Source organism: Tachyglossus aculeatus, chromosome 21 (genome assembly GCF_015852505.1).
Source record: "Tachyglossus aculeatus isolate mTacAcu1 chromosome 21, mTacAcu1.pri, whole genome shotgun sequence".
In the NCBI taxonomy this organism is placed as follows: Eukaryota; Metazoa; Chordata; class Mammalia; order Monotremata; family Tachyglossidae; genus Tachyglossus; species Tachyglossus aculeatus.
This window is the reverse complement of record NC_052086.1, coordinates 15326496-15393866: the sequence shown is the minus strand read 5'-3', so window position 1 is coordinate 15393866 and position 67371 is coordinate 15326496. Positions and strand designations below refer to the sequence as shown.

Below are 67371 nucleotides of genomic sequence, written 5' to 3'. Positions count from 1 at the left end.
CATTTGGGAAAGTACAATAAAATAGTAACAGACAAATTCCCTCCCCACAAACTTATAGCCTACAGGGGTGAATCATGTAGTATAAATTGTTTATTCATACTAACGTCTGTCTCCCTGCCTAGACTATAACGTGACCGTCTAGAGTAACACGACTGCCAACTCTGTTATATTGTACTCTCCCAAGCGCTTAGCACAGTAAGCACCCAGTACATTTCACTGATGATGATATTGATGTGGTATACACTTGGGGATGGTGGGAGGAGGCTTTGGGATTAGAGAGGGGAGGGGGCAGACAAGTGGTTGAAATCCAGTCAATGGCTCCATCACTTTCTCTCTCCCTGCAGGCAGGCCGACTCCGCCCCACTGTCGGCCTCCCTTCTTGCCGATTGGCTGGAGGGTCATGGCATGAACCCAGCCGACATCGAGTCCCTGCAGCATGAGATCCAGCTGGACTCCCCCATGCTGCTAGCGGATCTGCCGGATCTACAGGAGCCGTGAGGGGCTTCGGTACCAGGAATCCAGAAGAGAACTCGGGGCTGGAGCCGGGCAGGGCACCCAGCTTCTGGGGCGAGCGACAAGGGTGGAAGGGAAGAATCAGTGGCCCGGGTAGCCAGCCCTGCCCTCTTGGAAGGGCACCGGGCCAGGAAGTGTTAATTTATTCTCCAGGTTCATCTCAAACATAGGCTGCAGCCTCGGGACAGAGAAGACGGAGGATAAGGAGACAGAACAGGGACCAGTGGGGCCTTTCTCATCTCGGGGGCTGCCACTTTCAACGCTGTACCTTTTTTTATAGTCCCGTTCCTAGGAAATATAAGACTTATCCTTGCTTCTGTCTCCAGATGTCACTGGGCCTGAGGGGTGGGGAGAGAGCTGAAGGCCCGGGTTCACGGAGAAGAACAGCGGTTGAAGAGCGGGACCTTCGATTCCGTGGGGTAAGAGGGTCCCACAAGGTCTTAAGGACAAAGAGAAGAAACCCAAATCATTTGATCCAATCCTAAAGGTTTATTGAGTTGTGGCATCACCGATCCTCCCCTCCCCGTCTGTGCCCCTTCCCATCCTATTTTACAGCCCTCAAACGCACCTCATCTCCTGTTCCCTCTGCACAACGTCTCCAACCTCTCCCTCCCGTGCTGTCCAGCGAGCCTGGGAAACGGGAGCCAGGGTGGGAATAGCTAGCTGGAACAGTGGCCTTTGGGTAGCCCTGATTCCAACGTGGTACCCAGCTGAATTACAAAAAGCAACTGGCACTCGGTGGGGGAGAGAGAGAGAGAGAATGGACACAGCTGAGTCTAATGGCCTAGTGCAGCTGGGCTCTGGGGTCAGGGCTGGGGCCGGGGTAAGGGTGAGAGAAGCTCACTAACAGCGAAACAGCAAAGTTGCAAGGAGTGGGTCCACTGAATATCACCCCGACGAGCAGACGTTAGGTTCGTGGACATGGCAAGAGCTGTGCGTCGCGGCACAGAGCGTTGAACTGGAGTAGATATCGGTGAAGTTTGAACCCGATATGTGGCCGGGCTTGGAAAGTGGCGGGGTGGGGACCCTTTCAGCGGCTAATACAGTTAAACAGCTAGCTATGCATTGGTTCTTAGAGACTGCAGCTAAAGTTAGCTGTTGGACGGGGTGGGTCAGGGGCTCAGTGATAACAGCGGAGTACACTCTATTTTGCCAGAACGCATGTTTTCACTGCACCTTTGGGATAGGACGCCTTGGCGGAATTAGGGAACGCTCTGACAACACACAGCCATCGTTACAGCACAACGCGGGGTTGTTAGGGATGGTTGTGGGCCCGCACGCCATGTCGGACACAGACCGAGTACTCCAACGAGAGTCTTGTTTAACAGGGTTTCTGCAAGAGCTCCACCCCCGACTTTAAAGGAGAAGGGTAAGCCATCTTGTTAGAGTGTCACAAGTTTTAGAACTGGGAGTCGCCAAGACTGGAGTGAGAAGCCGAAACCAAGCTGGCCGTGGCAGATTTCAACAGCCCTTGGCTCTGGAGGGAGCTGCGTTGTTATAATAATAATAATAATTATGGTACTTGTTTCACGCTTACTAGGTGCCAAGCACTGATCTAAGCACTGGGGTAGATAGAAGCTAATCAGATCGGACACAGTCCCAGTTGCAAGAGGCAAATCAAGATGACTTGGGCGAAAGAGCAGGTAAAGCTCAGTAGAAGAGGGGTAGTCAAAACTCGGGTCCAGCAGCTAAATGGGGGACTTTGGTCCCGGACACTGAGGGCAGCTGGGCAAGATGGTGAACGTTAACCAGATCGGGTGTGGCGATGGCATCGGCTGAGCAGGGGCAAAGCGCGGTTAGCTCAGGGAGGAGGGCCAGAGTTAAGCGGGGCGGGGGTCAACAAGAAATAGCAACATCTTAACATGGCCGAGTGCTGGGTGGCTGCGGCACGGGGCCCAGCGATAGGCAAGTATAGGGATAAAACGCAGCTGCGGCCACAGAGCAGGAGCTTCCTCAAGCCCGGCGGATCTTCATCTCGGTACGTTTGAGGGAATAGTAGAAGCCCTTCCACTGGGCCCAGTTGATGCCGTTGGCGTAGGAGAGGTGAGAACCACCCAGGTAGAAGCCGTTGAGGTTGGCGAAGTGGCAACTCCGGAACCAGAAGGCCCCGGAGGAGAGGGCCGCGCAGTTCTGCACGAAGAGGTCTTGGTCCCGATCGAAGGTGGAGAACTTCTGGCCGCTGTGATAGCTGAGGGAGTCGCCTAGAGGGAGGGAAGTGGAGGCTGAGGATGGCACGGGGACAGCAAAGTGCTGGGGAAACGGGCAGGGGCCCGGCGGACGCGAGGGAGCCTCAACCTCACCTCCGTGCCAGATGGCCACCAGATGGGAATGAGAGGAAACATCTGGCCGGGGGTGGGAGGGGATGGGGGAGCTTGAAGCCTGGCTGCATGCAGCTCCTTTCCCGTGCCAAGGTTGGGGCCAAGGCCTGGCTCCAATCCAGCTGTACCGCAGCCAGATGTGGTTGAGGGAAGAGGGGAACAGGGGGAGGGAGATGGAAGAGTGAAGCCTTCAGCTCCAGTGGCCAATTGAACAAGCATAGTTCCCCTGGACTTGGGGAGCTGGGGGTGGGGGATGAAGAAAGGTGGGCTACCTGCTCCCCCATCTTCAAAGCCAGCCACGTGGAGGGTGTATCCATCCTCTTCTGCGCTGATGGCCTGAGGTGAGATGGAGAAGTCTTTGTACTTGGCAAAAGCCGTGTTGTTCTCAAAGTCCTCCAGATCCACACGTAGCTCATAATCCTGCTTCAGGGTCAGGAGGTGAAGATTCTGCAGACCTGAGGGCCCCAAGAACAAATAATAATGGCATTTATTAAGCGCTTACTATGTGCAAAGCACTGTTCTAAGCTCTGGGGAGCTTACAAAGGGATCAGGTTGTCCCCCAGGGGGCTCACAGTCTTAATCCCCATTTTACAGATGAGGTCACTGAGGCACAGAGAAGTTAAGTGACTTGCCCAAAGTCACACAGCTGACAATTGGCAGAGCCGGGATTCAAACCCATGACTTCTGACTCCAAAGCCCGTGCTCTTTCCACTGAGCCATGCTGCTTCTCAAATGAGGACCCTTCCCCAGGTGAACACCCCCTCCCCCCAAGCCACCCGACTCCTTACCTAGCCAATATTCCCCATCAGCTCGCCCAAAGCCAAGTTTGTAGTCGTTCCAGCCCCTGAAGAAGCTGACGGAGCCATTGAATCTCTTCTGGAAAACCTGGAGTCAGGATTACAGAGGGGTCGGGGGGTGGCCGCTACTTGGGGATGGATCCTTCTCTGTTTCTAATGTCCAACCTCCCACCTGCACAGTTTGCGCATGGTCCGTCACCATTTAAATTTCTCTTCAGTATGTCATGCTTCCCAGAGGCTTTCCCTCTCTTATTCGCTTACACACATATGTGCAGGCGGCGTGGCTTAGTGGAAAGAGCACGGGCTTGGGAGTCAGAGGTCGTGAGTTCTAATCCCAGCTCCACCACTTGTCTGCTGTGTGATTTTGGGCAAGTCACTTAACTTCTCTGTGCCTCAGTTACCCCATCTGTAAAATGGAGATTAAGACTGTGAGCCCCATGTGGGATAATCTGATCACCTTGTATCTACCCCAGTGCTTAGAACAGTGTTTGGCACACGGTAAGCGCCTAACAAATACCATTGTTATTATTATATATGTGTTCTTATGTATACATATACACACATATTTATAAAACAGTATTTGTTAAGTGCTTTAGTATGTGGCAGGCACTGTTCTAAGCACTGGGGTAGAAATAGAGTAATAAAATTGGACACGGTTCATGTCCCACATCGGACTCACAGTCTAAATTCCAACTTTACAGATGAGGTAACTGAAGCACAGAGAGGTTAAGTGATTTGCCCAAGGTCACCCAGCAGAGCAGTGGCAGAGCCGACATTAGAACCCAGGTCCTCTGACTCCCCAGCCTGTGTTCTTTCCACTAGGCCATATTGCTTCTCAGCAGGTTTTCTCCGCCTCCGTGTCCCACTACCACTTCTGTGCATCTTTCCTGGGCTCTTGGACGCTGCCTCTACCCTTCTCCTGAGGTGGTCATCCCTCCCACCCCACTCCCCTGTTCCACCCCGCTTACCGTCCACTTCCCTTCATCAGTGGTCATGTCGCAGAAGACGGGGACTGGGACACTAGGGCCCAGAGGATAGATGAGATAGACCCCATCTGCCTGCAATCCCTGGGAATAGATGTCATCACAGTCCAGGGGCTGTTGAAGGCACTGTTTCTCCACCAGAGCTGAGCGATGGGACAGACAGGCCATCAGACACTTCCCTTCCCCAACCCCACAGCCCCTCTTTCAACTCCTTTGCCCCCGTGGCTGAGTGAAAGATTCCAAACCCTGAACTTCAAATTTCCCCTTGGGGTGAGAATGTCTCCCTTTGCTTTAGGAACTCTCTTTAAAATGGCTTTTAAAGTAGTCCCTGTGCTCTTCAGTCGTCTCTCAGGAGCCAAACACTCTCCCCCACGCCTAGTCTCAGGGGCTTGGTGTCTTCCCTGATCCGTCAGTCCCTTCTCTGCCCCGAAGAGCAAAGGGGTGCTGAGGAAGCCCTGGCCCACAGCTTACCATCCCCCCGGATCCCAGAGAACTGAGAAGAAACAGAAGAAGCGTGGATGAGAAGGACGAGCAGAGCTGCCTGCGGAGCAGAAGACAAGAGGTTAAGCCCAGTGCAGCCTGTCCCCAGGGGCATCCTGCCTTGGCACCACCCTCGGCTGTTTAAGGGCCTCCCTCTGGGGCAGACCCGCCTCCTCCCCTGCCCCCTTCCCCCCGCAAGATGACCTCTTGTCTTTAAGATTCTCCCACACAACCCATATTGTCTCCTTTGATCCGAGGGTGCCCCTGGATGGCCCTCCCCAACCCCAGGTCCTTGGGGAGAGACCCTCTCCTCCCTCCAACTCCCCAACCGAGCAGGGATAAACCCCGGCCCACTGCCCCATCCCCCTCTGCCACCGCCCCCACAATCCGGGACGATCTCAAGTCTCGATGGGCATCTCCTCAGGGTGGGACTTGAGTCAAATGCCAGGGGCCGAGGCCTGCGCTCCCCAGGGCGAACATCCCTCGGTACCTTCATGTCGTCGCTTCTTTTCGGAGGTTGCTCACGCTCTCTCTCCGTGGCGTCGGGACAGAGTTATGCGCCTGGGCATCAGCCAGGGCTCCCCGTCTCCCCGCGACGTCTGCCCTCCCTTCCCCACCCCCACCGAACTGAGACAGGATCAGTTTACATGTTGGAAGGAGGAGGAAGGGGTTGTAGTGGAGGCACTGGGCCAGGGGGACACCTGGCTCTCATTAGAAGCTGTCTGGGGAGTCACGGCAGATGTTAACTCGTTGCTGGACCCAGACACCCACTTTCAGAATTCATCAGCTTCCCCTCCTTCAGCTGCCATTCCAGTCTGGAGGCACAGACATTCCCCAGTCCCTGCTTCCACGGAACTGACAACACCCACAGCCCGGTCCCACACCCTCCCACTCTGGATTTCTCCTTTTCCCCCAATAGCTCCTCTTGCAGACACCCATTTGTTTTCCTTCCCACTCTTTTGATCTGTACTCCTTCGTCCCAGGTTTTAGGAGGGAGCTGGGTCTGAAGAGAAGAGAGGGGGGTTAGGCAAAACCTAACTGTTCATTCTGGGAGGGGAGCGGGGTCGGAGGGTGGTGGGTGAGAGAGAGATGTGGGCGGGAGGCCGAGATTCTGGAAAGGGAGTGTGAGCTGGGGGGAGTTGGCCTTGGAGGCGGCGCAAGATGTCTGGTCTGCGAGCTCCCGTCTTGGGACCAGACTGTCTGGTGGGGCCTTCGGGAGGGGGAACAGGGGTCAGAGGGCCTGAGTTGTACGAGCTGGCTGAGCCGGGACATTTCTGAGCCGTGAGAAAAGCTCCTGTCCCAGATCCAGCGTCTCTCTGTCTGTCCCTGATCCCAGCCAGCAGCTCCTCCTCCCAACTCCCGTCATACCCAGCATCTCACAGGTCACCCCAGTTCCTCTCACTTCCCTTCCTGAGCCTCTCCCTCGACTCCCCGTTTCGGCGGTTGATAAAACTTCCCTTTCCCTCCCCTTGCATCTGTCCTATTTATCTCAATCCTCGTCCTCCTCCACCGTTTTCCCTATTCTCCCCCAAGCCCAACTTCTTCCCCCATCTTTCCAGAGAGCTGCAGAGAGACAAGAAAGGACTGAGCAAAAAAGGAGAAAAAGAGGGGTCTGAGGGGTGAGTCGAGTCACTGGGAGTCTGAGAGCTGTTACCCCATCCCCCAAATGGAACACATCTCAGCAGTGACATGGAATGAATATGCTTATTCTTCTTCTCTTCTGGCAAATGTTGCCTAGGTGTTCCTTCGATGTTCGGTCCAGAGTTATCTGAGCCAGGGTTCTCACCCTCTTTGGGCGAACTGAATGATAGGTCATCTGTGTTCCTTCCCTTTTCCTGGATCAAAACAGTTATCCCATCTGGGCACGCTCTGGGCACACTCTGGGTACGCTCTCTGAGTGCCATAGCCCTCCTACGCCCAATCCTAGCCTCTGACAGGGCCACAATCACATCTGCACAGCACCCCGACTCCTGCCATAACCAGCCTGACTATTGCTGTGCCCCAGGGCAAGCGGAGGAGGAGGAAGAGAAGGAGGATGAGGATGAGGATGAAGAAGCAGCCACAGAGCTTCTCCCAAAGCTCCTCCCTCAGGATTTCTGCCTCCTAGCCCTTTCCCAACTCCTCCTCTGAAAACCCCAGAGAGGTGGGATGGGATCTCTTCCAGCTATTGGCAAGGCAGGAATGCTCTACAGAGCACACAGAGAGCATGGAAACAGTGCCCTGGAGCTTTCAGTCTGGGAAGGGAAGAAAAGAGCTATCAGCTGTGGCTTTCGACAACCAGGTTCCTCCAAAACTTAGTTCCAGTCGGCAAAAGTCAGACCAGCTAACCTTCTGTCTGGCATGTGAGCCCACTTCTCAAATTCTTCACATCCCTTTCAAGAGCGGGTGATCTTTGCCACCACTTTCCCTTCTTTTTAGTTCCCACTCCTTTCCATTTGGTCCTTTGCCCACTCACCTCTCCTCTTTCCCTCTTTCCTCTGTCATTCATTTGTTCAATATTTTTTTGAGCACTTACTGTGTGCAGAGCTCTGTATTATGCACTTGGGAGAGTACAATAAAACAATAAACCGACACATTTCCTGCTCACAATGAGTTTACAACCTAGAGATGAGCTCACAGTCTTTTCATTGCTCCTTTTCCCACCCCACTCCTTTCTCTTGTATCCTTTCTCCATCATTCTATTCCATTTCTTTTCCTTTGGAACTAATCCCATCCCTTTAATTCTTCCCTTTCCGTTTCCTTTATTCCTTTTCTCTCCTCTCCCTCTGGTCGTTCCTCTTCCCTTCCTCTCTTTCCCACATACTCCCTACCTATCCCTCTCCATTTCTTCTCTCACCCTCTCCCTGTCTCCCCACACTATTGCCCTGCCCTCTTCTGTGCCCACCTTCTCCTGCTCCAAGGGCCTTCAGATATTGAGCGAGAGCAGCAGGACATCTGGGGTTCACAGGGGCAGGCCTGCAGAGGGGAAATCTACCCAGCAAATGGTGGTTTCATCCAGCTGAGATTGGCTTTGGAGGGAAGAAGGAGGAACAGACAGCAGGACAGTCAGCGTGGCCTAGTGGATAGAGCACGGGCATGAGAATCAGAATGACCTGGGTTCAAATCCCTGCTCTGCCACTTGCCTTCTGTGCATCCTTGGGCAAATCATTTCACTTCTCTGTGCATGAGTTACCTTAACTGTAAAATGAAGATTAAGACAGTGAGCCCCACATGGGGATTATGTCAACCTGATTAGCTTTTATCTACCCCAGTGCTTAGTACATTGCCTTAGTACACAGTGAGTGCTTACCAAACACTGAAAAAAAAAATGCCCGGAGGAGGCTGGTTCCTTTTTTATTAAAGTTTCACCCCTTCAGAGTTTTTTGGGTCCTAGAACATGAGGCCTGCAGCAGTCCTGGAGCTTAGCTCAGTACATCACCACTCTCTCCTTACCCTCTCTGCTCCTGGTCCAGACTCCTGCTCAGTTGGATGCTGCTATCGAGCTAGTTCCTGTTCTGTTCTGCTCAGTTCAGCTACACAGTTGCTCTCCCCTGGAGCTAGGCCTCACTGCACTCCTCTCTCCAGCTGCTGCCCTGCCTTACCCAGAGCCAGCTGCTCCTTCCCCCAGGGTCAGATCTAGGCAGGAGGTGGTGGGGATTGAAGGAAGATTTGTCTTGCAAGCAGAGAAGCAATGTGGCTCAGTGGAAAGAGCCCAGGCCTAAGAGTCAGAGGATCTAGGTTCTAATTCCAGCTCTACCACTTGGCTGCTGGGTGATCTTGGGCAAGTCACTTCACTTCTCTATGCCTCAGTTACCTCATCTGAAAAATGAGGATTAAGTCACCGAGCTCTACGTGTTACATGGACTCTGTCCAACTTGTTTATCCTGTATTTACCCCAGCAGTGCCTGGCACAGAGTAAGGACTTAACAGATATCTTTTTTTTTTAAAGCAGACAACTTGGGCCTTGAAATACATTCCCCAAAGGATCAGAGTGATGTCTTCTGAGATACCCTGAGGCTCTAGTGTCTGGCAAGAAGACTGAAACCCCTTCCATCACGACTACTCTCAGAATGTCCAGGGACTTGTCACCTCCCCTAATAATAACAACAGCACTTATGCGCAGATCTGTAATTTATTTTATTTGCCTCACCCTCTGGCCTGAGGCAGGCCAAAGACCATGCTTACCCCCTTTGTGTATTAAACTGTCCCAAACTCTTAATACCTTGCTCTGCGTACAGTATGCAGTCTGTCAATCAATCAGTCCAGTCCATCAATGGTATTAATTGAGCGCTTACCATGTGCAGAACACTGTAAAAGTGCTTGGGAGGGTACAATACAACAGAGTTGGTAGATACATCCCCTGCCTACAGTAAGTTTACAGTCTAAAAGGGAGACAGACATCTTGGAAGGGAAGAAAAGAGCTACCAGCTGGGGATTTGGTACCCAGGTTCCTCCCAGACCCATTTCCAATTTTTGGAAGTCAGGCAAGCTGACCTTCATTCCTCTACTCCAGATGGGCTCACCTGCCGTTCCTCAAATTCTTTTCATGAGCGAGTGATCTTTGCCACCACTTTCCCATCTTTTTATTTCACACTCCTTTCTACTAGCTCCTCTGCCCCTCTCACCATTCCTCCTTTTCCTCTTTCCTCTTTGCAGTCCTTTCTCCACACTCAGCCTTTTCTCTTGTCTTCTTTTCCCATCATCCTATTGTTTTCTTTCATATTAATCCCACCCCCTTTATTCTTCCAAATTCTTTTTTCTTTATCCCTTTTCTTTCCTCTCCCTCTGAAGCCATTCCACTTCCCCTTCTCTCTTTCCCTTATATTTCCTACCTAACACTTTCCATTTTCTCTCTTTATCTTTCTCTATCTCTCCCCCGACACATCCTACCCACTCCTCTGTGTACCTTCTTCCGCTCCAAGGGCCCTCAGACATTGAGCAAGAGAAGTTTAACTTTGGGGCTCATAGGGGCAGGTCTGTGGGGGAAAATCTACCCAACAAACAGTGATCTCATTGAGCTGAGATTGGCTTTGAAGACAAGAAGGAGGAACAGGAAGCAGGAGAAATGACATTACCTTATGGAGAGAAGGAGCCTGGGTGTCATAGGACATGGGTTCCAATTCCTGCTCCACCACTTGTCTGCTGCATATCCTTGGGCTCAGTCAATTACTCAATAATAATAATAATAATGGTATTTGTTAAGCACTTACTACGTGCAAAGCACTGTTCTAAGCACTGGGGAGGATACAAGGTGATCAGGTTGTCCCATGTGGGGCTCACAGTCTTAGTCTCTATTTTACAGATGAGGTAACTGAGGCACTGAGAAGTGAAGTGACTTGCCCATAGTCACACAGCTGACAAGTGGCAGAGCTGGGATTAGAACCGATGATCTCTGACTCCCAAGCCCAGGCTCTTTCCACTGAGCCATGCTGCTTTGATCCATCAATGGTGATGGATCAATGGTTATGATCAATCCATCAGTGGTACTTATTGAGCCCTTACGACATGAAAGACAGTATAAAAATGCTTGGGAAAGTTAGTACTACAGAGGTGGTAGACACGTTTCCTTCCCACAGTGAGTTTTCAGCCCCAATCGGAGACAGATATAAATAAATGAATTATGGAGAAAATTTTCCCCTGCTTAGATTTTGAGCTCCATATGGGACAGAGACTGTGTCCAACCTGATTATCTTGTATCTGCCCCAGGCTTAGTAAAATGTTTGGCATGGAGTAAACACTTAAGTGTGATTCTTATTATAAGTAACGATGGAGTGAATACAATGAATATGCCTGATTGATTGGAAAACACGTCTCTGTGAATGTAGGGTGATCCATTTTAATCAAATCATATCCAGTCCCATTCCCAGCCTAGTCTCAGATTCTAAAGGGTTGAGGCAAAAACAGGCATTTAACAGGCATTAATACTGTTGGGGAATCTGAGGCACAGAAAAGTTAAGTGACTTGTCCAAGGTTACAAAGTAAGCATGTGGCCAAGCCGGAATTAGAACCCTGTTCTCTGGACTCCTAGGCTAATCGTCTTTCCACTAGGAAAAATTGCATCCTCCCTCTCTCTTAGCCCTGGTTTCCCCTTCTTCTCTTAGGCCTATGCTTTTCTTCTCCTTCAACTTAAATCTCCTGTGTCGCTACAGTCTCTGAGCCCTATGTTGACTGGTCCATGGCAATTGGACACATTCTGATTTTTCCCACTGAAGAAGGGTGGTGCCTTCTGGGGCCATACATCAGCCAACCCTTAGAACAAGTTGTCACATGGGGAGAGGTTCCCAAATGTGAGCAGTCCATTTCAGGCCTGGCAGCCAGCCCGGGAGCCCACAGGCCCTGGCCCAGACCTTCTCCGGGGCCCTGTTCAGAGCTAGAAGTTGCCCTGGGGCCAGGCAGGGAACTGATGGAGATAGAGCGGGTCAGCAGAGAGGATGGTGGATCCTGAGTGGGAAGTAGCAGGAAGCCAAGCTGACGACTCCAGGAGAGGGAAAGCCACCCAAGAAGGAGCGGGGCCTGGTGAAAAGGTGTGGTGGGCCTGGGAAAAGAAGGGGACAGGCTAGATCAGGGATGGAGTGGAACTTAAAAGAAGGACCACTGCCCAAATGTGATGGTTGATGACCTCGGAAAGAGCACAGCCAAATCTTTGAGAACCAGAGAGGGAGTAGCAGCTCTTAAGAACTATACTGAGTGGAACTGGACCTGCTGAGAGGAGAATCAGCTGAGCAGCCGTGACCCATCACCCCAAGGTCTGGAGTCGAGAGACCACAGACAGGACAAGGACAGGAGGGGCAGTCCAGCAATACCACTGGAGAAGAGGACTGAAACACTGAACCTGAGGGAACCATAGACCCAGCTTGGAGGCCCAGTGATTTCTATTCACTTTTTTCCCATGTCTGAAGTAATCAAGAATACAGCAATTGTCACTTTCCCTATCTTTATTCATATTAAATAACGTCAGTATTTACCACAATGTTGAGAGTCAGGGGAAAATAGGAGGAGCCATGAGGACCAGCCCCAAGGGATGAGGGAGAGAAAGAGGGAGAGAGAAAGAGAAAGAGAGAGGTGGGGAAAAGGAGAGGGAGAGAGGAGTCTTCACCACCATCCCAGGCCCAGGTGAGATGGTTTTTCTCCTCTGCTGCTCAGATGAGCATTTGGTCTCCATTTCCTTGAGAAATGTTCTCGACAATCCAGGAGGCATACGTGGCCACGTCGGCATAGACTCCAGGGTGGTTGGGGGAGCCGCAGTACACCCCCCAACTTACCACACCGGTCAGCACCCAAACTCCATTCACTGGGCAGGAAAGAGGACCACCAGAGTCACCCTGCAAGAGACGAGAGGGGCAGAGGGTGAGGAACACGAGAGTTGCCCACTGAGTGGAACCCAAATCGGCAGGACCAGGGATGTGGTTCCTTACATGGCAGTGATCCCGCTTGCCCTCTGGGTAGCCGGCACAGATCATGCCCTCCAAGATGGAAGGTCCCTCAGGGAGTTCATTGTCATCCTTTTGGGAGGGGCTGGTGGGAGAAGGCTGATCGGGCTGATGGTAGAGGTTGTCACAGGATTCACGATGGATGAGAGGTACTTCGACCTTCTGGAGAGCCTTGGGAGGTGGCAGAATCTCTAGGGGGAAAAGAGGAGGAGAGAAGGCAAGGATTTGAGCTCAGAGGGAAAAACCCTAACCCCTGCTCCCACAGAGCAGGATTGGGGCTGTTGGGGCCAGTCTTAAAGATGATGCATGCCTTTCAGGAGAGAAGCTAATAATAATAATGATGGTGATAATAATAATAATTATGATATTTGTTCAGCACTTACTATAGACCAAGTACCATACTAAGCCCTGGGACATATTCAAGAGCATCAGATCGAACACGGTCCCTGTGCCTCATGAGGCCCTCATGAGGCTAAGAAAAAGGGACAGCAGGTATGAAATTCCTGTTCTACAGATGAGGAAACTGAGGCACAGAGAAGCGAAGTGACTTGCCCAAGGTCACCCAGAAAGAAAGTGATGGAGTAGAATCTAGGTCCTCTGACTTCCAAGTCTGCTTTTTTTCACTAGGCCAGGCTGCTTCAAAGACATCTGAAAAAGAGGTCCGGAAGGAGGTTCAGCCACTGGATTAGATCCTGGGATGGATGGAAAGAGGGGAGGGGAGGGGAGGGCATTAAGGGGTGAGCTTGATGAAATACTGAGATACAAGAGAGATACAGAGCCCCCTTTTTCCTCTCCTCCTCCCCATCCCCCTGCCCTACCTCCTTCCCCTCCCCACAGCACTTGTATATAATAATAATAATAACAATAATAGCATTTGTTAAGCACTTACTATGTGCAAAGCACTGTTCTGAGCACTGGGGAAGATACAAGGCTGTCCCACGTGGGGCTCACAGTCTTAATCCCCATTTTACAGATGAGGTAACTGAGGCACAGAGAAGCTAAGTGACTTGCCCAAGATCACACAGCTGACAAGTGGCGGAGCCAGGATTTGAACCCATGACCTCTGACTCCCAAGCCTGGGCTCTTTCCACTGAGCCATGCTGCTTCTCTATATTTGTACAGATTTATTACTCTATGTATTTTACTTGTACATATTTACTATTCTATTTATTTTGTTAATGATGTGCATATAGCTTTAATTCTCTTTGTTCTGACTATTTTGACACCTGTCTACATGTTTTGTTTTGTTGTCTGTCTCCCCCTTCTAGACTGTGAGCCCATTGTTGGGTACGGACCATATGTTGCCAACTTGTACTTCCCAAGTGCTTAGTCCAGTGCTCTGCGCACAGTAAGTGCTCAATAAATGCAATTGAATACAAGGCTCAGAACAGGCTCCTGGTTCCTGGGAGGCGATCAGGGGATTGGGAGGGCCCGAGGTCCAGGAGGTTGGCTGCCCAGCAGGACTGGAATCTTGGAGAAGGAGCGTGGCTCAGTGGAAAGAGCCCGGGCTTTGGAATCAGAGGTCATGGGTTCAAATCCTGCTCCCCCAATTGTCAGCTGTGTGACTTTGGGCAAGTCACTTAACTTCTTTGGGTCTTAGTTCCCTCATCTGTAAAATGGGGATTAAGACTGTGAGCCCCCTGTGGGGCAACCTGATCACCTTGTAACCTCCCCAGCGCTTAGAACAGTGCTTTGCACATAGGAAGCGCTTAATAAATGCCATCATTATTATTATTATTATTGGAGAAAGCAGGGGCTGGTGTTTGTGTATGTGTGCGGGAGAGAGGGGGGAATATCTGGGTTGTGGAAGGAGAGTTAGAGTTAGAGTTATGTCTGGGGCTGACTGCCTCACCTCCCAACTCTGGCCTTCCCCAACCAGTCAACCAGCAGGGCGTGCCGGAGGCGGGCCGGGAGGACTTGTCAGCGATGCAGATGGGCCGAATCTTCTCCGTGAAGGACACTGGTTCTGAGAGTTCCAACAGGGCAACGTCGCTGCTGTCTTCGATGTGACCCCTGAATCCCGGGTGCACCACGATCTGTTTCACTTTGCGGGTGACGCCATCAGGGCTGATGGGATCCAGAGTGTTTGTTCCCAGGATCACAGAAAAACCAGAAGGCTCTTGTCTGGGAAAAGAAGGAAAAAAGGAAAGATCACTCGCCTGTTTGTCCACAAGCATGGTTTCCTACCCAGATGAGTGGAATTTTTTTGTTTCCATATGGCCAGAGGGAGGAGGGATGGGGAGATTACTAAAGCATAAAACCCCTTTCATTCCCTCCCAACTTCCCCCTGTACAACTACCCACCCACCCACATTAGCAGGGTGGTGATTTCCCCTCTCATCCTCTTACTCTGCAGCCCTCTCCCTGTCCATGGTGTTCCTGATCCCTCCCACCATACCTTGCCGTCCTCTCAGGGCCCCCTGCCCAGTGGCCCTTTTTCCTTTTTCTCTTGTTGGACATCATCTCCTCTAGAGAAGCAGCGTGGCTCAGTGGAAAGAGCACGGGCTCTGGAGTCAGAGGTCGTGGGTTCAAATCCCGGCTCTGCCACTTGTCAGCTGTGTGACTTTGGACAAGTCACTTAACTTCTCTATGCCTCAGTTACCTCATCTGTAAAATGGGGATTAAGACTATGAGCCCCAGGTGGGACAACCTGATCACCTTGTAACCTCCCCAGCGCTTAGAACAGTGTTTGGCACATAGTAAGCGCTTAATAAATGCCATTATTATCATTATTAGCCAATAATCTTTATCAAACCTAAGGAGTCCTGACTTTCCAAGCTCTTGTCTTTATCTAGGACTAGATACCTTCTTTTCCACTGCCTTGTTTAGGGCAGGGAACTCCTGCGGGACTCCCAAAGAGCTGGGGTGAACATTCATCCTGGTTTAGCCAGATCTGCCTAAGCATTTAACAAATACCATTAAAAAACAAAACCAAAACATTCTTGAAATTTTGGAAGCTGTTGCAGCCCACTGGAGAAAACAGCCGGATGTGTCTGAATTGGGATGGTTGTGGCTATGCTGGTCTTCCTCCCAACCCAGTTGCTTAAGCTTATTTTAAACTATTGGCTCGCCAAATCAGGGATGGACCATGCTCAGTGCTGGCTCCATTATCATGCAACCTGGATTGCGGGGACACTCTAATCTAAAACTTCTGGTCTCCTCGTCAATTCTCCTGCCCATTCCTAATGACAACCAAAGGATGGGGTGTAGATCGAGGACAGGAGGCCTGATGCCCCGCTTTTCAGTCAAGGTCATCTTACTGGAATACGCAGTGGGCGGCAGTGAGGACCCAGGATGTGGTGAGCAGGCTGCCTCCACAGTAGTGAAAGTCACCCAGAAAGAGGCTGATCTGCCAGGGCCATTCTCCATCCTTGGCATCCTCACCCCCGATCACCCGGTTAGAGATGGAAGATTGGTCACAGACTGTAGGGAGGGAGAAAGAGTTGAAAGCATGTCAGCCCTGAGCCCCCAGGACCCAAGCATCCTGCTCTCCACCCCTTGAATCCACCCACCCCTTGCCTCAGTATGCCCCTTCACCCTCTTTCCTCCAGTTGTCCCCCCAAACTTCACTTCCTCTTGAGAGCCTAGGACCAATCCTGCCCCAGCTCCTCTTCACCTATATTAAAGTTGGTCTGATTTTCTCCTTCTTCGCCGTTGTCCAAACTGTAAGTCCCAGAAAGGGGAAGTGAGGAGCCTGACGGGATGAGAAGAACCATCCCTGTGGGGAAAAGAATCCAAGGAGGAGTTCACCAACTCAGAAGGAGATTGTGGAGCAGCGACTGCCAGGGACCCCCATGACACACTGACAGATCTGGGAAGGGGCAGGTGAGTTGTCGGTAGACAAGGATTTAGCTGTGAGGCAGGCCCTTCAGAGTCCCTCCCGCCCTGACCAGGTGATGCAGGAGTCAGGCTCAGATAAGAGGAATCCTGGGTGTGGCCCCAGAAAATCAGCAGGACAGGGGGTAAGGGTGGAACACATGGCTTCCCCTGAAATGGCATGAGAGCTCATAGACACCAAGCTGTTTGAATTTGAGGGGGCAGAGGGAGAACTGAGAGCTCAGGAAACCTCTAAGGGTGAAGGGAGGGGACAGTGTGTTGCAGGGGGAAATGGGAAATGTTGGGCCCAGCTAGAGGGGTTGGAGGGAGTGGGGACTCCTGGTCCCAGGGGAGAGCCGGGTACTCCAGAATTCATTCTGAAGGTGCTGGAGGTGCACTGGTCCTGGAAGAGGGAGAGAAAATTGTAATAAGGGTCTTTCAGATACTCACCGAGCACAGACACCAACCCCAGACCCCCAACTTTGCAAGTCATCCCCATGGCTTCTGCTCACACTGACAGTTGTCTGTGTTCCACCTGGCCCAATATAAAGCCCAGCCAGGCCCTCCTACCTGCATGCCCCACCCCAACTCCACCTTCTTTTCCCTCTGACCCTCTTCATCTCTGCTCCTGACCTCTCCTCCCCCACTGCACAGCTCCCAGGTTTTCTATTCCAAAGCCCTCTGAAAGAGCCACAGTCACATGTGCCCTGCATCCCGACTCCTAAACATAACCAGCTCAACTACGGCTGAGGCCTAGAGCCATCAGAGCTGGAGAAGGAGGGAAAGGAGGAGGAGAAGAAGGGAGAAGAGAAGGAGGAAGAAGATAAGGGGGAAAAAGGGGAGGAAGAAGAGCAGGAGAAGGAGAAGGGGGAAAAGGAAGAAGAGAAATAGGAAGAGAAGGAAGAGGGGTAGAAGGAGGAGGAGTCGGAGTCCAGGAAAGCTTTTGTCTTCTCCCCACGCTCCTCCATCAGTATTTCCACTGCAAAGACCTTCCCCAACGCCTCCCCTGAAAATCCCAGAGAGGTGGGCTCTCTTTCAGACATTGACAAGGCAGGAATGCTCACGGGTGTGCTCAGAGACCATGGAGATGGTGCCCTGGAGTTCTCATTCTGGGAAGGAAAGGAAAGAGCTACTAGCTGGGGACTTTGGCCCCCAGGTTCCTCCCAGATCCAGTCCCAGTCAGCAGAAGTCAGGTAAACTGACCTTTATTCCTAGGTACCAGGTGGGCTCATCTGCCGTTCCTCGAATTCTTCAAATTCCTTTCATGAGCAGGTGATCTTTGCCACCACTTTCCCTTCTTTGTAGTGCTCACTTCATTCCACTAGCTCCTCTGCCCGCTCACTAATCCTCCTTTCCCTCTTACCTCTTTGTACCCCTCATTTCCCCACCCCCAACTTTTTCTCTTGCCTCCTGCCTTCAAGACAGCTGTATTTGGAAATGCGAAACTGCAGAGATGGAGAGATATTAGGGTTGGAGATTTGGTAATCATCCCCATAGTGGTGGTAGTTGAAGCCATGGGAGCGAATGAATTCTCCAAGGGAGTAGGTGCAGATGGAGAATGGAAGGGGACCCAGAACTGAGCCTTGAGGGTCTCTCGTAGTTAGGGGGTGGGAGGCAAAGGAGGAGTCCACAAAAGAGACTGAGAAGGATTGACCAGAGGGTTAGGAGGAGATTCAGAAGAGCATGGTGTTAGTGGAGTCGAGGTTGGATAATATTTTCAGGAGAAGGGGGTAGATGGCAGTGACGAAAGCAGTTGCGAGGCTGAGGAGGATTAGGATGGAGTAGAAGCTGTTGGATTTGGCAAGAAGATCATTTGTGACCTTTGAGAGGGTGGTTTCTGTGGAATGAAGGGGGCAGAAGCCAGATTGGGTGGGGTCAAGGAGAGAATAAGAGGAGAGAAACTTGAGACAGTGGGTGTAGATAACTTGCTCAAGGACTTTGGAGAGGAATAGTAGGAAGAAGATGGAGCAAAAACTGAAGGGAAATGTGGGGTCAAGGGTTTTTGTCTTTTTACGATTGTGAAGACGTGAAATTGTTTAAAAGCAGTGGGGAAGAAGACACTGGAGAATGAACAGTTGAAGATGGCAGTCAGGGAAAGGTGTGAAGGTGTGAAGGGTTGCGGTTGGATGCATAGATGGAGGTGGTATATTCTGATAGAAGGCAGGAGATCTCCTCTTGAGATACTGCTGGGAAACATGGGAGAGTGGAGAAGTGCAGGAGGGAGGTAATGGAGAGGAGCAGGAGAGATTTACAGGAGATCATTTCTGATACTTTCAGTTTTCTCAATCAAGTAGGTCCAGGTCATTAGGGGCCAGAGATGGGAGAGGTGATGGGGCAGGGGGCTTTAATTGGGAGTTGAATGTCCAGAACAACTGGAAAGGGCAATGGATGGAAACAAGGATGGAAAAATAAATTTGCTGGTCTTCTTCCGTTCTGTTCTGTTGAGTTCAGCTACTCAATCGCTCTGTCCTGGAGCTAAGTACACCACACTGTTCACTCCCCCTGCTGCCCTGCCTTACCCAGAGCCAGCTGCACCTTTCCCTAGAGCCAGCTTTCATCCGGAGGTGATGGAGCCTGAAGGAAGTTTTGGCTCTCAAGCAGAGGAGCAGTGTAGGTTAGTGGAAAGAGTCCATGGCAGGGAGTCTGAGGCCTGAGCCTGGGAATCTGTGAGCCCGTCTTCTAGACTGTGAGCCCATTGTTGGGTAGGGCCCGTCTCTATATGTTGCCGACTTGTACTTCCCAAGCGCTTAGTACAGTGCTCTGCACACAGTAAATGCTCAATAAATATGATTGAATTAATGAATTAATAATAATAATAATAATAATGGTATTTGTTTATTGCTTACTATGTGCAAAGCACTGTTCTAAGTGCTGGGGAGGTTACAAGGTGATCAGGTTGTCCCACGGGGGCCTCACAGTTTTAATCCCCATTTTCCAGATGAGGGAACTGAGGCCCAGAGAAGTTAAGTGACTTGCCCAAAGTCACACAGCTGACAGTTGGCAGTGCCGGGATTTGAACCCATGACCTCTGATTCCAAAGCTCGTGCTCTTTCCACTGAGCCACGCTGCTTCTCTATGAATGAATGAATGAATAATCCCGGCTCTACTTCTTGGGTGCTGGGTGACCCGGGACAAGTTACTTCATTTCTCTGTGCCTCAGTTACCTCATCTGTAAAATGAGTATTAAGACACTGAACCCCATGTGGAACTTGGACAGTGCCCCACCTGATTAGTAGAGCATTTAGTCCATTGCTTGGTACAGACTAAGTACTTAAACAGGATTATTAGTAGTACAGTGTGGCTGACAGTGGGATGAGAACAATGAATATGGCTGATTGACTGATTGTAAAACACTTCCTCTCTCTTAAATAATAGGGTGATATAGTACAATTAGATCAGCCCCAGTCCCTGTCCTATATGTGTCTCAGAGTCTAAAGGGTTGGGGAATAACAGGCATTAAACAGGCATCGATAAAGGTGGGGAAACTGAGGCACAGAGAATTTAAGTGACTTGCCAAAGGAAACCCAGCAGGCAAGTGCCCAAAGCAGAATTAGAATTCCTGTCTCTGGACTCGGAGCCCTCTAGCCTTCTATGCAGAGAACCAGCATGGCTCAGTGGAAAGAGCCCGGGCTTTGGAGTCAGAGGTCATGGGTTCAAATCCCGGCTCCGCCACTTGTCAACTGTGTGACTTTGGGCAAGTCACTTAACTTCTCTGTGCCTCACTTACCTCATCTGTAAAATGGGGTTGAAGACTGTGAGCCCCCCCCCCCACCCCCGCCGTGGGACAACCTGATCATCTTGTAACCTCCCCAGCGCTTAGAACAGTGCTTTGCATGTTAAGCACTTAACATATACCATTATTATTATTACTCTTTGCGCTAGGAAAAATTGCTCCCTTTTCCTCTCTGGACCCCAGTTTCCCCTCCTCCTCTTGGGTTTATGTTTTCTTCCTCTTCCTGCTTAAATCTCCTGTGTCACAACAGTCTCTGAGCCCTGGGGTGACTGGCAATCGGACACTTTCTGATTTTCCCCACCAAAGAAAGGTGGTGACCTCTGAGACCATCATTCATCATAGACAGACCCCTTGGAACCAGTTGCCATTGGAGGAGAGATTCCCAAATAATAATAATAATAATGTTGGTATTTGCTAAGCACTTACTATGTGCAAAGTACTGTTCTAAGCGCTGGGGAGAATACAAGGTAATCAGGTTGTCCCAGATGGGGCTCACAGTCTTAATCCCCATTTTACAGATGAGGTAACTGAGGCACAGAGAAGTTAAATGACTTGCCCAAAGTCACACAGCTCACAAGCGGTGGAGCCGCAATTTGAACCCATGACCTCTGACTCCCAAGCCTGTGCTCTTTCCACTGAGACACGCTGATTCTCTATGTGATCAGCACATTATTTGGCTGTGACCCCTGGTCTGGGGGCCCATAAGCTCAGGCCCAGATCGTCTCCCAGGACCTTTTCAGAGCTAGAAGGTGCCCTGGAGCCAGGCAGGGAACTGATGGAAATGGAGCCGAGTCAGCAGAGGGAGTGGTGGATCCTGAGTGGGAAGTAACAGGGGCCAAGTTGATTGGATTGTTGGGAGAGGGAAATCCACCCCGGGAAAAACAGGGCCTGGTGGGAAGGTGAACTGGGCCTGGGAAGGGAGAGGGACGAGCTGGGGAGGGGAAAAGTGGAATTTTAAAAAAGGACCACTGCTCAAATGGGATGGTTGATGACCTCAGAGGAAATAAAGCAAAATCTTTGAGAACCAGAGAGAGAGAAGCAGCTCCTAAGAATAATATTGAGCAGGACTGTCCTGCCGAGAGGAGCAACCGTGACCCATCACCCCAAGGTCTGGAGTTGAGAGACCACAGACAGGACAAGGATAAGACGGGTGTTCCAGCAATGCCACTATAGAAGAGGACTGAAGTGGAGAATCCGGGTGAACCATAGACCCAGCTTGGAGGTCCAGTCTGGGTGATGAACTGGTCATTTCTATTCACATTTTTCCCATGTCTGAAGTAATCAAGAATACAACAATTGTCGCTTTCCTTATCTTTATTCATATTAAATAACATCAATATTAACCACAATTTTGTGGAATCAAAGGGGAATTGGGGGAGCCATGAGGACCAGCCCCAAGGGACAAGAGAGAGACAGAGAGAAAGGGAGGGAGGAAGAGAGAGGGAGAGGGAGAGAGCAGTCACCACCACCAACCCAGGCCCAGGTGGGATGGCTTTTCTCCTCCGTTGTTCAGGTGAGCATTTAGTTTCCGTTCCCTTGAGGAATATTTTCGACAATCCAGGAGGAGTAAGTGGCCACGTCGGCGTAGACTCCAGGGTGGTTGGGGGAGCCGCAGTCCACCCCCCAGCTTACCACGCCAGTCAGCACCCAGCGTCCATCCACTGGGCAGGAAAGAGGGCCCCCAGAGTCACCCTGCAAGAGACCAGAAGGGAAGTGGGTGAGGAATGCAATGATTACCCACTGAGTAGGACCCAAATGGGAGAACCCGGAGTGTGACCCCTTACATTGCAGACGTCCCGCTGGCCTTCTGGATAGCCGGCACAGATCATGCCCTCCAAGATGATGGGACCTTCAGGAAGCTTATTGCCATCCCGGGAGGGGGTGGTGTCAGAAGGCTGATCGGTCTGATGGTAGAGATTGTCACAGTCCTCACGATGGATCAGAGGCACTTCGACCTTCTGGAGAGCCACGGGAGGTGGCAGAGTACCTAGGGAGAAAGGAGGAAGAGGAGGCAAGGATTTGAGCTTGGGAGTTCTGCCTCAACAGAGCAGAACTTGGGACATGAGAGCCAGAGGTATGATTTGTGACTTTCAGTAGAGAAAATAATAATGATAATGACCACAATAATGATGATGATAATAAGAACAGTAACGATGATTAGGGTATTGTTTCAGCTTTTACAATGGCCCAGACACCACACTAATCACAGGGGTAGATACAAGACCATAAAGTCAGACACAGTTCCTCTCCTTCATGAGGCTCACGGTCTAAGTAAAGGGGACAGCATATATTGAATCCCTAGTCCATAGATGAGGAAACTGAGGCACAGAGAAGTTTAGTCACTTGCTTAGGGTACCCAGAAGGCAAGTGATAGAGCTGGCTCAGTCCTCTGAATTCCAGGCCTGTGGTTTGTCCACTAGGCCAGGCTGCTTCAAAGACATCTGGAAAAGAGTCCTGGAAGGAGGTTCATCAGTCTGCTAGAACCTGGGGAGGATGGAAAGAGAGGGGAGAGCCAAGGCATTTTGAGGAGAGCATTTTGAGGAGAATTTAAGGAGAACTTGAGGAGAGGGGTGGAAAACAGGACCTGGTTCCTAGGAGTTGAGCAGGATGTGGGGAGGCATTAAGGCCTGGCGACTAGGAGGTTCACTGCCCAGCAGAGCTGAGATCTTGGCTTTTTAGGGGGAATATCTGGGTTGTGGAAAGGGAGTTAAGGTTAGGGTTATGCTGGGATGGCTGCCTCACCTCCCACTTCTGGCCTTCCCCAGCCAGACGCCCAGCAGGGTGTGCCAGATGCGGGACGAGTGGCGGCATCCGCGATGCAGATGGGCTGAATCTTCTCCGTGAAGGACACTGGTTCCGAGAGTTCCAAAAGAGCAACATCACTGCTGTCTTCGATGTTACCCCCATAGCCCGGGTGCATTATGATCTGTTTCACACTGCGGGTAACGCCATCGGGGCTGATGGGATCCAAGGTGTTTGTTCCCAGGATTACAGAGTAACTGGATGCCTCCTGCCTTGGGGAAGGAGGAAGATAAGAAAGACCACTCACCTATTTGTCCACAACGAGCATGGTTTTGCACCCAGATGAAGGGACTTTTTTTCCATATGACAGAAGGTTGTGGGGGCAGGGGAAGTGGGGGAAATCATATACTGTAAAACCTCTTTCAGGCCCTTGCCACTTCTTCTTCTACAACTCCCCCACCCAACTGCCTTAGCAGGTTGTGATTTCCCTACCTCACTCTCATTTTCCTCTTACAGTCTCCTCCCTGGCTATAGGTCCTCTGACCCTCCCCACCACCCCCTGCCCTCCTCCTGTCCCCCGACCACTAGCCATGTTGTTTTTTGCTTTGGGTGAGTGTCTTCTCCTTTGTAGCCAATCAACAATCTCACTTTTTTTCAAGCCCCAGGTGCCCTGTTTTGAAAAGAGCTGGGGTGACCATTCGTCCTGAACTATCGTCAAGACTATTCGTCAAGAACGATCTCAAATTTTTTGAGGCGGTTCCAGTCCATTGGAGAAAACAATCAGATGTGCCCAAATTGGGATGGTCATGGATAAACTGGTCTTCCACCCACCCCAGCTGCCTGAGCTCACTCTAAACTACTGGCTTGCCAAATCTGGGCTGGGCCTGCTTAATGTTGACTGGGGTCTCATAGCACTCTGGGGCTTGTGATGCAACTCCAAATACTGGGAGACTCTAAAGTCACACTTCTAGTCTTCACCCCTGCTTCTCCTGCCCACTCAGGTGGACGGCCAAAGGATAGGGTATGGGTCAAGGATGGGAGGCCCGATGGCCCGGTTTTCAGCCAAAGTGATGTGGCCCACTTACTGGAATACGCAGTGGGCTGCAGTAAGAACCCAGGAGGGGGTGAGCAGGCTGCCCCCACAGTGGTGAGACTCTCCCAAAAAGAGGCTGATCTGCCAGGGCCATTCTCCATCCTTGGCATCCTCGCCCCCGACTATCCGGTTAGAGTTGAGAGATTGGCCACAGACTGTAGGGAGAGAGAAAGAGTCGAGAGCACATCAGCCCTGAGCCCCTAGGACCCAAGCATCCTGCTCTCCACCCCTCAGACCCACACACCCCACCCCGTCCTCAGCATGCCCCTTCTCCCATTTTCCTCCAGCTCTCCTCCCAGGCTTCAGTTCCTTTTGAGTTCCCAGTACCGATCCTGCCCCAGCTCCTCTTCACCTATATTAAAGTTGGTCTGACTTTCTCCTTCTTCAGGGTTGTCCAAATCGGGGTCCCCAGCAAGGGGAAGGGTGAAGCCCGGCGGGACAAATAGAAACATCCCTGTGGAGAGAAAAGAGCCCAAGAAGGAGATTACCAACGCATCTTGCCTCTGAAGGGAGATTGGGGAGTAGCGACTTCCAGGGGCCCCCATGACACACTGTCAGATCTGGAAAGGAACAAGTCAGTGCTTGGGAAGTGGGGTCTCCAGCGTCCCTCCCTGGCCAGGTGATGCAGGAGTCAGGCTCAAAGCAGAGGACTGTCTCCAGGAAGTCAACAGGACAGTGAGTAATGGCCAACAACATTGAATCCCCTGAAATGTCATGAAGGGCTATAGACACCAAGCCATTTGGATATGAGGGGGAAGAGGGAGAGCAGAGAGCTCAGGGAACCCCTGAGGGTGATGGGGGACCACAGAGTGAGGGGAAGTTGGAAACTCCTGTGCCCAACTCAAGGGGCTGGGGGAGAGTGGGGAATCCTGCCTCAAGTAGAGAGGATTGGGGTGAATGGGAGATTCTTGGGCTCATCTAGAATGGCCAGTGAGGATTGGGAACTCCCAGTTCCACAGGAGAACTGGGAACTCCAGAATTCGTTTTGGAGGTGCTGAGGGCAAGGGTCCTGGAAGGGAGAGAGGGAATTGTGGAAGAGTTCTCCTGATACTCACCAAGCATAGACACCAACCCCAGAGTCTTAACTTTGCAGGTCATCTTCATGGCTGCTGCTCACCCCGACTGCGGTCCGTGTTCCACCCAGGCCCAATATAAAGCCCTGCCAAGGCCCTCCCACCCGCATGCCCCCACCAAACTCCACCTTCTTTTCCCTCTGTCCCCCCTCCCTCCTCCTGACCTTTCCTCCCCACTACCTCCCTTCCAAGTGTTCTACTCTTGGGTCCTCTCTGACTTGTCCCCTTCTAAGCCCAGTGAGCCCACACTACCAACCCCTATCTCCCTACTGTCTAGGAAGCTGGCCCTCTGAGGTCTGGGAGAGGAAGGAAGAGTGTTGGGGACCAGTCTGGGACTGAGGCAGGCAGACCCCTTGGGTTGGAAGATGAGAGGGAACAGGGTCTGTGGGAATATGAATATCTGTGTTGGGAAGAAGCTGGCCTTGGCTAAGCCAGGAGTTTCCCTTAGGACATTAGCTTCCAGGTTCTCAACTCTGTGAGAAAACAGTTTTCTTCTGGGATCTGGTCCCTAGGTGTTCCCTAGATTTTTTCATCCCCATCATCATCATCATCAATCGTATTTATTGAGCGCTTACTGTGTGCAGAGCACTGTACTAAGCGCTTGGGAAGTACAAGTTGGCAACACATAGAGACAGTCCCTGCCCAACAGTGGGCTCAGTCAGTGTCCCCTCCCACTCCGGGAAGGCTATATAATAATAATAATAATGGCGTTTATTAAGCACTTACTATGTGCAAAGCACTGTTCTAAGTGCTGCGGGGGATACAGGTGATCAGGTTGTCCCACGTGGGGCTCACAGTCTTAATCCCCATTTCACAGATGAGGCAACTGAGGCCCAGGGAAGTGAAGTGACTTGCCCAAAGTCACACAGCTGACAAGTGGTGGAGCCGGAATTAGAACCCATGACCTCTGGCTGCCAAGCCCGGGCTCTTTCCACTTAACCATACTGCTTCTCTATATGATAGGTAACTTCCTCCATTTTCCTTCCCCCTTTCTAGACCGGAATGGCTACCCCCAGCCGGCCTCTGGTCATGCTCCCTGAGTGGCTTGACCTTCATAGGCCAAATCCTAGTCTCTGTCAAGGCCACAGTCATGTCCACACTGCAACCCAACTCCTGCCATAACCACCCAGCCCAACTATTGCTGTGGTCTAGGGCCAGAGATGGAGGAGACATTGGAAGGAGTGGAGAAGCAGCATGGCGTAATGGCTAGCGCACCAGACTGGGAGTCAGAAGATCATGCGTTCCAATCCTGGTCTGTCTGCTGTGTGGGCAAGTCATTTCCTTCCCTGGGCCTCAGTTACCTCATCTGTAAAATGGGGATTGAGACTGTGAGTCCCATGTGGGACAGCGACTGTGTCCAACACGATTTGCTTGTATCCCCCACAGTAAGAGAAGCAGTGTGGCTCAGTGGAAAGAGCACGGGCTTTGGAGTCAGAGGTCATGGGTTCAAATCCCGGCTCTGCCAATTGTCAGCTGTGTGACTTTGGGCAAGTCATTTCACTTCTCTGTGCCTCAGTTACCTCATCTGTAAAATGGGGATGAAGACTGTGAGCCCCCCGTGGGACAACATGATCACCTTGTAACCTCCCCAGAGCTTAGAACAGTGCTTTGCACATAGTAAGTGCTTAATAAATGCTATTATTAGTAGTAGTAGTAGTATAGTGCCTGGCACGTAGTAAGTGCTTAACGAATACCATAGTTATTATTGTTATTAGAAGGATAACGAGGAGGAGGAGGCCAGGAAGGTATTTTTCTTCTCTCAAAGTTCCTCGCTTGGTATTTCTGCCACCACGATCACCCCCCACTTCTCCCTAGAGCAGCATGGCTTAGTGGCGAGAGCACAGGTTTGGGAGTCACAGGTCATGGATTCTAATCCTAGCTCCTCCATTTATCAGCTGTGTGACTTTGGGCAAGTCACTTAACTTCTCTGCGCCTCAGTTACCTCATCTGTAAAATGAAGATTAAGGCTGTGAGCCCCACGTGGGACAACCTGATTACCTTGTATCTACCCCAGTGCTTAGAACAGTGCTTGGCACATAGTAAGCGCTTAACAAATGCCATCATCATTATCATCGTCATCATCTCTTCCAGTAATTACCAAGGCAGGAATGGTCACCAAAGCACATAATGTGCATGGAAAGGGTCTTCTGGAGCTGTCATTCTGGGAAGGGAAGGAAAGAGCTACCAGCTGGGGACTTTGGCACCCAGGTTACTCCGAAACCCGGTTCCTATCCGCAGAAGTTAGGCAAGTTGACCTTCATTCCTGGCTATCATGTGGGCTCACCTGCAATTTTTCAACTTCTTCAAATTCCTTTCATGAGCAGTTGATCTTTGCCACCATTTTCCCTACTCATCTCTCCTCCTTTCCCTCTTTCTTATTTGCACTCCTTCTTTCCCCACCTCAAGCTTTTATCTTTTCTCCTGTCCTCATCATCCTATTTCATTTCTTCTTTCATACTAATCCCATCCCTTTCATTCTTTCCTCTCCTTTCCCTTTAACCCTTTCCTCTCCTCTCCCTCTGAAGCCATTTCTCTTATCATCCTCTCTTTCCCCACCTAACCCTCTCTATTTTCTCTCTCTCTCCCTCTCTCCTCCCCCAAACTCTACCCTGATCTCTGCCCACCTTTTCCTGCTCCAAGAGCCTTCAGACCTTGAGCAAGAGCATTGGAAACTTCGGGGCTCACAGAGGCAGGTCTTCCGAGGGATAATCTACCCAGGAAATCTTGGTTTCACTGAGCTGAGATTGAGTTTGAGGAAAGAAGAAGGAACAAGCATAAGGAGAGAAGCAGTATGGCCTAGTGAAAAGACATGAGATCATGGTACACTGAGTAGGTTGGCATTTAAGGAGCAAACTGTGAGGTCCTGGTTATAGTAGGAGAGCAGAGAGATGAGGTAGGAGGGTTCAAGGTGATTGAATGCTTTAAAGCTGATGGTAAATAATTTCTGTTTGGTGTGTTGATGTGTAGGCAACCACTGGAGGCTCTTGAAGAGTGGGAAAATGTGGACTGAATAATTTTGTAGAAATATGGTCTGGGCAGGAGAGTGAAGTGTGGACTAGAGTTGGGAGAGGCCAGAGGCAAGGAGATCAGCAAGGAGGCTGATAGAGAAATCAAGGCAGGTTAGGATAAGTGCCAGATTAAATATGGTAGCTGTTTGGATGGAGAGGAAAGGATGGATATTAGTAATGTTAAAAAGGTTGAGCTGACAGGATTTGATGGTAGGTTGACTATCTTGGTTGAATGAGAGAGATAAGTCAAGAATAACACCGAGGTTGTGAAGAAGGATGGTGGTGCAATCTACAGTGATGGGAAAATCAGGGGAAGGACAGGGCTTGTGTAGGAAGATAAGGAGTTCTGCTTTGGAGGTGTTAGGTTAGAAGGGTCAGTGGAACATCCAAGTAGATCCTTCAGGCAGGAGGAAATGTGAAATTGCAGAGAAGGAGAGCTCAAACCCAGAGTTGTAGATTTGGGAATCATGCACATAGAGGTAGTAGTTGAAGCCATGGGAGCGAATGAGTTCTCCAGGGGATTGAGGGTAGATGGAGAATAGAAGGGAACACAGAGCTGAGCCTTGAATGCCTCCCACATTTAGGGGGTGTGAGGCAGGGGAGGGGCCCACAAAAGAGAGTGAGACTGAAAAGAGGAGGAGAATCAGAAGAGAACAGTGTCAATATGAAGCTGAGGTTAGATAATATTTCTAGGAGAAGGGGGAGGTTGACATAGACGAAGGCCAGGAGAGGCTGAGGAGGATTAGGATGGAGTAGAGGCCATTGGATTTGTCAAGAAGATCATCTGTGGCCTTTGACAGAGTGGTTTTTGTGGAGTGAAGGAGGAGGACAGCAGATTGGAGGGGGTCATGGAGAGAACAGGAGGAGATGAATGTGATACTGCGGGTGTAGACAACTCACTCATGGAGTTTGGAGAGGATTGATAGTAGGGAGATGGGCAATAACTGGAGTGAGCTGTGAGGTCGAGGGTTTTTTTTAAGGATGGGGAGACATGAGCCTGTTTGAAAGCAGTGGGGGAGAAGCCGTTGGAGAATGAACAGTTGAAGATGGCAGTCAGGGAGGGAAGGAGGGAGGAGACAAGTGCTTTGATAAAATGTGAAGGGATATTTTTAGGATGCACAGGTGGAGATGGTGGATTTTGAGAGAAGGCAGGAGTTCTTCTTTTGAGATACTGCTGGAAAACATGGGAGAGTTGAAGAAGGGGCAGTAAGAGGGAGGGACTGGAGAGGAGCAGGAGAGTTTTAAGGAAGATCAGTCTAATGGTTTCAATTTTCTCAATAAAGTAGGTGACCAGGTCATTAAGGGTAAGAGATGGGACAGGCAGGAGTACAGGGGGTTTGAAGTGGGAGTTGAATTTCCAGAACAACTGGAAAGGGCAAAGGGTATAGGTGTTATTAAGGATGGAGAAATAATTTTGCAGGTCCTGTTCTGTTCTGTTGAGCTCAGCTATTCAGCTCTCTCCTGGAGGTAAGCACACTGCACTGTTCTCTCCAGCTGCTGTCCTGCCTTACCCAGGGCCAGATACTCCTTCCCCCAGAGTCAGGGCTCATCAGGAGTTGGTGGGGACTGAAGAGAGTTCTGGGTCTCGAGCAGAGAAGCAGTGTGGTTTATTGGAAAGACTTCAGGCCTGGGAGTCAGAGGACCTGGGTTCTAATCCAGCTCTGTCCCTTGTGTGCTCGGTGACCCAGGGCAAGTCTCTTCATTTCTCTGTGCCTCAGTTACCTCATGTATAAAATAAGTATTGAAACCAGGTAGGACGGGGACTGTGTCCAACACGATTATCTTGTATCTACCCCAGGGCTTAGAAGCGGCGTGGCTCAGTGGAAAGAGCCTGGGTTTAGGAGTCAGAGGTCGTGGGTTCATTCATTCATTCATTCAATCATATTTATTGAGCGCTTACTGTGTGCAGAGCACTGTACTAAGCGCTTGGGAAGTACAAGTTGGCAACATATAGAGACGGTCCCTACCCAACAGTGGGCTCACAGTCCAGAAGGGGGAGACAGACAACAAAACAAAACATATTAACAAAATAAAATAAATAAATTAAATTAAATAAATTAAAAAATCAAACACAAAAACATTTCCTTACAGACTCTCCCTTGCCCCCAACTCCCCAGTTTTTTTACAAAAAAATCTAAGAGAATTACTTTGCACTCTCTAAAGCTTCGTGCTTTCTGGACTCAAAACCACAACCCCATCCTTTAAGGGGTGCAATGAAAGATGTCCATAGCACTTATGTCCATATCCACAATTTATTTATTTAGATTAATGTCTGCTCCCCTCCTCTAAACTGTAAGCATGTGGGCAGGGAATATGTCTGATATACTGTACCCACCCCATCGGTCCATACAATGCATTGCACTCAGTAAGCGCTCATTAAATACCACTGATTGAAGTCCAGCTCTCAGAATTAAAAATGGAATGCATCTACCTTTTTTCACCCTCCCCACACTCGCTGGCAGTGCCATTACTTCGAAGCTACGGGGATTAACTAGGTTGCTTCTAGTTCTTTCTCTAACCCTGGCGCTGCCATTTGTCAGCTGGGTGACTATGGGCAAGTCATTTCACTTCTCTGGGCTTCAGTTATCTTATCTGTAAAATGGGGATTAAGACTGTGAGCCCCATGTGGGACAACCTGATTACCTTGAATCCCCCCAGTGTTTAGAACAGTGCTTGGCACATAGGAAGCGCTTAACAAATGCCATTATTATTATTATTATTATTATTATTATTATTATTATTATTATTACAATACCTGGCACAAAGCAAGCACCTAACAAATACCTTTTTTTTTAAAAGGCCTATAAGGTGGACCTCGAAATATATTCCCCAAGGAATAGAGTGATACCTTCTGAGGTACCCTGAGGCTTTGGTGTCTGGCAAGAAGACCAGCATGTCATAGTGACTAGAGCCTGGGCCTGGGAGTAAGAGGGTCATGGGTTCTAATCCTGGCTCTGCCACTGGTCTGCTGTGTGACCTTGGGTAAATCACTTCACTTCTCTGGGCCTCAGTTACCTCACCTGTGAAATGGGGATCGAGACTGTGAGCCCTACATGGGAGAGGGATTGTGCCCAACCCGATTTGCTTGTATCTATCCCAGTGCTTAATACAGTGCCTGGAACGTAGTAAGGACTTAACAAATACCATTATTATTATTAAGACCAAGGCCCCTTTCACTTCTGCAGTTCCCAGTTTGACCCCGGACATGTCACCTCCCTTAATTATAACAACAGCACATACGCATGGCTCTGAAATTTATTTCAATGTTTATCTCCCACTCAGGACTATAAGGGCCTTTTGGCCAGGGAACTTGAATACCAATTCTGTATATTCCCAATCAGTCAGTTGTATTTTATTGAGCATTTACTGTCTCCTGGGAACATGAATACCAATTCTGTATATTCCCAATCAATTGTATTTTATTGAGCATTTACTGTCTCCTGGGAACATGAATACCAATTCCGTATATTCCCAATCAATCAGTTGTATTTTATTGAGCATTTACTGTCTTCCACTCTGGACTACAAGGGCCTTTTGGCCAGAGAACATGAATACCAACTCCGTATATTACCAATCAATCAATTGTATTTATTGAGCATTTACTGGGTGCAAAGCACTATACTAAGCTCTTGGGAGACTGCAATACAATGGAGTTGACAGACACATTCCCTTCCCACAATGAGCTTACAGTCAAGAGGGGGAGGCAGATATCGATATAAATAAATAAATTACGGATCTGTATGTAAGTGCTATTGGGCTGAGGTAGGGGTGAATAAATACTACTACTAATAATGGCATTTATTAAGCACTTACTATGTGCAAAGCACTCTTCTTAGCAATGGGAGGTTACAAGGTGATCAGGCTGTTCCACGGGGGGCTCACAGTCAATCCCCATTTTATAGAGGAGGTAAATGAGGCACAGAGAAGTTAAGTGACCTGCCCAAAGTCACACAGCTGACAATTGGCAGAGCCGGGATTTGAACACATGACCTCTGACTCCAAAGCCCAGGCTCTTTCCACTGAGCCACGCTGCTTCTCTAAAATAAAAAAATAAAGGGAGGAAACCTGCAAGAGCAACACAGAAGCAAGTGGGAGAAGAGGTAATGAGGGCTTAGTTGGAGAAGGTCTCTTGGAGGAGATATGCCTTCAGTGAGGCTTTGAAGGTGGTGAGAGTAATCGTCCATCAGGTATGAAGAAGGAGGATGTTTGAGGCCCAAGGCAAGATGTGGGCAAGAAGTCGGTGGCGAGATGGACAAGATCGAGGTACCGTGAAGAGGATGGCATTAGGGGAGTGAAGTGGGCCGTCTGGGCTATAAAAGGAAAGCAGTGAGGTGAGGTAGGAGGGGGCAAGATGACTGAGTACTTTAAAGCAGATGGTAAGGAGTTGCTGTTTGACGCAGCGGTGGATGGACAACCACTGGAGGTTCTTGAGGAATGTAAATTTCAGAACCGAGTTCTGCTTGTAGTAAGCCTTCTACCAATAATAATAATAATTATGGCATTTGTTAAGTGCTTATTATGTGCCAGGCACTATACTAAGTGCTGGGGTGGATACAAGCAAATCAGGTTGGACACAGTCCCTGTCCCACGTGGGGCTCACAGTTTCAATCCTCATTTTCCAGATGAGGTAACTGAAGCATAGAGAAATGAAGTGACTTGCTCAAGGTCACACAGCAGACAAGTGGAGGAGCCAGGATTAGAACTCATGACCTTCTGCCTCATAGGCCTGTGACCTATCCACTACACCATGCTGCTACTAGACTGTGAGCCCGTTGTTGGGTAGGGACCGTCTCTAAATGTTGCCAACTTTTACTTCCCAAGCGCTTAGTACAGTGTTCTGCACACAGTAAGCGCTCAATAAATATGATTGAATGAATGAATGCTTCAACACGTTCCCTACCCACAACAAGCTTACAATCTAAAGGGGAGAGTGACATTAATATACATCAGTGAATTATGGAGAAAATTTTCCCTCCTACTTAGATTCTGAGCTCCATGTGGGACAGGAACTGTGTCCAACCTGAATATCTTGTATCTGTCCCAGCATTTAGTACAGTGCTTGGAAGTGGTGTGGCTCAGTGGAAAATCAATCAATCAATCAATCAATCGTATTTATTGAGCGCTTACTATGTGCAGAGCACTGTACTAAGCGCTTGGGAAGTACAAATTGGCATCACATAGAGACAGTCCCTACCCAACAGTGGGCTCACAGTCTAAAAGGGGGAGACAGAGAACAGAACCAAACATACCAACAAAATAAAATAAGTAGGATAGGAATGTACAAGTAAAATAAATAAATAAATAAATAAATAAATAGAGTAATAAATATGTACAACCATATATACATATATACAGGTGCTGTGGGGAAGGGAAGGAGGTAAGACGGGGGGATGGAGAGGGGGACGAGGGGGAGAGGAAAGAAGGGGATCAGTCTGGGAAGGCCTCCTGGAGGAGGTGAGCTCTCAGCAGGGACTTGAAGGGAGGAAGAGAGCTAGCTTGGCGGATGGGCAGAGGGAGGGCATTCCAGGCCCGGGGGATGACGTGGGCCGGGGGTCGATGGCGGGACAGGCGAGAGCGAGGTACAGTGAGGAGATTAGTGGTGGAGGAGCGGAGGGTGCGGGCTGGGCAGTAGAAGGAGAGAAGGGAGGTGAGGTAGGAGGGGGCGAGGTGATGGACAGCCTTGAAGCCCAGGGTGAGGAGTTTCTGCTTGATGCGCAGATTGATCGGTAGCCATTGGAGGTTTTTGAGGAGGGGAGTAATATGTCCAGAGCGTTTCTGGACAAAGATAATCCGGGCAGCAGCATGAAGTATGGATTGAAGTGGAGAGAGACACGAGGATGGGAGATCAGAGAGAAGGCTAGTGCAGTAGTCCAGACGGGATAGGATGAGAGCTTGAATGAGCAGGGTAGCGGTTTGGATGGAGAGGAAAGGGCGGATCTTGGCAATGTTGCAGAGCTGAGACCGGCAGGTTTTGGTGACGGCTTGGATGTGAGGGGTAAATGAGAGAGCGGAGTCGAGGATGACACCAAGGTTGCGGGCTTGTGAGACGGGAAGGATGGTAGTGCCGTCAACAGAGATGGGAAAGTCAGGGAGAGGACAAGGTTTGGGAGGGAAGACAAGGAGCTCAGTCTTTGACATGTTGAGCTTTAGGAGGCGGGCAGACATCCAGATGGAGATGTCCTGAAGGCAGGAGGAGATGCGAGCCTGGAGGGAGGGGGAGAGAGCAGGGGCAGAGATGTAGATCTGGGTGTCATCAGCGTAGAGATGATAGTTGAAGCCGTGGGAGCGAATGAGGTCACCAAGGGAGTGAGTGTATATTGAGAACAGAAGGGGACCAAGCACTGAACCTTGGGGAACCCCCACAGTAAGAGGATGGGAGGGGGAGGAGGAGCCTGCAAAAGAGACTGAGAAAGAACGGAAAAAGCACGGGCTTGGGAGTCAGAGGTCATGGGTACTAATCCCGACTGCCACTTGTCAGCTGTGTGACTTTGGGCAAGTCACTTAACTTCTCTGTGCCTCAGTTACCTAATCTGTAAAATGGGGCTCAAGACTTTGAGCCCCATGTGGGGCAACCTGATTACCTTGTATCCTTCTCAGTGCTTATAACAGTGCTTGGCACATAGTAAGCGCTTAACAAATGCCATTATTATTACTATTATTATACAGTAAGCATTTAACATGTACCATGATTATTATAAGTGCTGTGGAGCATATTGGTGGAGGGGGTGAATACAATGAGCAGACTAACTGATTGATTGCAAAACACTGCTTCTGTGCTAAGTGCTAGGGCAATAATAATAATAATAATGGCATTTGTTAAGCGCTTACTATGTGCAAAGCACTGCCGATGCAGATACAACCAGGTGGGACACAGTCTCTTTCCCACACATAGCTCAGAATCTAAGAGGTGAGGGAAGGATAGGCATTTACTAGTCATCAATACAGATGGGGAAAATGAGACACAGAGACGGTAAGTGACTTACCCAAAGTCACACAGCAGGCCAGTGGCCTAGTCGGGATTAGAACCCTGGTTTCTGGATTCCCAACCCTCTGCTCTTTCCATTCAGAAAAATTGCCTCCTTTCTCTCTCTGGGCTGCAGTTTCCCTTCCTCCTCTTGGACCTACATTTTCCTTCTACTCATGTGTCACTAGAGTCTCTGAGCCCTCTGATGACTGGTTCATGGCAATTGGCCGTGTTCTGATTTTCCGCCCTGAGGAAGGGTGAGGCCCTCTGGGGCCACCAGTCACCACTCACTAGCCACCCCTGGGAACCAGTTGCCTCTTTGAGAGAGGTACCCAAATGATACCAGCAGATCATTTAATTCTGATCCTCCGCCTGGGAGTTCCTAGGTCCAGGCCCAGAAGGACCACTGCCCAGATGTGATGGTGGTGGCTTCAGAGAGAGCACAGCAAAATATTGAGAACTAGAGAGGAAGAAATGGTTCCCAAGAACAGTATTGAGCAGGTTTGGTCCTGCCAGGAGGAAAGTCAGCTGAGCAGCCATGACCCATCACCCCAAGGTCCAGAATCAAGAAACCACAGACAGGACAAGGACAGGAGGGATGCTCCAGCAATGCCACTGGAGAAGAGGCCTGAAGAGCAGAATCTGAGTGAAGCAAAGAACCAGCTTGGTGGCCCAGTTTGGGTGACAGACAGGTCATTTCACTTTTTTCCAGTGACTTAAATAATCAAGAATACAACAATTGTCGCTTTCTTTATCTTTATTCATATTAAATAATATTGATATTAACAAGGATGATGAGGAGTCAAGGGGTGTCGGGGGGAACCATGAGGACCAGCCCCAAGGGAAGAGAGAGAAAGAGAGAGAGGGAAAGAGAGGGAGAGGGAGAGAGGAATCACCCCCACTTTCCCAGGCCCCATTGAGACAGCTTATCTCCACGGCTTTTCTCCTCCACTGCTCAGATGCACATCTAGTTTCCGTTCCCTTGAGGAATATTCTCCAGGATCCAGGAGGTGTAAGTGGCCACATCGGTGTAGACACCAGGGTGGTTGGGGGAGCCGCAGTCCACCCCCCAGCTCACTATGCCGGTCAGCACCCAGACTCCATTCACTGGGCAGGAAAGAGGGCCCCCAGAGTCACCCTGCAACAGAACAAAGGGGCAACGGGTGAGGAACATGAGGGTTGCCCACTGAGTAGGACCCAACTAGGGAGATCCGGGGTGCGTTTCCTTACGAAGCAGACGTCCGGCCTGCCCTCTGGGTAGCCGGCACAGATCATGCCCTCTACGATGTTGGGGCCCTCAGGAAGCTCAATGTCGTCCCCTGGGGAGGGGCTGGTGGGAGAAGGCTGATCGGGCAGATGGTAGAGGTTATCACAGGCCTCACGATAGATGAGAGGCAATTTGACCTTCTGGAGAGCCTGGGGAGGTGGCAGGTCTCCACCTGGGAGAGGAGCAAAAGAGAAGGCAAAGATTTGATCTGCGAGGCAAATGAAGCTCAGCCTGCCCCCACAGAGAAGAACTGGGGCTATGGAGACCAGAGGGATGAATAATACATGGCTTTCAGGAAAGAATTAGCAAGAATAATATAATAGTAATTATTATCATTATTATTATGATTATAGTATTTGTTCAATGCTTACTATGGGCAAAGCCCCATATTGGGGTAAACACAAGACCATCAGGTTGGACACAGTCCTTATCTCTCATGAGGCTCACAGTCTAAGTAAAAGTGGCAGCTGGTATTGAATACCCATTCTACAGATGAGGAAACTGAGGCATGGAGCAGTTAGGTGATTTGCCCGAAAGGAACGTAGGTCCTCTGACTCCCAAGCCAGTGCTTTTTCCAACAGGCCAGGCTGCTTCAGAGAGATCTTGAAAAGAGGCCTGGAAGGAGGTTTAACCATTAGGTGAGATTCTGGGGTGGATGGAAAGAGGGGAGGAGGGGACCAGGGCTTTGTGCAGAGAGCTTGGTGAAATACAGGGAGATGGGGCTGGGATGAGGAGATGGTTCCTGGGAGGAGAGCAGGGTGTGGGGAAGAGTCAGGATTTGAGGGCCAGGAGGTCTGCTACCTAGCAGGGCTGAGTTATCGGGGAAAGCGGGGCTGGGTGTGGCGGGGGGGATAGCTGGGATGTGGAATCTGAGTTAGGGTTAGGCTTCTATCCGGGGCTACCTGTCTCACCTTCCACCCCTAGACTTCCCCACCCAGTCGCCCAGCAGGGTGTGCCGGAGGCGGGCCGGGAGGAGTTGTCGGCGATGCAGATGGGCTGAATCTTCTCTGTGAAGGACACTGGCTCTGAGAGCTCCAGTAGGGCAATGTCACTGCTATCTTCGATGTTAGCTGTGAAGCCTGGGTGCGCCACAATCTTTTTCACCTTGCGGATGACGCCATCCGGGCTGATAGGCTCCAAAGTATTGGTTCCCAGGACCACGGAATAATTGGACGGCTCCCGACTGGGGGAGGAAGGAAGACAGAAAGGACCACTCTCCTATTTTTCCAAAACAACCACGGTTCTCCTCTCTGGATGAGTGGATTTTTTTTTCCAAGTGGCAGGAGGGAGGAGGGAGGAAGGATTTATAAAACATAAAATCTGTTTTGGTCCCTCATCACTTCTTCCTCTACAACTCGCCCAACTATCTGCCTTAACGGACTGTGATTTCACCTCACATTCCATGACTCTGCCCTTACTCCTTGTAGTCTCTTCCCTCTCGGCCCCTGACCCTCCTCCATCACACCTTGTCCTCCTTTTCAGGGCCCCCTGCCCAGTGACCATTTTATCTCTTGCTCCAGGTGAGCATCTTCTCCTTTATAACCCGTTAACCATCTCATCCTTTTCAAGCCCCAGGTGTCCTGTCCCCTCTTCTCTCCCATTGCCCTTGTTCCTCTTAAGTGCAGGGAGTTCTTGGAGGAATCCTCTAGAGCTGGGGTGACCATTTGTCCTGGTTTAGTGAGTACTGTATGAAATTTTTCTGAGCCATCTTGAACATTTTGAGGCCATTCCAGCCAATTGGAGAAAACAACCAGTTGTGCCTGAATTGGGATGGTTGTGGCTAAACTGGTCTTTCCCCCACCCCAGCTGCTCAGGGTCATTGTAAACTACTAGCTTGCCAAACCTGGGCTGGAGCATGCTCAGTGCTGATTCCATTGGGGTTCATAGCACTTTGGGACTTGTGATGCAACCCCATATGCTTGGAGACTCTAACCCCACACTTCTGGTCTCCCCCCTTCCCCCTTGCCCTGATTCTCCTGCACACTCAGATGGTGAGACAAGGGACAGGGTGGTGGCTGAGGACAGGAGGCCTGATACCCCGGTTTTCAGTCAAGGAGACATGAACAGCTTACTGGAATACGCAGTGGGCAGCAGTGAGGACCCAGGAGTTGGTGATCAGGCTGCCTCCACAGTAGTGTGAGTCGCCCCAAAAGAGGCTGATCTGCCAGGGCCATTCTCCATCCTTGGCATCCTCACCCCCAACCACTCGGTTAGAGTTGGGAGATGGGCCACAGACTGTAGAAAGAGAGAAAGAGTCAAAAGCACAACAGTCCAAGCTCCCAAGACTCAGGTGTTCTGCTCTCCACCCCTTGAACCCTCCCCTCACCCCCTCAGCCTCAGCCTGTCCCCACTCCCGCTTTCCTCCAGCTCTCCTCCGAAACTTCACTTCTCTTGAGAGCCCAAGACCGATTCTGTCCCAAGCTCCTCTTCACCTATATTAAAGTTGGTCTGATTTTCTCCTTCTTCAGGGTTATCCAAACCGTAAGTCTCAGCAAGGGGAAGAGTGGAGCCCGATGGAACGAGAAGAACTATCCCTGTGGAGAGAAGAACCCAAGGAGTTCACCAACCCATCTGGCCTCCAAAAGGAGATTGGGGAGAAGAAGCTGTCAGATCTGGGAAAGGGCAGGTGAGGCGCTGAGAGATGGGGACTCCAGAGTCCCTCCCTGAGCAGGTGATGCAAGAGTCAGGCTCAGAGAAGAAGACTCCTGCATATGGCCTCAGGAAGTCAGCAGGGCAGGGGGTAAGGGTGAAATACATGGTTTCCCCTGAAATGGCATGAAGGCCTATAGGCACCAAGGCATTTGGATTTAAGGGGCAAAAGTGAGAGCTGAGAGTACAGGGAACATCTGAGGTTGTCAGGAAAGGTCAGCAGGGTAGTGGGGAGATGGGAATTCCTAGGCCCAACTAAAGAGGCTGGGGCAGAATGGGGATTCCTTGGTCCAATACAGGGGTTGCGGGGAGTAGAGACTTCTGGGCCCATCTAGTGGGGCCAGAGGGTAGTGGGGATTCCTGGTCCCAGAGGAGAGCTGGGGTCTCCAGAATTTGTTTGGAAGGTGCTGGAGGTGCACTGGTCCTGGAGGGAGAGAGGGAATCATGGAAAGGGCCCCCTGTTACTCACCAAGCACAGACACCAGCCCCAGAGCCCAAACTTTGCAACTCATCTCCATGGCTGCTGCTCACCCCAAATGTGGTCCGTGCTCCACCCAGGCCCAATATAAAGCCCAACCAGGGCCCTCCCACCCACACATCCCACCCAAACTCCACCTTCTTTTCCCTTTGTCCCTCCTTGTCCCTGCTCCTGACCTCTCCTCTCCTACTGCCTCCCTCCAGGAATTCTATTCCAGGACTCTCTCTGGCCTGTCCCCTTCTCAGCCCAGTGAGCTCCCACCACCGGCCCCTCTTTTCCTCTTGCCTTGGAAACCTGCCCCCTGAGCTCTGGGAGCAGAGTGAAAAATTGGGGGGTTTGGGGATAAGAGGACACTGGGTTTGTGGGAATATGGGTCTCTGGGTTGGAAAGAATCTGGCTCTGGCTAAGCCATGAGTTCCCCTAGGCCACTAAGCTTTCAGGCCCTCAACTCTGTGAGAAAATATTTTACTTCTGGTACCTGGTCCCTAGGTGTTCTCTAGATTTTTCCATCCCAGGGTGATCTGAAACAGCCTCCCCTCCAACCTTGGTCACTTCTTTCATTTTCTTTCCCCCTCTTTGGACCAGAGTGACTACTCCCCAGCCAGCCTCTATGTACACTCCTTAAATGCCATGGCTCTTGGATGTCCAACCCTAGCCTCTGACAAGGCCATAGTCACACACATGCTCCACACAACTCTTGCCATGACACACCCAGCTGTTGCTGTGGCCTAGTCCTGCCAGCAGAGCTGAAGAAGGAAGAGCAGGAAAAGAAGGAGTGAGATGATGAGGAAAAGGAAGAGGAGAATGTGAGCCCTATTTGGGAGAGGGACTGTGTCCAAACTGATTAACTCATGTCTACCCCAGTGCCTAGAACAGTGCTTGACACATAGCAAGCGCTTAACAAGTACCATAATTATTATTAAGAAGGGGGAGGAGAAGCAGGAGGAAGAGGAAGCCAGGAATGCACTTGTCTTCTCCCAAAGCTCCTCCCTCAGGATTTCTGCTGCCTAGCTCTCCCCCAAGGCCTTCCCCCAAAACCCAGAGAGGTGGAATGGGCAAGGCAGGAATGCTCCCAGGCATGCACCGCGAGCAGAGAAACAGTATCCTGGTCCTCTCATTCTGGGAAGGGAAGAAAAGAGCTACCAGCTGGGGACTTTGGCACCAAGATTCCTCCCAGAACCAGTTCCAATCTGCAGAGGTCAGGCAAACTGATCTTCATTCCTTGGCTTTAGGTGGGCTCACCTGCTGTTCCTCAAATTCTTCAAATTCCTTTCACAAGCAGGTGATCTTTGCCACCATTTTCCTTTCTTCTTAGTTCTTACTCAATTCCACTGGTTTCTCTGTCCCCACTGTCTTCAGTCAGTCATTCATATTTACTGAGTACTTACCGTGTGCAGAGCACTGTACTAACTGCTTGAGAGAGTACAGTATAACAACATAACAGACAAATTCCCTGCCCACAGTAAAGGCTCTGAAGCTGGGGGAAGAGTAATTTCCTGTTGGATGTGAGGAGGGAGGGCGTTCCAGGACATGGATGAAATGTCAGCCTCGAGGTACATAAGATTGAGCTACAGTGAGAAGGTTGGCATAAGAGGAGCAAAATGTGTGGCTGGGTTGTAGTAGAAGAGTAGCAAGGTGAGGTAGGAGGGGGCAACCTGAATATCTTGTATCTATCCCAGCATTTAGTACAGGGCTTGGCATTCAGTAAGCAATTATAAAGTACCAGGATTATTATAAGTGCTGTGGGACTGAGCGTGGGGTGAATACAATGAGTACAACTGATCGATTGATTGTAAAACACATGCTCTGTGCTAAGTGTTAAGGCGACACAGTATAATCAGATCAGATTCAGTCCCTGTCTCACACGTGACTCAGAGTCTAAAGGGTCAGGGCAAAAACAGGCATTTCACAAGCATTGGTACTGTTGGGGAATCTGAGGCACAGAGAAGTTAAGTGATTTGTCCAGGGTCACAGAGCAGGCAAGCCAGGATTAGAAACCTGGTCTCCATACTCCCAGGCCAGTGCTCTTTCCACTAGGAAAAAAATGCTTCCCCTCTCTCTCTGGGTGCCATTTCCCCTCCTCCTCTTATGTCAAGTTTTCCTCCTCCTCCTGCTTAAATCTCCTGTGTCACTACAGTCTCTGAGCCCTAATGTGACTGGCCCATGGCAATTGGACACATTTCAATTTTCCCCCTTGAAAAACTGGCGTGTCCTCCGGGGCCACCAACTGCCACTTACAAGCCGTCACACCAACAAGTTGCCTCTTTGGGAAGGGTTCCCAAATGAGAGCCGCAGATCATTTTGTCGTGACCCCTTGGCCTGGGGGCCCATGGGCCCAGGTCCAGATCTTCTCCAGGACCCTGTTCAGAGCTAGAAGGTGCCCTGGGCCCAGGCAGGGAACTGATGGAGATGGATCAGGTAAGTGGAGGAGGCGGTGGATCCTGAGCGGGACATAGCAAGAGAGCTGAGCTGACTGGTCTCCAGGAGAGAGAAAGCCACCTGGAAGAAGTAGGACTTGGTGGGAAGGACTGGTGGGCCTGGGAAGAGATGGTGGAAGGCTGGGTGGTAGAAAGAGTGGAACTTTAAATAAGGACCACTGCCCAAATGTGATGGTTGATGAGAGCACAGAAAAATCTTTGAAAACCAGACGGGGAGGAGCTCCTAAGAACAATATTGAGTGGAACTGGTCCTGCCGAGAGTACAGTCAACTGAGCAGCCGTGACCCATCATCCCAAGGTCCAGTGTCGGGAGACCACAGACAGGAAAAGGACAGGATGGGAGCTCCAGAACTGCCCCTGGAGAAAAGGACTGAAGCACAGAATCTAAGTGAATCTCAGCCCAGCTTGGAGCCCAGCGTGGGTGACAGATCAGTCATTTCTATTCACTTTTTTCCCATGTCTTTAGTAACCAAGAATCCAACAATTGTCACTTTCCTTTTTTTATTCATATGAGATAACATCAGTATTTACTAATAATGATGTTGATTTTGCTAAGCACTTACTATGTGCAAAGCACTGTTCTAAGCACTGGGGGATGCAAGGTGATCAGGTTGTCCCACGTGGGGCTCACAGTTTTAATCCCCATTTTACAGGTGAGGGAACTGAGGCCCAGAGAAGTGAAGTGACTTGCCTAAGGTCACACAGCAGATAAATGGTGGAGCCGGGATTAGAACTCATAACCTCTGACTCCCAAGACCGTGCTCTTTCCAGTGAGCCATGCTACTACAATGTTGAGTTTAGGGGGAATTAAGGGAGCCATGGGGACTAGCCCAAGGGATGAGAGAGAAATAGAGAGAGAGAGAGACAGAGAGAAGGGGAGAAGGAGGAAGAGAGAAGGAGAGAGGTGTCACCATTACCAACTCAGGCTGGGGTGAGACAGCTTTTCTCCTCCACTGCTCAGTTAAACATCTAGTTTCTGTTTCCTTGAGGAACATTCTCGAGGATCCAGGAGGAGTAAATGGCCACATCATCATAAACTCCAGTGTGGTTTGGGGAGCCGCAGTTCACCCCCCAGCTTATCACGCTGGTCAGCATCCAGCGTCCATCCACTGGGCAGGAAAGAGGTCCCCTGGAGTCACCCTGCAAGAGACCAGAGGGTGAGGAAGGTGAGGACACAGGGCTGAGGCCAAGGAAATCCACTGCCCAGCAGGGCTGAGATCTTGGGGAAAGCAAGGGAGTTAGGGTTGACTGACTCACCTCCTAACTTTGGCCTTCCCCACCCAGTCACCCAGCAGGGCGTGTCAGAAGTGGGCTGGAAGGAGGTGTCGGCGATGCAGATGGGCCCAATCTTCTCTGTGTAGGACACTGGTTCTGAAAGTTCCAACAGGGCAATGTTGCTGCCATATTCGATGTGACCCACGAAGCTTGGGTGCACTAAGATCTGCTTCAGATTGTGGGTGATGCCATCGGGGCTGATGGGATCCAAGTTGCTTGCTCCCAGGACTACAGAGAAACCTGATGGTTCAATTCTGGGAGAAGGAGGAAGATCCCATCAAGCGTGGTTTCCCACTCAGATGAGTGGATTTTTTTCCAAACAGCAGTAGGGAGATAATCGGGGGGCGGCAGAGGTGGGGGATTCATAAACTGCAAGACCTCTTTCAGGTCCTTATCACTTCTTCCTCTACAACTCACCCGCCCAACTGCCTTGGCGGTTGTGATTTCCTCCTCATTCCGTCCCTCTCCTCTCACTCCCTGCAGTCTGCTTTCTGTTCATGGAGCTCCTGACCCTCCCCACCACACCCTAACCTTCTCTTGCCCAGTGGTCATTTTGTCCCTTGCTCCAGGTGAGTGTCTTCTCCGTTATAGCAAGCCAACTATCTGATCTTTTTCAAGCCCCAGGTGTCCTGAATCGCCAAGCTCCTGCCTTTATCTAGGACTAGACACCTTCTTTTCCATGGCTCTTGTTCCTTTTTAGAGCAGGGAGTTCTTGCAAGACTCCACTAGAGCTGGGGTGAATGTTTATCTTGGTTTAGTGAGGACTGTCTCAGATTTTTTGAGGATGCTCCAGCCCATTGGAGAAAACAGCCAAAAGTGTCCAAATTGGGACAGTCGTGACTAAGATGGCCTTCCACCCAGCTCAAGCTCACTGTAAACTATTGGCTTGCCAAATCTGGTCTGGAGCTCGCTCGGTGTCAACTCTTCTGAAATCTCTGAGAACTCTGGGACTTGTGATGCAACCCCAAATTCTGGGAGATTTTAACCTAATACTTCCGGTCTCCCCTCACCCCCACTTCTCCTGCCCACTCAGTGGACAGACAAGGGTCAGAGTGTGGGCTGAGGACAGGAGGCCTGATGCCCCGGTTTTCAGCCACGGCGATATGGCCAGCTCACTGAAATATGCAGTGGGCAGCAGTGAGAACCCAGGAATTGGTGAGCAGGCTGCCACCACAGTAGTGCGAGTCACCCAAAAAGAGGCTGATCTGCCAGGGCCATTCTCCATCCTTGATATCCTCATCCCCGACTATCCGGTTAAAGTTGGGAGATTGGCCACAGACTATAGGGAGAGAGAAAGAGTCGAGAGTGCATCAGTCCCAAGCCCCCAGGACCCAAGTGTCCTGCTCTCCACCCACCAGACCCACACTACGCCCCCCAGCCTCAGCGTACCCCTCCTCCCATGTTCCTCCAGCTCTCCTCCCAAACTTTAATTCCTCTTGAAAGCCCAGATGCGATCTTGCCCGAGCTCCACTTCACGTATATTAAAGCTGGTCTGGTTTTCTCCTTCCCCAAGGTTGTCCAAACCATAAGCCCCACGAAGGGAAGGGTGGAGCCAGATGGAACGAGAAGAACCATCTCTGTGGAGAAAAGAACCCAAGGAGGAGTTCACTATCCCATTTGGCCTCCCAAAGGATACTGGGGAGAAGTGGCTACCAGATCTGGGAAGAGGCAGGTGAGTCGTTGGGAAACAGGGCCTCCAGAATCCCTCCCTAATAAGAATAATCATTATGGTATTTGTTAAGCGCTTACTATGTGCCAGGCATTGTACTAAGCGCTGGGGTGGATACAAGAAAATTGGGTTGGACACAGTCCCTGTCTCACGTGGGGCTCACAGTCTCAATCCTATTTAATAGATGAGGTAACTGAGTCCCAGAGAAGTGAAGTGACTTGCCAAAGATGACACAGCAGACAAGTGGCAGAGCCAGGAGTAGAACTCATTCTAGTCCCGTCTAGTTATCACCCTATCTCCCTCCTATCCTTCCTTTCCAAACTCCTAGAATGAGTCATCTACACTCGCTGCCTCAAATTCCTCAACCCCAACTCTCTCTTAGACCCCCTCCAATCTGGCTTCTGTCCCCTACACTTCACCGAAACTGCCCTCTCAAAGGTCACCAATGACCTCCCTCTTGCCAAATCCAATGGCTCCTACTCTGTCCTAATCCTTCTCGACCTCTCAGCTACCTTCGATGCTGTGGACCACCCCCTTCTCCTCAACACGCTATCCAACCTTGGCTTCACAGACTCCATCCTCTCCTGGTTCTCCTCTTATCTCCCTGGGCATTCATTCTCTGTCTCCTTCGTGGGCTCCTCCTCCCTCTCCCATCCCCTTACTGTAGGGGTTCCTCAAGGGTCAGTTCTTGGTCCCTGTCTGTTATCTATCTATACCCACTCCCTTGGTGAGCTCATTCGCTCTCACGGCTTCAACTATCATCTCTATGCTGATGACACCCAAATCTACATCTCTGCCCCTACTCTCTCTCCCTCCCTCCAGGCTCGTATCTCCTTCTGCCTTCAGGACATCTCTATCTGGATGTCTGCCCACCATCTAAAACTTAACATGTCCAAGACTGAGCTCCTTACCTTCCCTCCCAAACCCTGTCCTCTCCTTCACTTTCCTGTCACTATAGACAGTACTCATCATCCTTCCCATCTCACAAGCCTGCAACCTTGGTGTCATCCTTGACTCCGCTCTTTTGTTCACCCCACACATGCAATCCATCAACAAAACCTGCCTGTCTCACCTCAAAAACATCACCAAGATCCGCCCCTTCCTCTCCATCCAAACGACTACCTGACAGGAAGGGACAGCAGGGTAGGGGGAGATGGGAACTCCTGCATCCAACTAGAGGGTCCAGAGTGGATTGGGGACTCCTAGGCCCAACTCTAAGTGCTGGAGGAGAGTGGGACCAGGGATTCCAGAATTCATTCTGAAAGTGCTGGAAGTGCAAGCGTCCTGGAAGGGAGAGAGGGGATTGTAGAAGGGGCCTCCTGACACTCACCAAGCACAGACACCAACCCCAGAGCCCCAGCTTTGCAGTTCATCTGCAAAGCTGATGCTCACCCCGACTGTGGTCCAAGTTCCAATGGGGACAATATTAAGTCCAGCCAGTGACTTCCCACCTACATGCCCCACCCAAACTCCACCTTCTTTTTCCTCTGCCCCTCCTTCTCCCTGCTCCTGACCTCTCCTCCCCCACTGCCTCCCTCCCAGATGTTCTATTCCAGTGCCCTCTCTGACCTTCTCAGCCCAGGGTGCCTACATCACCGGTCCCTCTTTCCCTGCTATCTCAGATGTTGGCCCTCTGAGCTCTGGGAGGGGAGAGAAGAAGGTTGGGGACGAGCCAGGGGCTAAGGCAGGTAGACCAGCTTGGGTTGGAGGATCAGAGGGCAAAGAGTCAGTGGGAATATGGGTATCTGTGTGGGAAAACAGCTGGTCCCAGCTAAACTACGATCACCCCCTGCCTATTTGCCTCCAGGCATTCAACTCTTAGAGAAAGTAAATTTCTCTGGTCCCTAGATATTCCCTAGATTTTTCCATCCCCCCTGTGATCTGAGCCAGCATCCCCGCCCACCTTGGGAGGGCCATATGATAGGTCACTTCCTCCCCTTTTCTTCCTCTTTCCTGGAATGGAATGGCCAGCTTCTGGGCATGGTCCCTGAGAGTCATAGCCATTGTAGGCCCAATCCCAGCCTCTGTTAGGGTCACAGTCATGTTTTTGCTGCATCCTGACTCCTGTCATAACCAGCCCCGCTATGACCATGGCCTAGGATCAGTAGAGCTGGAGGAAGAGGAGAAAGTGGATGAGAAGAAGGAGGGAAAGTGGAGGAAGAGGAGGAGGGAGTGGAGGAGGAGGAGGAAGTCGAGGCAAGCAAGGCATTTGTCTGTTCCCAAAGCTCCTCCCTCAGGATTTCTGCCACCTAGCCCTTCCCCAACTCCTTCCCCAAAAACACAGAGAGTTGGGATGTGACTTCTTCCAGTCTTAGGTAAGGCAAGGCAAAAATGTGCATGGGCACATTCAGAGAGCTTGGAAATGATTTCCTGGAACTGTCACTCTGGGAAAGGAAGGAAAGGGCTACCAGCTGGGAACTTCGACCCCCAGGTTCTTCCAAGACCCAATTCCAATCTGCAGAAGTCAGGCCAGATGACCTTCATTCCTGGGCTCTAGGTGGGCTCACCGGCCATTCCTCAAATTCTTCGAATTCAGTCCACGAGTGGGTGATCTTTGACACCACTTTCCCTTCTTTTTAAATTTTACTCCTTTCCACTAACCCCTCCAACCCCTCCACCACTCCTCCTCTCTTTCAGCTTTGCACTCCTTTTTTCTTCACCCCCAACCTTTTCTCTTGTCTCCTGTCCCCACCATCCTATTCTATGTTTTTTCTTTTGTACTAATCCCATCCCTTTCATTCTTTCATCTCCTTTTCCTTTATCTCTTTTCTCTCCTCTCCCTCTGAAGTCATTCCTCTTCCCCCCTTCTCTTTCCCTTATATTCCCTATCTAACCCTCTCCATTGTTTCTCTCTCCCTCCCTGTCCCGTCCTCTCCTCCCCCAAGCCCTATCCTCTCCCCTGTCCACCTTCTCCTGCTCCAAGGGCCCTCAGGCATTGAATGAGAGCAGCAGGATGTCTGGGACTCACTGGGACAGGTTTGCAGGGACAGAGTCTACCCAGCAAACAGTGGTTTCATCGATCTGAGATTGGCTTTTGAGGCAAAAAGAAGGAACAGTCAGCAGGAGAGAAGCTTTTCATTCATTGTCAGTCATATTTATTGAGCACTTACTGTGTGCAGCGCACTCTACTAAGTGCTTGGAGAGTACAATTTAGCAACAAATAGAACCAATTCCTACCCAACAACGGGCTCAACAGTCTAGAGGGGGTGGGGGGCAGACAGACAACGAAACAAAGCAAAACAAGTAGACAGGCAATCAGTAGCATCATAGCCTAGTGCAAGGAGAGGACCTGGGTTCTAATCCAGTTCCTCCTCTTGGCTACTGTGTGACCTTGGGCAAGTCACCTAACTTCTCTGTGCTTCAGTTCTCCTGTTCTACCTCCTACTTACACCACAAACCCCATGCAGGACAGGGATTGTGTCCAACCTAATTCATATATCTATCCCAGTGCTTAAATCAATGTTTGACACACAGTAAGTGCTTAACAAATACCATAAAAAAAGTAAAAGCAGCATGGCCTAGTGGATAAAGCACAATCGTGGGTTCTAATCCCTGCTCTGCCATATGTCTGCTCTGTATCCTTGGGAAAGACCTCATCTGTAAAATGGGGATTAAGACTGTGAGCCCCATGTGAGATATTGTACTTTTCAAGCATTTAGTACAGTGCTCTGCACACAGTAAGTGTTCAAAAAATACCATTGAATGAATGAATGTAGAATAATTAGTTGATTAGCTTACATGTACCCCAGCAATTAGGAATAGCATTTAGTAAGCACTTAACAAATTACATTAAAAAAACCCAAGTCCATACTAATTGATTGTAAAACACTCTGTGCTAAACGTTAGGGTGATATAGTATAATTCATTCCTTCAATCGTATATTTTGAGCACTTATTGTGTGCAGAGCACTCAGATCACACCTAGTCCCTGTCCCAAACATGGCTCAGAGTCTAAAGGTTTGGGTCAAGAATAAGCATTTCACAAGCATCAGTACTGTGGGTGAATCTGAGGCACAGAGAAGTTAAGTGCTTTGCCAAGGTTCACAGAGCAGGCAAGTGGCCAAGCCAGAATTAGAACCCTTTTTTCCAGAATTCTAGGCCAGTGCTCTTTCCACTAGGAAAAATTGCTTCCTCTTTCTCTCTGGGCCCCAGTTTCCCCTCCTCCTCTTATGTCACATTTTCCTTTTCCTCCTGCTTAAATCTCCTGTGTCACTACAGTCTCTAAGCCCTGTGGTTCCTGGCCCATGGCAATCAGACACTCCTAATTTTCCCCACTGAAGAAGGGTTGTGCCCTCTGGGGCCACCAGTCTCCAATCACCAGCCACCCCTGGGAACCAGTTGCTTCTCGAAGAGAGGTTCCCAAATGTGACCAGAAGATCATTTTGTTGTGACACCCATTCTGGGGACCCATGGGCCCGGAACCAGATCTTCTCCAGGGCCCTGTTCAGAGCTTGAAGGAGCCCTGGGGCCAGGCAGGGAACTGATGGAGATGGAGTAAGTCAGTGGAGGGTGTGGTGGATCCAGAGTGGAAAGCTGCAGGGAGCCAAGCTGAATCAACTCCAGGAGAAGGAAAGTCACCCTGGGAGAAATAGGGCCTGGTGGGAAGATCTAGTGAGCCTGGGAAGGGAAGGGGATGAGTTCAGTGGGGGAAGGAGTGAAACTTTAAAGAATGATCACTGAACAAATGGAATGGTTTATTACTCTATCCATTTTACTTGTACATTTTTATTCTATTTATTTTATTTTGTTAATATGTTTTGTTTTGTTGTCTGTCTCCCCCTTCTAGACTGTGAGCCCGCTGTTGGGTAGGGACCGTCTATATATGTTGCTAACTTGTACATCCCAAGCGCTTAGTACAGTGCTCTGCACCGTCTCTAGATGTTGCCAACTTGGACTTCCCAAGCGCTTAGTACAGTGCTTTGCACACAGTAAGCACTCAATAAATACGATTGAATGAATAAATAAGATTGAATGAATGAATGAAAATGGTGGCTGGCCTCAGAGGGAGCACAAAATATCTTTGAGAACCAGAAAGGGAGAAGCAGTTCCTAAAGCATAATATTGAGCCGGACTGGTCCTGCCGAGAGGAGAGTCAACTGAGCAGCCATGGCCCAGAGAAGCAGCGTGGCTCAGTGGAAAGAGCCCGGGCTTTGGAGTCAGAGGTCATGGGATCAAATCCCGGCTCCACCAATTGTCAGCTGTGTGACTTTGGGCAAGTCACTTAACTTCTCTGGGCCACAGTTCCCTCATCTGTAAAATGGGGGTTAAGACTGTGAGCCCCACGTGGGACAATCTGATCACCTTGTATCCCCCCAGCCCTTAAAACAGTGCTTGGCACATAGTAAGCGCTTAATAGGTACCATTATTATTATTATTATTATTATTGTTATTATTATCATTCCAAGATCTGGAGTCGGGCTACCACAGACATGACAAGGACAAGAGGGGTGTTTCAGCACTGCCACTGGAGAAGAGAACTGAAGCACTGAATATGAGTGACCCACAGTCCCTACTTGGAAGACCAGTTTGGGTGACGGACCTGTCATTTCTATTCATTTTTTTCCCGTGACTTAAGTAAACCAGAATACAACAATTGTCACTTTTCTTAACTTTATTCATATTAAATAACATCAATAGTAACCACCATGTTGAGGGATCAAAGGGTAACTAGGGGAGCCATGAGGACCAGCCCCAAGGGACAAGAGAGACAGAGAGAGAGAGAGGAGAAGAGAGAAGGAGAGGGAGAGAATAGTCACCACCACTTTCCCAGGCTGGGGTGAGACAGCCTATCTCCTCCGCTGGTCAGATGAGCATCTAGTTTCCATTCCCTTGAGGAACATTCTTGAGGATCCAGGAGGAGTAAGTGGCCACGTCAGCATAAACTCCAGGGCGGTTTGGGAAGGCACAGCCTTCCCCAAAGCTAACCACACCAGTCAACACCCAAACTCCATCCACTGGGCAGGCAAGAGGGCCCCCAGAGTCACCCTGCAAGAGAACAGAGGGATGATGAGTGAGGAATGCCCACTGAGTAGGACCCAACCAGGGGTACCCGGGGCGCGGCCCCTTACACTGCAGGAGTCCCGTTGGCCCTCTGGGTAGCCGGCACAGATCATGCCCTCCAAGATGATGGGGCCCTCAGGAATCTCATCACCATTCCGTGGGGAGGGGCTGGTGGGAGAAGGCTGTTCAGTAGATGATGGTTGAGGCTGGTGGTAGAAGTTGTCACAGGCCTCACGGTAGATGAGAGGCACTTCGACCTTCTGGAGAGTTAGTGGAGGGGGCAGATTTTCTAGGGGAGAGGTGGAAAAGAGAGTCAAGGAATTGAGGTGGATGGCAAACAAACCTCATCCCCTGCTCCCATGGAGCAAAGCCGCCAACATGGAGGCCAGAGGGAAGGATGATACGTGGCTTTGCGGGTGAGAAAATGATAATGATAATTATAATGTGTGGCACAGTGGAAGCAGCATGGTGTAATGGTTAGAGCACGGGCCCACGAGTCAGAAGGTCATGGGATTTAATCCCCGCACCACCATTTGTCTGCTGTGTGACCTTGGGAAGTCACTTAACTTCTCTTTGCCTCAGTTATCTCATCTGTAAAATGGGGATTAAGACTGTGAGCCCCATATGGGACAGGGACTGTGTCTGACCTGATTACCTTGTATCTACCCCAGAGCTTAGAACAGTACTTGACACATAGTAAATGTTTAACAAATAACATAATTATTATAAGAATATAATAATTATTATATTAATAATTATATTAATAGTATTTGTTCAGTATTTACTACGGGCCAAGTACCATACTAATCACTGGGGTAGATATGAGGCCATTAGGGAGAATACGGTCCCCGTCCCTCATGAGGCTCACGGTCTAAGTAAAAGTAACAGCAGGTATTGAATCCCCATTCTACAGATGAGGAAATGGAGAAGTTAAGTGACTTTCCCAAGATAATCCAGAAGGGAAGAGACAGAGTTAGGAATAGAGCCTAGATCCTCTGGATCCCAGGCCAGCATTTTTTCCATTAGGCCAAGCTCTTTCAAAGAGTTCTGGAAAAGAGGCCGGGAAGGAGGATTAGCCATTGAGTTGGTGCCACTGATGCTGGGATGGATGGAAAGAGGGGAGGAGAGGACCAGGGCACTAAGGGGAGAGCTAGGTGAAATACAAGGAGGTGAGGCTGAGAACAGGACTTGGTTCCTGGGAAGAGAGCAGGTATAGGGAGGAGTCAGGGCTTGGGATCCAGGAGGTCCACTTTCTAATGCCCAGCAGGGCTGAGATCTTGGGGAGAGCAGGGGATGATGTGGGTTGGGTTGCGGAAGGGAAGAAAGCGTTAGGTTTATGACTGGAGCAGACTGCCTCACCTCCCAATTTTAGCCTTCCCCAACCAGTCACCCAGCAGGGTGTGCCAGAGGCAGGCCGGGAGGAGTTGTCGGCGATGCAGATGGGCCGAATTTTCTCCGTGAAGGACACTGGTTCTGAGAGTTCCAAAAGGGCAACATCGCTGCTGTCTTCGATGTTACCTGCGTAGCCTGGATGCGCCAAAATCTGTTTCACTTTGTGGGTGACACCATCAGAGCTGATGGGATCCAAGGTGTTTGTTCCCAGGACCACGGAGAAACGTGATGGCTCAATTCTGGGAGAAAGAGGAAGACCACAACAAGCATGGTTTCCCACACAGCTGAGTGGATTTGTTTTTTTTCCCAAACAGCAGAGAGGTGAAAGGATGGGGGCTTGTAGACTGTAAAACTTCTTTCAGGCCGTCACCACTTCGTCTTCTACAACTCACTCACCTAACTGCTTTAGCAGGTTGTGATTTCTTCCTCACTCTGTCACTCTCCCCTTCATTCTTGCAGTCTCCTCCCTGTCTAGGGGGGCCCTGACACCCTACCCTTCTCTTAGGGCCTCTTGCCCAGTGGCCACTTTGCCCCTAGCTCCCAGGGAGTGTCTTCTCCATTATAGCAAGCCAACAATCTGATCTTTTTCAAGCCCCAGTAGTCCTGACTCGACAACCTCATGCCTTTACCTAGAATTAGATACCTTCTTTCCCACTGCCCCTCTTCTTTTTTAGGGCAGGAAACTCTTGCAAGACTCTCCTAGAGCTGGGATGATCGTTCAGGAATGTCTTAAATTTTTTGAGGACATTCTAGCCCAATGGAGAAAACAGTCAGTTGTGCTCACATCAGGAGGGTCATGACTAAGCTCGTCTTTCACCCACCCCAGCTGCTTGAGCTCACTCTAGACTAATAATAATAATAATAATAATAATAATAATAATAGCATTTATTAAGCGCTTACTATGTGCAAAGCACTGTTCTAAGTGCTGGGGAGATTACAAGGTGATCAGGTTGTCCCACGGGGGGCTCAGTCTTAATCCCGATTTTACAGATGAGGTAACTGAGGCCCAGAGAAGTTAAGTGACTTGCCCAAAGTCACACAGCTGACAATTGGCAGAGCCGGGATTTGAATCCATGACCTCTGACTCCAAAGCCCGTGCTCTTTCCAAAGAGCCACGCTGCTTCTCACAACTGGGCTGGATGGTGCCCAATGCAGCTCCATTGAAGTCTCTGAGAACTCTGAAACTTGTGATGCAACCCTGAATGTTGGGAGACCTTAACCCTACATTCTGTTCTCCCCCACCCCAACTTCTCCTGCCCACTCTGGTGGGCAGAAAAGGGATGGGGTGTGGGCTGATTCCCTGGTTTTCAGCCAAGGCGATATGACCAACTTACTTGAATACACAGTGGGAAGCAGTGAGAACCCAGGAGTTGGTAAGCAGGCTGCCGCCACAGTAGTGTGAGTCGTCCAAAAAGAGGCTGACCTGCCAGGGCCATTCTCCATCCTTGGCATCCTCACCCCCGACTATCCGGTTTGAGTTGGGAGATTGCCCACAGACTGTAGTGAGAGACAGAGAGAGTCAAGAGCATGTCAGCCCCGACACTCCAGGACACAGGCATCCTGCTCCCCATCCCTCAGGCTCTCCTCCTCCCCAGGCATTAGTATGTCCCCCCCTCCTGCTTTTCTCCAGCTCTCCTCCCATATTTCACTTCCTCTTGAGAGCCCAGGAGCAATCCTGGCCCCAGCTCCTCTTCACCTATATTAAAGTTGGTCTGATTTTCTCCTTCTTCAGGGTTGTCCAAACTGTAAGCCCCAGCAAGGGGATGGGTAGAGCCTGATGGGACGAGAAGAATCATCCCTGCAGAGAGAAGAACCCAAGGAGAAGTTCACGAACCCATCTTGTATCCAAAAGGAGAATGGGGAGAAGCAGCTGCCATATATGGGTGATGGGGTCTCCACAGTCCCTCCCCGGGCAGATGATACAGGAGTCAAGCTCAGAGAAGAGGACTCCTGGGTATGGCCCCAGGAAGTCAGCAGGGCAAGGAGTAAGGACAAAGTACATGGTTTCCCCTGAAGTGGCACAATATAGACACCAATGCATTTAGATTTGAGAGGCAAGAAGGGGGACTGAGAGTTCTGGGAACACCTGAGGGTGATGGGAAGGGACAGTGGGGTAAGAGGGGGGTTGAGGAACTCCTGTGACCCACTAGAAGGTCCAGAGGGGAGTGATGACTCCTGGTCCCGGGGGAAAGCCAGGGTCTCCAGAATTTGTTCTGAAGGGGAGAGAAGGAATCACGGAAAGAGACTCTTGATACTCACCAAGTGCAGACACCAACCCTAGAGCCCAAACTTTGTAGGTCATCTCCATGGCTGCTGCTCACCCCGACTGCAATCCGAGTTCCAAGGGGGCTCAATATAAAGTCCAACCAGGGCCTTCCCACCCCCACGCCCCACCCAAACTCCACCTTCTTTTCCCATTGCCCCGCCTTCTCCCTGCTCCTGATCTCTCCTTCCCCATTGCCCTCCTTCTAAGTGTTCTACTCCAGAGCCCTCTCTGCTTTGTCCCCTACTCAGTCCAGTCAGACCACACCACCAGCCCCCTCTCCCTGCTGTCTAGGAAGCCAGACCCCCGAGCCTGGGAACAGAGGGAAGAAAGTTGGGGACCAACCTGGGACTGAAGCAGGCAGACAACCTATGGTTGGGGGATGAGAGGGCACAGTGTGTGTGGAAATATGGATAGAAGCTGGCCCTGGATAAGCCGAAAGCACCCCTGGGCTATTTGCCTCTAGGTGCTCTACTCTGAGGAAGTGTATTTTTCTTCTGGGGCCTGGTCCCAAGATTTTCCCTACATTTTTCCATCCCCAGTGTGACCTAAGCCAAGGTCTCCTTCGACCTTGGGATGGCCATATGATTGGTTAATTCCTCCAATTTCCTTCCTCCTTCCTGGATTGGAATGGCTGTCCCCCAGCCAGCCTCTGGTCATGCTTCTTGAGTGCCAAGGCCCTTGTAGGTCCAATTCTAGCCTCTGACAGGGGCACAGTCATATCTGTACTTTTTCCCAACTCCTGCCATAACTGGCACAACTATGGTTGTGGGCTAAGGCTGGCAGAGCTGGTGGAGGAGAAGAGAAGGAAGAGCAGGAGAAGAAGAAAGAGGAGGAGAAAGGAAGAATAGGAGGAGGAGGAGGAGGAGGAGGAGGAGGAGAGGCCAGAAAGGCTTTTGTCTTCTCCCAAAGCTTCTCCCTCAGGATTTCTTCCACCTAGCCCTTCCCCAGGTTCTCCTACCAAAACCCAGATAAGTGGGATGGGATCTCTTTCAGCCATTGAAAAGGCAGGAATTCTCACAACTGTGCTCAAAGAGCATGGAAACAGTGTCCTGGTGCTCTCATTCTGGGGAGGGAAGGAAAGAGCTACCAGCTGGGGACTGTGGCCCTCAGATTCCTCCAAAACCCAGTTCCAATCCGTAGAAGTCAGGCCAGCTGACCTTCATTCCTGGGTGCCAGTTGGGCTCACCTGCCATTCCTCGAATTCTTCAAATTCCTCCCACAAGCGGGTGATCTTCGCCACCATTTTCCCTTTTTTAAAAATTTTCACTCCTTTCCACTGTCCTCCACCCCCGTTGCCACTCCTCCTTTCCCTCTTTCATCTTTGCACTCCTCCTTTCCTCACCCCCAACCGTTTTTCTTGACTCCTTTCCCCACCATCCTATTCCATTTTTTTCCTTTCGTACTAATCCCATTCCTTTTATTCTTTCCTCTCCTTTTCCCTAATCCCTTTTTTCCCTCTCTCTCTGAAGTCATTCCTCTTCCCCTCTTCCCTTTCCCCTATATTCCCTACCTAACCTTCTCCATTTTCTCTCTCCCTCTCCCTGTCCCCAACTCCTCCTCCCCAAAGCCCTACCCTCTCTTCCATCCACCTTCTACTCCAAGGGCCCTCAGACATTGAACGAGAGCATTGGGAACTTTGGGGCTCACAGGGGCAGGCCTGCAGGGGCAGAATCTACCCAGCAAAAGGTGGTTTCATTGAGCTGTGACTGGCTTTTGTAGCAAAAAGGAGGAAGAGACAGCAGGAGAGAAGCAGTATTGCCTAGTGGAAAGAGCATGGATTTGGGAGTCAGAGGAACTGGGTTCTAATCCCAGTTCTGCCACTTAGCTGATGTGTGACCTTGGGCAAGTCATTCATTCATTCCAGCCTATTCATTGAGCATTTACTGTGTGCAGAGCACTGTACTAAGCACTTGGGAGCATACAATACAACAAAAAACAGATACATTCCCAGCCCACAACTCTGGGTCTTAGTTCTCCTGTTCTACCTCTTACTTAGACTATGAGCCCCATGCGGAGCAGGGACTGTGTCCAACCTAACTTGCTTGTATCTACTTATCTGCCTCAGTTCTTTAATCAGTGTTTGACACACAGTAAGCACTTCAAAAATACCTTAAAAAAAAGGACAAGCAGCAGGGCCTAGTGGAGAGAGCATGATCATGGGTTCTAATCCCTGCTCCACCGCTCGTCTGCTGTGTATACTTGGGCAAGTCCCTTCACTTCTTTCTGCCTCAGTTACCTCATCTGTAAAATGGGAATTAAGACTGTGAGCCCCATGCTTGACACAGACTGATTAGCTGACCAGCTTGAATGTACCCCAGCGTTTACTAGAGTGCCTGGCACATAGTAAGTGCTTAACAAATAACGTAAAAACCCCACCAAAGCCAGAGGACACTGGTCCCTGTCTTAATAGTTTCTCCCCTTTGGGGTGTCTGGTCTTAGAACATGAGGCCTGCAGCAGTCCAACCTGAAGCCTAGCTCAGTACATCACCACTCTTTTCCTACCGAGCACAGTCAGATGCTGCTATCGAGCTAGGTTCTTTTCTGTTCTGCTCAGTTTAGCTACACAGTTGCTCTACCCTGGAGCCAGGCCCCACTGCACTGTTCTCTCCAGCTGCTGCCCTGCCTTACCCATAGCCGGCTGCTCCTTCCCCCAGGGCCAGATCTAGGCTGGAGGTGATGAGGACTGAAGAAACGTCTGGCTCTCACGGAGAGAAGCAATACGGTCTAGAGAAAATAATCCAGGCCTGGAAATCAGAGGATGTGGGTTCTAATCCCAACTCCACCCATGAGGCTGCTGGGTGACCTTGGGTAAGTCATTTCATTTCTCTGTGCCTCAGTTGCCTCATCGGTAAAATCAGAATTAAGACTGTGAACCCTATGTGAGACATGGACTGCGTCCAACCTGATTATCTTGTTTCTAACCCAGTGCTTAATACAATGCCTGGCACACAATAAGGTCTTAAATACCATATTTTTTAAAAAAGCATTTATTAAAAATCCCTTCCCCAAAGAGTCAGACTATTATCTTCTGAGGTACCCTGAGGCTCTGGTGTCCAGCAAGAAGACCAAGGCCCCTTCACTTCTGCCACTGCCAGGTTGTCCCTGGACTTGTTGCCTCCCCTAAAAATGACAAGAGCACTTTTGCATTGATCTGTAATTTATTCTAATGTCTGCCTCCCACTCTGGACTGTAAGGTCCTTCAGAACCAAAGTTCATTGTAGACAGGGAACATACCTACCAACTCTGCATATTATACTCTCCCTAACTCCAAACAGTGATTGAGTGTTAACTGTAAGGTAGAGCACTATAAAATTGTTTGGGAGAGTACAATAATAAAAAGTTGATAGACACATTCCCTGCTGACAGTAAGGTTTCAGTCTGAAGGGGAGACAGAATTAATATGAATAAATGAATTACAGAGACAACTTTCCTCCTACTTAAATTGCGTGCCCCAAGTGGGACAGGGACTGTGTCCAACCTGATTATCTTGTATCCACCCCAATGCTTAATACAGAGAAGCAGTGTGGCTCAGTGGAAAGAGCATGGGCTTGGGCATCAGAGGTCATGGGTTCAAATCCTGGATCCGCCACGTGTCCTACGGTGACTGGCCCATGGCAATCAAACATATTTTGATTTGCCCTACAAATACAAATAATGATGGTATTTGTTAAGCACTTACTATCTGTGAAACACTATCTTAAGTGGGGGGATACAAGGTGATCAGGTTGTCCCATGTGGGGCTCCCAGTCTTAATCCCCATTTTACAGATGAGGTAACTGAGGCACAGAGCAATTAAATGACTTACCAAAGTTCACACAGTGAGCACTAGGAAAAATCGCTTCCAGTCTCTCTTTAGGCCCCATCTTCCCCTACTCCTCTTAGCCTACAATTTTCTTCTCCTCCTGCTTAAATCTCCTGGGTCTTTTAAGTCCTATGGGGACTGGCCCATGGCAATCAAACATATTCTGATTTGCCCTACTAAAGTAGGGTGGTGCCCTCCTGGGCCAGCAGTCACCACTCTCCACCCACCCCTTGACATCGCTACTACTTGGGGAGAGGTTCTCAAGTGCAAACACCACATCATTTTGTCGTGACCCCTAGCTTGGGCACCCATGGGCCTAGGCCAAATTCTTCTCAGGGGACCTGTTCAGAGCTAGAAGGAGCCCTGGGGCCAGGCAGAGGACTAATAGAGATGGAGCAGGTCAGCTTGGGGGAAGCTGGATCCTGAGTGGGAAGCAGCAGGGAGCCGAGCTGAGTGGGAGGAGCTAGGCCTGGTGAGAAGATGTGGGGCCTGGGAAAGGAGGGAGGTATGTTGAGTGGGAGGAGGAGTGGAACTTTAAAGAAGGACCACTACCCAAATGTGATGGTTGATGGCCTCAGAGAGAGCACAGAAAAATCTTTGAGAACCAGAGAAGGGGAAGCTGCTCCCAAGAACAATATTGAGCAGAACTGGTCCTGCCGAGAGGAGAGTCAGCTGGGCAGCTGTGATCCATCACCCAGAGGTTCAGAGTTGGGAGACCAGAAACAGGACGAGGACAGGGAAGGAGCTCCAGTGATGCCACTTGAGAAGAGCCTTGAAGCGTGGAATCTGAGTGAGCCACAGACCCAGCTTGGAGGCCCAGTTTGGGTGACGGACTATTTCATTTCTATTCACTTTTTTGCCTCATCTTAATCAAGAATACAACAACTGTTACTTTATTTGTTTTTATTAATATAAAATAATATCAATATTAACCAACATGTTGAGGAGTCAAGGAATACTTGGGAAGCCATGAGGACTGGCCCCAAGGGGTGAGAGAGAAAAAGAAAGAGAGAGAGAAAGTGATGGGGGGGAGGGGGGATGGAGAGGAAAATGGAGTGATGTGCCCCCACCACAATCCCGGGCCCATTTGAGATGGTTTTTCTTCTCCACTGGTCTGATGAGCATTTAGTTTCCGTTCCCTTGAGAAACATTCTCGATGATCCAGGAGGCATAAGTGGCTACGTCAGCATAGATTCCAGGGTGGCTGGGGGTGCCGCAGGCCAGCCCAAAGCTTACCACACCAGTCAGCACCCAGACGCCATTCACTGGGCAGGAAAGAGGGCCACCAGAGTCACCCTGCAAGTGAGCAGAGGGGCATAGGGTAAGGAATGAGAAGGTTGCCCACTGAGTAGAACCTAACTAGTGGGACCCGGGATGTGACCCCTTACATGGCAGACGTCCCTCTGACCCTCTGGGTAACCGGCACAGATCATGCCCTCCAAGACGATGGGATCTTCAGGAACCTCATTGCCGCCCCGTGGAGAAAGGCTGGTGGAAGAAGACTGGTAGGGCTGATGGTAGAGGTCATCACAGGCCTCGCGATAGATGAGAGGAACTTCGACTTTCTGGAGGGCCACAGGAGGTGGCAGAGTTCCTAGGGGAAGAGGAGCAAGAGAAAAGGCAAGGATTTGAGCTGAAAGGCAAACCTTACCCTTGGCCCAGCAGAACAGAACTGGGGATGTCAGGATAGAACAGGGGAAAAGATGACACATGTCTTTCAGGAGAGAAAATACTGATAATAAGAAGTATAATGATGATGGTAATAATAATAACAATAATAATAGTAATTATGACATTTGTTCAGCGCTTAATATGAGCCAAGCATCATACTCATTGCTGTGGAAGATATAAGACCAACAGGTTGGACACAGTCCCTGTTCTCATGAAGCTCACAGTCTAAGTTAAAGGGACAGCAGGTAGTGAATCCCCATTCTACACTTTAGGAAACTGAGGCAAGGTGAAGTTAAGTGGCTTGCCCAAGGTCACCCAGAAGGAGCTGGAATTAGAATATGGGTCCTCTGACTCTCAGGCCTGTGCTTTTTCCACTAGGCCATACTGTTTCAAAGAGATCTGTAAAAGAGGCCTGGAAGCAGGTTTAGCCATTGGGTTTGATGCTGGGGTGGATGCAAAGAGGGGAGAGAAGGACCTGGACATTATGGGGCGAGCTTGGTGAAATATAAAGAGATGGGGCTGAGAATAGGACCTGGTTCCTGGGAGGGGAACAGGGTATGGGGAGGACTCAAGGCCTGGGACCCAGGTGGTCCACTGCTCAGCAGGGCTGATTGTAGGGAAAGCAGGGGCTGGGTTGCAGAAGGGGAGTTAGGGTTAGGATTCTATCTGGGGCCGGCTTCCTCACCTCCAAACACTGGACTTCCCCAACCAGTTGCCCAGCAGGGAGTGCCAGAGGCGGGCCGGGAGGAGGCATCGGCGATGCAGATAGGCCGAATCTTCTCCGTGAAGGACACCGGTTCCGAGAGTTCCAACAGGGCAATATCGCTGCTTTCTACCACATTACCCGTGTACTTTGGGTGCACCAGGATCTGTTTCACTTTGTGGGTGACCCCATCAGTGCTGATAGGATCCAAGTTGTTTGCTCCCAAAATCACAGAAAAACTGGAGGGCTCTTCTCTAGGAGAACGAGGAAGCCAGGAAAGAACATTCACCCAATAGTGTATAACAAGCTTGGTTTCCCACCCAGATGAATGTATTGTTTTTTCCACATAGCAGGAGGAAAGAGGAAGGGGGGAATTCATAAACCATAAAGCCTCTTTCAGGCCCTCACCACTTCTTCCTTCACAACTAACCCCCCCCCCCCCCATCACTCTGTGACTCTCCCCTTACTCCTTTGCATTCCCCTCCCCATCCATGGGGCCCCTGAACTTCCTCACCACACCCTGCCCTCCTCTCAGGCCCCCCTTCCCAGTGGCCATTTTGTCTCCAGGTGAGCACCTTCAACAATCTCTTCTTTTATAAGCCCCAGGTATCCTGACTCACTAAGCTCCTGCCTTTATCTAGGACTAGAAACCTTCTCTCCCATTGGCCTTGTTCCTCTTTAGGGCAGGGAACTCCTTCAGAGCACCTAAAAAACTGGAGTGACTTCATCCTGGTTAAGGAGGACTGTCTTGAATTTTCTGACTGCCAGAAATCTGGAAGTTGTGCCAGATTGGGATGTCCATAGCTAAGCTGGTCTTACACCCACCTCAACCAGTTGAGCTCACTGTAAACTATTGGTTTGCCAAATCTGGGCTGGACTGTGCTCAGGGCCAGCTCCATTGAGGTCTCTCATAACTCTGGGACTTGTGATGCAACCCTAAATGCTGGGAGACTCTAACACTTCACTTCTGGCCTCCCCACACCCCCAACTTCTCCTTCCCACTCGGATAGACAAGAGATAGGGTGCTGGCAGAGGACGGGAGGCCTGATGCCCCCATCTTTAGCCAACTTGATATGGTCAGCTTACTGGAATACGCAGTGGGCAGCAGTGAGGACCCAGGAGCTGGTGAGCAGGCTGCCGCCACATTGGTGACCATCGCCCTTAAAGAGGCTGATCTGCCAGGGCCATTCTCCATCCTTGGCATCCTCACCCCCGACCACCCGGTTAGTGATGTGAGATTGGCCACAGACTGTAGGGAAGGAAAAAGAATCAAGGGCGTGCACCCCAATCCCACAGGACCCAAACGTCCTGCTCTCCACCACTCAGACCTGAACCCGCTCCCCTCGCCTAAGCATGCTTCTTCTCCCGTTTTCCTCCAGCTCTCCTCCCAAACTTCACTTTCTCTTGAGAGTCCAGAGAGTCCAGATCCTCTTTACCTATATTAAAGTTGGTTTGATTTTCTCCTTCTCCGAGGTTGTCCAAACTGTAAGACCCAGCAAGGGGATGGGGGGAGACCGATGGGACGAGAAGAACCATCCCTGTGGAGAGAAGAACCCAAGGAGGAGCTCGCCAACTCATGTTGCCTCTGAAAGGTGACTTGGGGAGCAGCGATTGCTAGAATCGGGGAGGGGCAAGTGAGTCCTCAGGAGACAGGGCCTCCTGCCAAGTGATGAAGGAGTCAGGCTCAGAGAAGAAGACTCCTGGGTTTGGCCTTAGGAAGTCAACAGGGCAGTGGGTAAGGGTGAATGAAGAACATGTTTTCCCCTGAATTGGCACAAGGGCCTATAGGCACCAATGCATTTAGATTTGAAGGGAAAGAGGGAGGTCTCAGAGCTTAGGGAACATCTGAGGGTGACGGGGAGGTCAGCGAGGTAGTGAGGAGTTGGGAACTCCTGGGCCCAACTAGAGGGTCCAAGAGGGGGGTGGGCACTCCTGGGCCCAACCTGAGGGACTGGAGGTGAGTGGGGACTTCTGGTCTCAGAGGAGATCCAGGGACTCCAGAATTGGTGATGAAAGTGCTGGTAATGCAAGAGTCCTGGAAGAGAGAGAGGAAATTGTGGTAAGGGTCTCTTGATACTCACCAAGCAAAGACACCAACCCTAGAGCCCAAACTTTGCAGATCATCTCCATGGCTGCTGCTCACCCCAATTGCAAGCCGATTTCCACAGGGGTTCAATATAAAGCCCAACCAGGGCCCTCCCACCCTCACGCCCCACCCAAACTCCACCTTCTTTTCCCATTGCCCCTCCTTCTCCCTGCTCCTGACCTCTCCTTCCCCACTGCCCTCCTCCTGGGTGTTCTACTCCAGGGCACTCCCTGGCCTGTCCCCTACACAGCCCAGTCAGCCCACACCACCAGCCCGTCTATTCTTGCAGCCTAAGAAGCCGGCCCCCTGGGCTCTGGGAGGAAGGAAAGAATGTTGGGGACCTGTCTGGGTCTGAGGCAGGCAGACTCCTGGGGTTGGGGGATGAGAGGGCCTAAGGATTGGGGGAATATGGATATCTGCGTTGGGAAGAAGCTGGGTCTGGCTAAGCCAGAAGCTCACCTGGGCATCAGTCTCTGGGCGCTTAACTCCCTGATAAACTATTTTTCTTCTGGGACCTGGTCCCTGGGTGTTCCCTAGATTTTTCCGTTCCCATTGTGGTCTAAGCCAGCATCCTCTCCCACATTGGGACAACTATATGATTGGTCATTTCCTCCATTTTCCTTCCCCCTTCCTGAATGGGAATGGCTCTCCCCCAGCCAGCCTCTGGGCACACTCCCTGAATGTCATAACCCTCGTAGGCCCAATCCTATCCTCTAACAGGGTTATAGTCACCTCTGCATTGCACCCCGAGTCCTGTCATAACTAGCCCAACTATTGCTGTGGCTTAGGTCCAGCAAAGCTGGAGAAGGAGGAGGAGGAGGAGGAGGAGGAGGAGGAGGGGAAGGAGGAGGAGGAGGAGGAGAAGGAGAAGGAGAAGGAGGAGAAAGAAAAAGAGGAGGAGGAGGAAGAAGAGGAAAATATTCACGAGGAAGAGGAGGCCAGGAAAGAAGTTGTCTTCTCCCAAAGCCCCTCCCTCAAGATTTCTGCCACCTAATCCTTCCCCAACTCCTCTCCTGAAAACCACAGAGAGTTGGGATGGGATCTTCTTCCAGCCATTGGCAAGGCTGGAATGCTCACAGATGCACTCAGAGAGCATGGAAATGGTGCCCTGGAGCTCTCAATCTGGGAAGGGAAGTGTTACTATCTGGGGACTTTGGCATCCATGTTCCTCCCAGACCCGGTTCCAATCTGCAGAAGTCAGGCCAGCTGACCTTCAGTCATGGGTGCCAAGCGGGCTCACCTTCCGTTCCTCAAATTCTGCAAATTCTTTCCATGAGTGGGTGACCTTTGCCACCACTCTCTTTTTTTAGTCCTCCTTCCTTTCCACTTGCTCCTCTGCCCCTCACCCCCACTTTCCCTTTTTCTTCTTTGCACTCCTCCTCTCCACACCCAATCCTTTTCTCTTATATCCACTCCCCATCATCCTATCCCATTTTTCCTTCATAGTAATCCCTTCCCTTCTAGTCTTCCCCCTCCTTTTCCGTTATCCCTTTGCTCCCCTCTCCCTCTGAAGCCATTCCTCTTGCCATCCTTCCTTTCCCCTGAATTCCCTACAAAGCCTTCTCCATTTTCTCTCTCTCCCTCTCCCTCTCCCTGTCCCACTCCTTCCTGCTCTAGCCTCTTCTCTGTCCCCGCTTCTCCTACTTCAAGGGTCCTTAGACTTGAGGGAGAGCAGCTGCAACTCCTAGGCTCACAGGGGCAGGTTGTCAGGGGGAAAATCTACCAAGGAAATAGACATGTCATAGATCTAAGATTGGCTTTGGAGGCAAGGAAGAACAGACAACAGAAGAAGTCACATGTCTAGAGGATAGAGTGCAAGATTGGGAGTCAGAGAACTTGGGTTCTAATCCTGCTCCACCACATGTCTGTTGTGTATCCTTGGGCAAGTCACTTTACTTCTCTGTGCCTGAGTTATCTCATCTGTAAAATGGGGATTAATACTGTGAGCCCCATGTGGGACATCGACTTTGTCCTAACTGATTAGCTTGTATTTACCCAGTACATTAACCAGCACATAGTGATTGCTTACCAAATACCTTTAAAAAAAGGAGGAGCTCAAAGGAGGTTGGTTCTCCCACCAAATACCTTTAAAAAAAGAAGATGCTCAAAGGAGGCTGGTTTCCCCATCTTAATACAGTTTCTCCCTTTGAGGTTTCTTGAGCCCTAGAACATGAGGCCTTCAGGAATCCTACCTGAAGCCTCGCTCAGTACATCACCATTCTCTCCCTAGCCTCTCTGCTCCCTGGTCTAGACTCCTACTCAGTCAGATGCTGCTATCGAGCTAGGTCTTGTTCTGTTCTGCTCAGTTCAGCTACTCAGTCCCTCTCCCCTGGTGCTAGGCCCCACTGCACTGTTCTCTCCAGCTACTGCCCTGCCTTACCCAGAACCAGCTGCTCCTTCCCCCAAGACCAGATCTCACCAGGAGTTGGTGGTGACTGAAGGAAGGTCTGGTTCTCAAGCAAAGGAGCAGTGTGGCCTAGTTGAAAGAACCCAGGCTTGAGAATCAGTGGACTTGGGTTCTAATCCCAGCTCTGCCATGTGGCTGCTGGGTGACCTGTGGCAAGTACCTTCGTGTCTCTGTGCCTCAGTTACCTCACCTATAAGATGAGGATTAAGATGCTGAACCCCATGTGGGACATGGACTATGTCCAAACTGATTATCTCACATCTACCCCAGTGCTTAGTATAATGCCTGGCACAGGGTAAACACTTAACAAATTTTTTTTTTAAAAAAAGCAGACAATCTGTGTCTTGAGATCCCTTCCCCCAAATATTAGAGTGATGTCTTCTGAGGTGTCCTGAAGCTCTGGTGTCCATCAAGAAGGCAAGGCCCTTTCCACCTCTGCATCTTCCAGTGTGTCGCCGGACTTGTCACCTCCCCAAATAATGACAACAGCACTTACGCACAGGTCTGTAATTTATTTTAATGTCTGCCTCCCCCTCTGGACTGTGAAGTCCTTGTGGCCAAGGAACACATCTACCAACTCATATATTATGCTCTCCCAAACTCTCAGTATTGTGCTGTGCACACAGTAAGTGTTCTGTCAATCAATCAATCCATCAGTGGTATGCACTGATGATGATGGTATTTGTTAAGTGCTTACTATGTGCCAAGCACTGTTCTAAGAGTGCTTACTGTGTGCAGAGCACTATACAAGTGCTTGGAAGAGCACAATACAACCAGGTCTGTAGACACATTCCATGCCCACAGTAAGCTTTCTGTCTAAAGAGGTGACAGACATTAATATGAATAAATGAATTGTGGAGAAAATTTTCCCTCTTACTTAGATTATGAGCACCATGTGGTACAGGAACTGTGCCCAACTTGATTATCTTATATCTTCCCCAACACACGTGGCTCAGAGCCTAAAGAGGTGAGGAAGAACAGACTTTTAATAGCCATTAATATAGAAGGGGACATTGAGGCAAAGAAAAGTTAGGTGACTTGTCCAAGGTCCTAAAGCAAGTGGCCAGGCCAGGATTAGAACCCTGGTCTCTGAACTCCCAGGCCAATTCTCTTTCGACTAGGAAAAATTGGTTCTTTTCTCTTTGCCACTCTTCCTCAGTTTCCTCTCCTACTCTTGGGCCTACATTTTCCTTCTCTTGTGGCTTAAATCTCTTGTGTCACTACAGTCTCTGAGCCCTATGGTGACTGGCTCATGGCAGTTGCTCTGCACACAGAAACCGCTTAATAAATATGATTAAATGAATTGGACACATTCCAATTTTCCCCCCCGGAAAAGGGCCACCAGTTGCCATTTAACAGCCACCACTGTAAGAAGTTGCCTCTTGGGGAGAGAGTCCCAAATGTGAGCAGCAGATCATTTTGTTGTGACCCCTAGCCTGAGGGCCCATGAGCCTAGGCCAAGATCTTCTCCAGGGCCCTGGTCAGAGGGTGCCTGGGGCCAGGCAAGGAACTGATGGAGATGGAGCAGGTCAGCAGAGGAGGTGGTGGATCCTTGGTGGGAAGTAGCAAGGGAGCTGCACTGATTGGACTCCAGTAGGGAGAAAACCACCACTGGAGAAGTAGCACCTGATGGGCCTGGGGAGGGAGGTAGGCAGGGTGAGTAGGAGAAGGATCAGAACTTTAAAGGAGGACCACTGCCCAAATGTGATGGCTGATGGCTTCGGAGAGAGCAAAGAAAAATCTTTGAGAACCAGAGAGGAGGGAAGTGGCTCCTAAGAACAATATTGAGCAGGACTGGTCTTGCTGAGAGGAGACTCAGCTGAGCAGCCGTGACCCATCGCCCTCAAGGTCTGGAGTCGAGAAACTATAGACAGGACAAGGACAAGGCAGGAGCTCAAAAAAAGCTACTGGAGAAGAGGACTGAAGCATTGCCTCTGAGTGAACCAGAGATCCAGCTTGGGGCCAGTTGGAGCAATGGACCAGTCATTTCTACTCACTTTTTTCCCAAGTCTTAAGTAATCAAGAATACAACAATTGTCACTTTCCTTAACTTTATTCATATTAAATAACATCAATATTAACCACAATGTTGAGGAATCAACGGGGAATTGGGAGAGCCATGAGGACCAGCCCCAAGGGACAAGAGAGAGAGAGAGAGAGCAAGAGATAGGGAGAGAAGAGTCACCACCACCTTCCCAGGTGCAGGTGAGACAGCTTTTCTCCTCTGCTGGTCAGGTGAGCATCTAGTTTCCGTTCCCCTGAGGAATATTCTCGAGGATCCAGGAGGTGTAAGTGGCCACGTCAGCGTAAACTCCAGGGCGGTTTGGGAGGGCGCAGCCT

The 67371-nt window shown here is 50.2% G+C and overlaps 9 protein-coding genes across 9 annotated transcripts in view; 1 reads left to right on the top strand and 8 right to left on the bottom strand.

The window, feature by feature from the left end:
• Nucleotides 1-845, top strand: part of MAPK7 (mitogen-activated protein kinase 7) — an 8548-nt gene extending 7703 nt beyond the window's left edge. The window contains 1 exon segment of the mRNA XM_038763032.1: nt 345-845. Within this exon segment, the coding sequence (XP_038618960.1) occupies nt 345-498 (154 nt within the window). The 3' untranslated portion in view covers nt 499-845.
• A 137-nt stretch (nt 846-982) lies between these two features.
• MFAP4 (microfibril associated protein 4) lies at nt 983-5670 on the bottom strand. Its single transcript, XM_038763873.1, has 6 exons — nt 5582-5670; nt 5083-5152; nt 4597-4754; nt 3620-3716; nt 3104-3286; nt 983-2714 (listed from the first exon to the last, which is right to left on the bottom strand). Exons 1-6 carry the CDS (start codon nt 5585-5587, stop codon nt 2467-2469), a joined length of 762 nt encoding a protein of 253 aa, XP_038619801.1. The 5' UTR covers nt 5588-5670; the 3' UTR covers nt 983-2466.
• A 6539-nt stretch (nt 5671-12209) lies between these two features.
• On the bottom strand, nt 12210-16814 carry LOC119942073 (serine protease 33-like). Its single transcript, XM_038762727.1, has 6 exons — nt 16766-16814; nt 16116-16217; nt 15760-15922; nt 14345-14624; nt 12486-12689; nt 12210-12392 (listed from the first exon to the last, which is right to left on the bottom strand). Exons 1-6 carry the CDS (start codon nt 16812-16814, stop codon nt 12210-12212), a joined length of 981 nt encoding a protein of 326 aa, XP_038618655.1.
• A 4755-nt stretch (nt 16815-21569) lies between these two features.
• LOC119941755 (serine protease 33-like) lies at nt 21570-24987 on the bottom strand. The gene is made up of 6 exons (XM_038762227.1): nt 24939-24987; nt 24236-24337; nt 23876-24038; nt 22791-23062; nt 21833-22035; nt 21570-21740 (listed from the first exon to the last, which is right to left on the bottom strand). The coding sequence occupies exons 1-6, from the start codon at nt 24985-24987 to the stop codon at nt 21570-21572; spliced, it is 960 nt and encodes a 319-aa protein (XP_038618155.1).
• Nucleotides 24988-35895: 10908 nt separating this feature from the next.
• LOC119941786 (serine protease 33-like) lies at nt 35896-39362 on the bottom strand. Its single transcript, XM_038762282.1, has 6 exons — nt 39314-39362; nt 38628-38729; nt 38268-38430; nt 37098-37378; nt 36159-36361; nt 35896-36066 (listed from the first exon to the last, which is right to left on the bottom strand). Exons 1-6 carry the CDS (start codon nt 39360-39362, stop codon nt 35896-35898), a joined length of 969 nt encoding a protein of 322 aa, XP_038618210.1.
• Nucleotides 39363-42729: 3367 nt separating this feature from the next.
• Nucleotides 42730-47218, bottom strand: LOC119942072 (serine protease 42-like). The gene is given in 6 exon segments (XM_038762726.1): nt 42730-42869; nt 43018-43289; nt 44152-44314; nt 44512-44571; nt 44574-44612; nt 47212-47218. Coding segments are annotated over 6 exon segments (681 nt in total).
• Nucleotides 47219-50517: 3299 nt separating this feature from the next.
• LOC119942894 (serine protease 33-like) lies at nt 50518-54404 on the bottom strand. Its single transcript, XM_038763933.1, has 6 exons — nt 54356-54404; nt 53793-53894; nt 53431-53593; nt 52063-52334; nt 50772-50992; nt 50518-50688 (listed from the first exon to the last, which is right to left on the bottom strand). Exons 1-6 carry the CDS (start codon nt 54402-54404, stop codon nt 50518-50520), a joined length of 978 nt encoding a protein of 325 aa, XP_038619861.1.
• Nucleotides 54405-59289: 4885 nt separating this feature from the next.
• Nucleotides 59290-62668, bottom strand: LOC119941804 (serine protease 33-like). The gene is made up of 6 exons (XM_038762305.1): nt 62620-62668; nt 61975-62076; nt 61625-61787; nt 60521-60792; nt 59553-59758; nt 59290-59460 (listed from the first exon to the last, which is right to left on the bottom strand). The coding sequence occupies exons 1-6, from the start codon at nt 62666-62668 to the stop codon at nt 59290-59292; spliced, it is 963 nt and encodes a 320-aa protein (XP_038618233.1).
• A 4606-nt stretch (nt 62669-67274) lies between these two features.
• The window catches only part of LOC119942862 (serine protease 33-like), a 4014-nt gene continuing 3917 nt past the window's right edge, over nt 67275-67371 (bottom strand). The window contains exon 6 of the mRNA XM_038763875.1: nt 67275-67371. This exon is cut by the window's right edge and continues 74 nt beyond it. Within this exon, the coding sequence (XP_038619803.1) occupies nt 67275-67371 (97 nt within the window).

Excerpts from the sequence above, each read along its gene's own strand:
- LOC119941755 (XM_038762227.1), bottom strand. The coding sequence starts at position 24,987 with ATGAAGATGACCTGCAAAGTTAAGACTCTGGGGTTGGTGTCTATGCTT. Across the intron at positions 22,036-22,790 it reads GGGAAGGCCAGAAGTGGGAG|GTACTCTGCCACCTCCCGTG; the intron begins GTGAGGCAGCCA and ends CTTTCTCCCTAG. Across the intron at positions 21,741-21,832 it reads GCCAGCGGGACGTCTGCAAT|GGTGACTCTGGGGGCCCTCT; the intron begins GTAAGGGGTCAC and ends GGTCTCTTGCAG.
- LOC119942894 (XM_038763933.1), bottom strand. The coding sequence starts at position 54,404 with ATGGAGATGACCTACAAAGTTTGGGCTCTAGGGTTGGTGTCTGCACTT. Across the intron at positions 52,335-53,430 it reads GCTTCCCACTGTGTATTCAA|AATTGAGCCATCACGTTTCT; the intron begins GTAAGTTGGTCA and ends TCTTTCTCCCAG. Across the intron at positions 50,993-52,062 it reads GGGAAGGCTAAAATTGGGAG|AAAATCTGCCCCCTCCACTA; the intron begins GTGAGGCAGTCT and ends CCTCTCCCCTAG.
- MFAP4 (XM_038763873.1), bottom strand. Across the intron at positions 4,755-5,082 it reads CTCTGGGATCCGGGGGGATG|CTCTGGTGGAGAAACAGTGC; the intron begins GTAAGCTGTGGG and ends CCCATCGCTCAG. Across the intron at positions 2,715-3,103 it reads CTTTGAAGATGGGGGAGCAG|GCGACTCCCTCAGCTATCAC; the intron begins GTAGCCCACCTT and ends CCCTCCCTCTAG.
- LOC119942073 (XM_038762727.1), bottom strand. The coding sequence starts at position 16,814 with ATGGGGATGACTTGCAAAGTTGGGGGTCTGGGGTTGGTGTCTGTGCTC. Across the intron at positions 15,923-16,115 it reads TCAGACCAACTTTAATATAG|TCTGTGACCAATCTTCCATC; the intron begins GTGAAGAGGAGC and ends CCCTCCCTACAG. Across the intron at positions 14,625-15,759 it reads GCCGCCCACTGCGTATTCCA|ACAAGAGCCTTCTGGTTTTT; the intron begins GTAAGATGACCT and ends TTCTTTTCCCAG.
- LOC119941786 (XM_038762282.1), bottom strand. The coding sequence starts at position 39,362 with ATGGAGATGAGTTGCAAAGTTTGGGCTCTGGGGCTGGTGTCTGTGCTT. Across the intron at positions 38,730-39,313 it reads GGGGCTGGTGTCTGTGCTTG|GGATAGTTCTTCTCGTTCCA; the intron begins GTGAGTAACAGG and ends TTCTCTCCACAG. Across the intron at positions 37,379-38,267 it reads GCTGCCCACTGCGTATTCCA|TCGGGAGCCGTCCAATTATT; the intron begins GTAAGCTGTTCA and ends TTCCTCCCCCAG.
- LOC119941804 (XM_038762305.1), bottom strand. The coding sequence starts at position 62,668 with ATGGAGATGATCTGCAAAGTTTGGGCTCTAGGGTTGGTGTCTTTGCTT. Across the intron at positions 62,077-62,619 it reads AGGGTTGGTGTCTTTGCTTG|GGATGGTTCTTCTCGTCCCA; the intron begins GTGAGTATCAAG and ends TTCTCTCCACAG. Across the intron at positions 61,788-61,974 it reads TCAAACCAACTTTAATATAG|TCTGTGGCCAATCTCACATC; the intron begins GTAAAGAGGATC and ends CCTTCCCTACAG.